At 35.8% G+C, this 67,610-nt stretch overlaps 4 protein-coding genes and 2 non-coding genes across 6 annotated transcripts; 5 read left to right on the top strand and 1 right to left on the bottom strand.

The window, feature by feature from the left end:
- Positions 1-20,250: 20,250 nt before the first annotated feature.
- Positions 20,251-21,642, top strand: LOC136819899 (nucleic acid dioxygenase ALKBH1-like). Its single transcript, XM_067076143.1, has one exon. It carries the CDS (start codon positions 20,521-20,523, stop codon positions 21,571-21,573), a length of 1,053 nt encoding a protein of 350 aa, XP_066932244.1. The 5' UTR covers positions 20,251-20,520; the 3' UTR covers positions 21,574-21,642.
- Positions 21,643-21,774: 132 nt separating this feature from the next.
- On the top strand, positions 21,775-37,205 carry LOC136819898 (probable serine incorporator). Its single transcript, XM_067076142.1, has 12 exons — positions 21,775-21,863; positions 22,246-22,425; positions 22,966-23,147; positions 23,916-23,995; positions 24,416-24,509; positions 25,044-25,081; positions 25,451-25,527; positions 26,101-26,197; positions 28,928-29,014; positions 29,724-29,864; positions 34,264-34,393; positions 35,826-37,205. The coding sequence occupies exons 1-12, from the start codon at positions 21,831-21,833 to the stop codon at positions 35,983-35,985; spliced, it is 1,299 nt and encodes a 432-aa protein (XP_066932243.1). The 5' UTR covers positions 21,775-21,830; the 3' UTR covers positions 35,986-37,205.
- LOC136819900 (xaa-Pro aminopeptidase 1-like) lies at positions 30,097-65,942 on the top strand. Its single transcript, XM_067076144.1, has 21 exons — positions 30,097-30,110; positions 44,722-44,771; positions 45,446-45,468; positions 45,802-45,913; positions 46,730-46,825; positions 48,158-48,239; positions 49,010-49,169; positions 56,168-56,212; positions 56,529-56,615; positions 56,855-56,905; positions 57,269-57,330; positions 58,098-58,175; positions 58,699-58,770; positions 59,595-59,655; positions 60,360-60,429; positions 60,833-60,937; positions 63,113-63,187; positions 63,879-63,955; positions 64,144-64,194; positions 64,917-64,967; positions 65,321-65,942. Exons 3-21 carry the CDS (start codon positions 45,463-45,465, stop codon positions 65,534-65,536), a joined length of 1,557 nt encoding a protein of 518 aa, XP_066932245.1. The 5' UTR covers positions 30,097-30,110; positions 44,722-44,771; positions 45,446-45,462; the 3' UTR covers positions 65,537-65,942.
- LOC136819935 (small nucleolar RNA U3) lies at positions 32,087-32,307 on the bottom strand. Its single transcript, XR_010848503.1, has one exon. It is a non-coding gene; the product is annotated as a small nucleolar RNA U3 (small nucleolar RNA).
- LOC136819934 (small nucleolar RNA U3) lies at positions 33,571-33,791 on the top strand. The gene has a single exon (XR_010848502.1). It is a non-coding gene; the product is annotated as a small nucleolar RNA U3 (small nucleolar RNA).
- Positions 39,286-44,254, top strand: LOC136819908 (xaa-Pro aminopeptidase 2-like). Its single transcript, XM_067076150.1, has 7 exons — positions 39,286-39,384; positions 40,418-40,524; positions 41,665-41,798; positions 42,418-42,531; positions 43,178-43,241; positions 43,692-43,796; positions 44,184-44,254. Exons 3-7 carry the CDS (start codon positions 41,703-41,705, stop codon positions 44,252-44,254), a joined length of 450 nt encoding a protein of 149 aa, XP_066932251.1. The 5' UTR covers positions 39,286-39,384; positions 40,418-40,524; positions 41,665-41,702.
- Positions 65,943-67,610: the final 1,668 nt, after the last annotated feature.

The raw sequence follows: 67,610 nt of genomic DNA, 5'->3' as shown, positions 1-67,610 counted from the left end.
TGACTTAAAATGTTGTATAATGTAAGTATAAAAACTTATTTGAATCGTTTACACTATACCCTGATTCCATATAAAAGCATTCTTCATTCTATAATTGAAATTAAATTTTTATTTAACTTTTGCTGCTCTCAATCCTTTCAATCAACCAAAATTCATTCAAAACTAGAGTTGAACAAACTGAATCAAGTCTTAGCAGATCTTAGAACTTTTTTAGTTGTGATAAAATTTTTCTGTACATAACGTTCATCCGGGGGGTACTAGGGTTGGCGAATGAGGGGTATGTACGAACGGGACCTCTGAAAACCAACCCTTAAAGAGACTGATTTTTGCTGAAAAGGTGACCCTTAGAGAGACTCTTTGAATGTTTTTTTCGATTTTTGAAAAAAGTCATACCCTTAGAGAGACTTTATTACAACTTTCTGATTTTTTCTCTGGAAATCAAAAAATTTCCTAAAATTCCTGAATTTTCCGACCCTTAGAGAGACTAATTTAAAACTTTCTGATTTTTCCGACCCTTAGAGAGACTTTGAAAGGTGAAAAAACCAACCCTTACCGTCCGCACTTACCCATCATCCATTTTTGCCTAAGTACCCCCCCCCCTGGGCGCTCATCATATAGGATAATGTTACAAAGACTCTAGGCGTGCCTAATACAATGAAATTTTTATCTAGTCTAGTTTATCAACTTGTTTTATGAATTTTATACATTTTGCCAATTTAGTTCAAAAAACTTAATTTACGTTGTGTTAGAATGAGAAAAACTTGTTTTCATTTTCAGGAGTCTAAAGTGTGGTACATAATATAAGTGATTCATAAGAGGAATGTTCTTTGAATAAAAACATCCACAGATTCTGTTTAGCGTCCCTTGTATGCAGTATCTTATGCATATAACTTTTTGCATTTTTACTGATTGCCAATTTAGGGGGGGGGGGGGTGGGTCCCCCTTTTTCAGAAAAATAGGGATTTTTAAGTTCGTATCGATACCAATTTAGGGGGGTGGGTCCCCCCTTTTTTAGAAAATTGGGATTTTCAAGTTGGTATTGATACCAATTTAGGGGGTGGTGGTGTCTACTACTTTCAAATCTCGAAAAGTCAGGTTTTTGGGCCCTGGGTTGGTATCCTGGACCCTGACCCCCCCCTGCCTCGGGCCATACTGTTGGTTGTTTTCTCATAGGGGAAGCAATCCAAACTCAAACTTACCATGGAAAATGTTGATTGGATGTTTGTTGCTAAACGTATCAGTCCGAGATATGAACATGGGGCAATTATTTTACAGTGGAGTGATAAAAAAAGAACATGGAAAAAGTTACCATCAATCCCACAAGTAAAAAGAGGTATTCTGACTAGTCTACAAAAAGTGTGCTCGCGCAGTGAACCTGAATATCTCGCAAATTGATCCTGACTTGACAGTAAGAACAATGGAAGACCAAATTTGACAATGCATAATTTATTACGAACGGCCAAGAAAGTTTGTGTGATGCAAAAATTGCGCGATAAACAAAGCCTAGAAAAACGCCCACAAATTTTTTTTGTTTTTTTAAAGTATCATAGAGTTTCAAATACTTTTTTTGGAAGTCATAGGACAATTAAAGTAAATTTAAGATGATGACAGGAAATGAATGTACAAATAGCACGGATGACTCCCCCGATAAGTACACAAGCAAATCACAATAAAAAAAATCAGCTATACCAATACAATCCACCTTATCCTTTTCAAAAACAACAACAAGAGTGGATCCAACCCCAACAGGAACACTGGGAAATGAGACAAAAACCTGATTCTAACATGTTAAATTCTTTTTCAATTTTTAATGTTCTGCAAAGATTCGAGGGCTGTTTGAACCGTCACAGAGAACCCGAAACATAAATATTGGGACGATTGGTCGAAACATGGGACTGTTGATATCTGGCCGGTATTTTCACTCACTGTTAAATCTCTTTGACAACAAATTTGTTTTGATAACTCCACCAAGTTTATCAATCACACTTTCTGTCATAACATGTCACAATAACTTTCACTGATAGCGCGTCCTTGTTAAATTTTTTGTTTTCATTCAAAATGACCGAACGCTGATTGGAGAATTAGAGAACGCCCACAGCCTAACCGCCTACCGCCGGATGAGATTAACAAATAACAAGTGTGTAACTTGCCGTGCAAGTGTGTAACTTGCCGTGTGAGTGACGTCAAATGCTCCATAGTTTTGCCACTAATTTGGTCTTCTTCATTCCAGTCATTTGCATGTGTTCCACTACAGATTTTTTTCATATTTCGATTTAAAAGCCTACTCGGCGCGGAAGAGAAATTGTGTATTTTTTAATACGCCGTTCATTAACTCAAATCAAATGACTTTGGAGGTTCGGTGAAATGGTGGCCGAATTGCTGTCCCATGTTTTGTCAGATAGTCCTAAGTTAGAGCAGTTGACGGTAAAAAGAAAACATGGTAAAGTTCAAACATTTGCACTTGGCATGGAAATCAATGTTTCTGGCTGGATTTGAAAAAAAATGTCAACAACCTTTAAAACACCCACCCACCCACTAGCGCCACTGATGTTTTTCCATGAGTGAACTCTTATCATTTTGGATCTTTTTTGCGCCAAAAATCTGAAAAATTCAATGAGCCAATCTCAAGAAAAGTTGATTTGATAACAAACAGACAAACGAAGAAACAAACAAACACAGTTAAATTTATAAAACCTTCAGGTAGGTCCAAAAGGTTTTTATAAACTTTGCCAAAAGAAAGTGCCATTGAACACAATCATTAAACCACTAGCGAACACAGACAGGGGGTGTCAAGCAGTTAGTATGTAGACATATGCCTACTAACTGCTTTTCCACAAGAAGTTAGCAACGCCACCACTCTTAGTACACTTAGTATGACGTCACACGGAATCGTCCTAATTGCAACCCCCCTGCACTTTGCCACATTATTGATTATTTCTTGAGATTTTGTTGTCCTAAAATTGAAGTACCGTCAACTGCTCCAACTTGGGACGATTGGTTGAAACATGGGACTGTTGATATCTGGCCTGTATTTTCACTTACTGTTAAATCTCTTTGACAGCAAATTTGTTTTGATAACTCCACCAAGTTTATAAATCATACTTTCTGTCATAACATGTCACGATAACTTTCACTGATAGCGCGCCCTTTGTGAGTGAGTGACGTCAAGCGCTCCATCGTTTTGCAACTAATTTGGTTTACTGCTCAATCAGGCTCTATTCACATACCCTGAGTGGTCCTAAACCCGACAGCCCTGCCTAATTCCGACCCCCCAAATAGCTGTTATGAAAAAATTCTATGTTTATAAACATTCCCTCTCCAAGTTGAACGATAGACTATTGCAAGAACTCTCGAAACAAAACATCTAACAAGATGGCTATAATGTCAAGATGCCAATTTATGTTGGTAATTTAAAAAGTGTGAATCGTAAAAAAAATTGCATTTTATGATGCTGTTTTATTGCTGTTGTCATTTATGACATTGTACATATTGCAATAAAAAATTATGTTTTGCATAAGAAGCAATTATTGTTATTTCTATTTGTTTCATTTGGTTCAATATATCAAATCTCTCAGTTTAGTTGACACTTTGGTATCTTCGTTGCGTCACAGCGAAAGGTTTGTTTTTATTTTAGTTTGTAACTTTGAAAGACCCCATCGGATTTAGGCAGGGCTGTCGGATTTAGGACATCCGATAGATTTCTGACTTTCCAACTGAAAAGTGTTGGATTTTTAGGATAGAAAGTGAGTTGGTCGGATGACGCGAACACAACTTATTTATGATCTACGCCTTAGGTCTATACTGTATGATATGATATATCTTTAAGAAAAACAAAAAAAACTGACCTAAAACCAAAGCACAAAAAGAAGCCCCCGCCATAAAGATTGACCCCCTTATTTCCCAGCCATTTTCTCCCGCCATTTTGTGTGCCTTTCGCCCTGGGTTTCCTCAAGTAACTTTTATCGCGCAGTTTGATTGGCCATAGAAAACGAAAGTGGTTTTCGCGTTTGCCACGGGTAGGAAACTTTCAAAATTCCAGACTTTTGCCCCAAAAACCTCAATTTTTTCCAGACTTTAGGTAAAAAACACCAATATTTTCCAGACTTTTTTATAAGTGACAAAGTATATACCTGTATATACAAGTAAAAAAACATGCAAAAACCAAAATTCTAAGGTTGTCTTTAACAAAAATAATAAAGTTAACAGTGAAAACAGTATTATGTTTCTCTATTTCCAGACTTTTTCCAGACAGGTATGCTATTTCCAGACTTTTTCCAGACTTTCCAGACATTTCCAGACTTTTGCTAAATTCCAGACATTTTGGGCAGACGTGGCAACCCTGTGTGAATCGCATGTTTTAATTTGCTGAAGTAAACTTGGTTTTAGATTATTTTGACACGCTGCTACCGGAAACATATCAAATAAAATCGAAGGCTGGAAAGTACTCAATACAATCTTAAACAAAGGTATTCAATTTGATCAAAGATAATCAAAAAGTAATTGAAATGATTGAACAAATCGAAAATGGTCGAAGAAAATGCCACTATCTGGTGTGAGTATTCGATCACCGATAAAATCGATAGGTGGTCACTGACCACCTTCGATTATTATTGATCATTATTGATTACTTCGATTACAATCGAACATTCGATTAGTACTGTCTGGATAACAGAAAAACTGTGAGATCTTGAATTGAAACTGGGAACCTGGAGATCTGATCAAACCAAGAGCCTGTCATACTTTAATCGTAGAAATATTAGCGGGACTAAATTTAACGTTTTACTATTTTCGCTAAAATAAATCTCGCTAAAACACGCTGAATCGACAGATCACTAAAATTTATCAGCGCGGAATTTCTGGTTATACTGCCTTGATACATTTTTATCAAAACGAAGGGTTTCAGTGCAAAGACAGTCGAGGATTATGCCCTATATAAGAGTTATACTCTATTTAAGAGAAGGTCTCTTAAGTAGGAGATTTCCTTCTCTTAACTAGGAGACTATTCTTTCTTCGTTGATTTTTGGCCTTCTCATCATTTTGTGCAAGTTTTGAACTTCAAAGATTGACTCAGCACGTTTTTTTCTCCCTTCTACTAAAATTTGGTTGAGTTCTGCTTTTGTTTCGTGGACCTAGGATGGTTAGAGTCTATGAATCTAAAGGCCGATCTACATCCTGAGAATTTCGTGAAAAGTAATAATATAGATTGGGCCATATTTAAGAAACGCGTTTAAGCAGGTTTAAGCGCGGTCAAAACGCGGGTCAAACAGAAAGTGAGTTGCTCTTGTCTCTCCTAAATAAGGGGGTTTGAGAAAAAACGCGTTTTGAAGGTTGAGGGTGTTTCTTCATGCAAATGAGGCTATTTATGGTTTATTGAAGTTTGGAAAAGAATGAAAAGGTATTTTATTTTGGTTTTTGGGTCATCGGAATCAAGGAAACGTGATCTTTCACGTGATCTTATTTTCATATTGCGCAAATAGTCTGCTCTGAAGTAAATTTGTGGAAACGTACAGAATTCTCCTAGTTTATTTAGGTAACGTTCTCTTAAATAGGAGACTGAAAATAAGGTAATCCTCTAACTTAGGTATTCTCTTATTTAGCAACTCCAGAAGATTTTTCAAGTTTTAATTTTTTTTTCAAAATCTATCCTATCTTGTAGAGCTTTGAAAAAGAAAGAAAATGAGGGGTCATAGGCCTCCAGAGGATTAGTGGTTGTAAAGATATTCAAATTTTAGTGTCAAAATTTTGACTAAAAATGTCAAAAAAAAGGTTAGGAAAATAGCTTGGAAAAATTCGAAAAATGTGTCAAAAAAGAAAAAAAAGAAATTTTCAAGTCATGCTTCTTAAATTTTGCATATCTCTTTTTTTAGTGTAGCTAGAGACCTCAAATTTGGAGGGAGAATTCTTTGATGGTGTTAAAATATTATTATATAAAAATATTTGTAAAATGTTTAGTATATTTATCAAAATAACGAAAGATATACCTTAAGGGAAGAAATTTTCGCGAGAAGAAATTTTCGCGGAATTTAATTTCGCGAATCAGAGTTTCAAAATGGCAAATTTCGCGGAATTTAATTTCGCGAATGAGCCGATTTTAAAAGTTTCACGGAATTTAATTTCGCAATTGAGAAGAATTTATCAACTTAGATTAACTTTTAAGCATAACGGAGTTGTTTAAATTTGTTTATATTTCATAAAAAATACACGTTATAATGCTTAAAAATCAATTGTGTCCATCTTTTTTGGTAATACCTGGTCAAAAACAACAAAATAAAAGAAGAAGAAAAAAAATCGAATTTCGCTGAATTTAATTTTCGCGATTTAACAATTTTGGTGTGCTTCGCGGAATTTAATTTCGCGAATCACGCCCAAATTCGCGAAATTAAATTCCGCGAAAATTTCTTCCGCGAAAATTTCTTCTCGCGAAAATTTCTTCCCTTAAGGTATCTTTTTTTGAAAAAAGAAGACATTGCACTGTTTTATTTTTGTTTTTGAAGAAAATAGCTTGGAAAAGGTTGAAATGAGTCAAAAAAGGTGGTAGGACCCATTTCCAAGGGGCCTCTGGAAATGGAGGAACAAAAACTTATGAGTAAAGAATAAGTTTTTCTGAAAGGAGAAACCCCAAATGAAAAGAAAATCCATTTCGGCAGAAATAAAAACTTTTTTTTGGGACATTCCCATGCTAAAGAAGCAAAAAAGTTAAAAAAACTACATGAAAATGAAAGAACTAGAATTAGCGATTGTGATTTTTGAATTCCTCACCCTTTTTCTGATAAACATACAAAGTTTCAGCCTCCAAATATATTTTCCTCCGTTTCCAGACACATTTGTTCTTCGATAGTTGCTAATATTTTTTCTCCCGTCGGCAAACAATTTTCAAAATGTTGCAAAACGTTCGGCATTTTACCAATTTGCCGTCTAGCCCGTGTCCACAGTGTTATATACCGCTGGAAAGCTAAGATCACGGGCTTTCATTTAGTAAAAACCGGAACGCTTTAGCATACATAGAAATAAAGTTCCAAGGGTTCAAAGTTCACGGAAAAATGAAACATTTGGTTTGACGTCAACGAAAGTTGCATGACTTCTGGAGTCGCTATCTTATTTAGGGCATAATCCTCGACTGAAAGAAATGCTAGAAAACGAATTCAGTCAATCCAGACGTCCGCGCTCGATAGGATCGATCATCGGAACGGCTCGATGACGGATCGATATGTGATCGATGGATTACTTAACGATCCGGAAAGGAGATCGATGGAAGATTCAGCCATTAAAAAGTCTTGAGTATCGATTCTTCGTTGATCCATTATCGAGCTAGTATTTCAATTGAGTATATGGATTCGTCATCGATCGTTAATCGATTTGTTATCGATCGTAAATCGAGTATGAGTCGATAGGGTCGATAAGATCGATAAAAGATCGATATAAACTAATCTACCTACCTTTGATTACCTTTGATGTGTTTCAGCAAATTCTCTGCTCACTCAACCCGTGGGGTCCGGTGTTTGACCATTTCAACAATTGAATTCGAGTCAGCCATCCTGTAAGGGAGATAGGCAGGGAGCAGTGGCTGGTCGGGAACATCTTGCAGAAATTGATCAAGTTGTTTTTTGAAGGAATTTTTGGAACATTTGGTCATGTCACGTATTTTTCTTGGTAACACATTGAATAGTCTTGGACCGGTGTCTGAAAGGCAGCTCTTCCAAATGTTCTTGTTCGTTGTATTCACTGGTTTGAGGTGGCATTTTCTTCCCAGGCGTTGGTTTGTATATGAATAAATACCGCCTTCCCCTTCACCATAGTTAAAATTTGGCACCAGTTGTTCGATTATACACCATGTATATATGATTTGGTATCTTTCGCGTCTTCTCTCGAGACTGTACATGTTGAGGTGTTTGAGCTTCTCCCAATAATTCAAATTGGGTGGAAGTTGGATCCCTTTTATAAAGGATTTTTGCAGATACTCCAGTTCTTGCATCAGGGACCTCTTTGTAGGAGACCATAGCTGGGAGCAGTATTCCAGATGCTGAAGTACCAATGTCTTCCAAAGAGTGATCATTACTGATTTATCTCTGGACTTGAAGGTTCTGTATATCCAGGCACTTATACCCTTGACTCTGTCAGTGATCGTTTGAATATGCATTTCATATGACAGGTTGTTTGATAGCAGGATACCCAGGTCTTTCACTGCACTTTTTATTTCGATTGGCTGCTGTACATCTGATTTGTAGACTGAGTGTACTTTCAGTTGTTCATTTTTTCCGTATGCAATGTGTTCAAACTTTTTTCCATTGAGCTCCATATTGTTGATGGATGTCCAGTCATAGACTACGTCTAGATCATCTTGAAGGAGACTCACATCTGCAGCGCAAGATATTGCCTTCATAAGTCTTGTGTCGTCAGCAAAAGATGAGAGGATGGAATGTTTAATCTTTTCGTTTATGTCACTAATCATTACCAGAAACAGGAGGGGGCCCAGAACTGAGCCTTGTGGAACTCCGCTTGTAACTTTCGCTTCATCTGATAGGAACGTGTTTATGGAAACTTTTTGGTATCTCTCAGTAAGGAAGGATTGTATCCAGTTCAATAGTTGTCCTTTGATTCCATTGATTTTTAGCTTGTGTAGTAAGATGTGATGGTCCACCTTGTCAAAGGCCTTGCTGAAGTCAAGGTAGATTACATCAACATTTTCATTGTTTTGTAGGTGAGATATCAGTCTTTCTACATGAGCCAATAGTTGACTCAAGCAAGATCGCCCTGGTCTGAAACCATGTTGTGTTGGATTGTATAGGTTGTTTTCTTCAAGGTGGATTTGCAATTTCTCTCTGACTATTTTCTCAAATATTTTAGTGGTAATTGATGTCAGCGCAACAGGTCGATAATTCTCTGGTAAACCTTGATCTCCTTTCTTGAATATTGGTGTAATGTGGCTTGTTTTGAGAATTTCAGGTGTGATTCCTTTGTCAAAGTTGTTTTGCCATATCATCTTAAGTGGCTTAGAAAGTGATTTCTTGCACATTTTGAAAAACTTTGCTGGCAAGCCATCTGGTCCGGCTGACGAGTTGGCTGGAATAGTGTCAATTTGTTGGATGAAATCATCTTCTGTGAAAGTAATGTGCTCAAGGGTTGAGGAGTCTTTTGTCTCATTTGAATTCAGAAAACTGTAGTCTGTTTTGGGAGCGGTAAATACTGAACAGTATTGCTTTTGCAAGATGTTTGCCATCTCTTGTGAGTCAGTTGTTAATTTGTTGGTGGTTGGATTTTTCAGTGGGCCAACTTTAGGTTTAGTTTTTGTGAATCTTTTTGCATAGGAGTAGAAGTATTTAGGATTACTTTTGATTTTGAGTGAGGCATCCAGCTCTGCTTTATCGCGTTCATTTTTGTGGGATTGCTGTAGCATCAGTTCAATGTCAATTAGTTTCTGATTTGTTTTATTGGTTTTGAAATTCTTTTTGGAGAGTCTTTTACGTTTTCTCATAAGAATACGACGATCTCTTGGAATCTTTGAAAATTTTTTTGGAGGTTTTCTCTTTGGCAAATGCTTTTTCACAATCAGAAGACATTTTTCAAGGAAGTTGGCATACTGACGATTTGGGTCATATAGATTTGTGTCCAGTTCTCGAGACCAATTAATCTCTGTTAATTCTTTGTTAATAATTTCCCAGTCAATTTTATCACTTTGGAAGTTGTAGAGGTCAAATTTGCTTATTAAGTTACGTTCTTCAGTTTCTCCGAATTGATTATCAAAATTCAGATGTGTTGTAACATCTACAACAAGATGATCTGAATAAATAGTAGGTGAGCATGTGTAATTAAATACAGTGTCTGTGTTGTTTGTGAATAGAAAGTCTAAAATATTACCATCACGGTGTGTTGATTTGTGTATCAGTTGATTAATGTGCAAGTCTGCTTTAAAAACATTTAAAACGTCCAGAAGCTGTTTATTGCAATTTCGTGTTGGGGTTGAAGTCTCATCATTATGAGGTGTGTGTGGTATGTTAAAATCCCCAAGGATGTACGTGTCAGGTGTACAATCATTAATACTATCAATTTTTACTATCATTGCAGAAAGGAGTTCTTGTAATTCAGGTGCTTCAGATTTGTGGTCTGTATTGTTGGGTTGTCTGTAGATAACACAGAGAAGAATATTAAATTTTTTTGATAAAAGCATCAATGCTTCATTTACTCCGTTTGAGAATTCGAAAATGGGCTCGAAGAATGGTGCAATGTCATTGCGCACATAAAATGCAACGCCTCCGCTTGCTCTGCCATATTTCGATTTTACTCTATCTCTGTTTTTCTTAAAAAAAGTGTAATTTTCAATCTCAAGTTCTCCTTTTTTGTGATTGTCCGTTAACCAGGTTTCGGTTAAGCCTAAAAACAGTTGTTTTGAGCTGTTTGTAAGATCTTTGAGGTAGGGTACAGATGAAGGTTTTGTTTGTGGGCAAAGTCCTTGTATATTGACAAACGAAAACATATTCAGTGTAGGTTTAGAAGTAGTTTTGGTAGTCGGGTCAGCATCAGTAAGGGCAGTCACTGTCCCAGTAGATTCCTTGGAAATGTTGGTTCCATTGTGGGGTGCTGGGGTGGTAGATGATGTAGGGGATGTTGACGATTGAATGTTTGTTGAGGTTGATGTGACAAATCGTGGTTCCTGAATTGTATTTGTTGGTTTTGGTTGCTGAAACAATTGTTCACAAGAGAGATTATTTCTGTGCGAAAGTTGTCCAGGATTGCGAGAAAATCCCGAGGTTCATCATTACGATTGTTTTGCTTTTTCTGATATCGTTTGGTTCCCTTAACATGCGTGAATTTGCAGTCAAGATTAAAGCATTCCCCTCTTGTAATAGATGATGAGCACATCCTCGGGTGGAAGCTTTGGCACTTGGTACCTAGGTTGCAGCCTCTTGGTTGTTTGTTGCCATATTTGAGCAATTTTGTACAGGCTTTAGGATGGATAAATTGACAGTCTCGGCCTTTCAGTCCATATTTACATTTTCCTTTTATGTAGTTAAGCGACATATTTGATCATTTGTCTTTGATTTGGTCTGAGATCTTGATCCAGGATATTGGGCGTGATCGTTGTTGCTGTTGTTCAAGTTGATTTCATTTGGTGGTCCGCCAGCTGTTTGGTTTATTATGTTGGAAGTTTCGTCTTCTGTCATTGGTGTATTGATCTCATCGTCCTCATCTACTACACTCCAAGTAGATTTGTCCTGGGATTCAGTTGATCTTGGTGTTTTGTCTGGTGGATTCGGTGTGTTACTATCATGGGTGAAAGACACAGTGTTATCTTGGCAGGATTGACATAGGAAGATCATGCCTGGAATTTTGAAAATTGTATCGCGTATTGCCTCGTTATGATCAACTAGGTTCATATCTTTCAAAAGATTCAGGTAGCACTCTCGGTGTACTTCTTGACCACATGATGCACACTGGAGAAAGGGTTCATCATTGAGTTTGATAACATAGGACATGTTGCAGATCTGGCATACATCTGGAAAAAAGCTTTTGACTTTGAGGCAGAGCTTTTGGACAAGTTCATTCTTGTTAGCAGATTCAACTTCCTGCTCATAAGCTTAAAAAAATCTTGAGTATCGATCCTCTATCGATCTCCTATCCGGATCGTTAAGTAATCCATCGATCACATATTGATCCATCATTGAGCCGTTCCGATGATCGATCCTATTGAACGCGGACGTCTGGGTCAATAAATGTAATTCGCTAAAAAATTTATCATCCACGCGAAAATTTTTGAAATCGTGATTCGCTAAAACAAATCCACCGCTAACATACGCTAAAATTAGTCTCGCTAAAATTTCTACGACCAAAGTAGTTAAACACTAAGCATTGTTAGGTTTGATGTCGATTGAAACACCTCCTCAACGACAGGCTGTTGAAGTTGACACAAACACACCTTTGTCTCTCCCCCCCCCCTTCCTTTTTTCATTCTTTGCCTATGTGCAACATAAAAAGAGAAGACTTGAAGGAGCTGAAAATGACAAATGTGTTTTCGGGTCCCTTGTTTGATCGATTACCTACCAACCAGTTACAAGTCTAAAAGGTTGTTTGATAAACTCGGGTTAAAAAGTGAAGTTGCATAACAAAAACTTGACGATATTTTCGACGCCATTATTGCGAACGCTTTCGTTTTTAAAAGTACCTAGATTGAACTTTGAGCCTTTAGTATAATTTACAGAATGGTGTATCCCTATATAAAACATAAACAAATTATTATTCGGCCATTTAGCAAATTTAGAAGACTTTATGACCAGCATCCAAATTTTTATTGACCATCATTGAATCATTTGAAAAAAAAATGTCGACTGAAGCAGATCTTACTGTCTTTCTTGGTGAAGGCTTCTTCGTAAAAGCGAAGAAAACACTAAAGACTGGTACATTACAGATGGATACAGATATATTACTTTAATAATATTAAAAGAATCTCAAAATTGGTCATTTTCCTAGTGGTACTTTCCAGTAGGTTGGATGGATCCTGTTTTTAAAAAACTGCTACCGTGAGTGGTCCTAAATCCAATGACAGTCTGGGAAATCCTCTCAATTGCACGCTTATGTTCCGAGGCCGTAAGCGCGCAATTGCACCGTTATCAAAATGGCAGAATTTTTAAGCTTGTAATTACACGCTTATCGAAATTGTTCTGAAACGGGCGGTAAGCAGTAAGCGTAGAGCTTAAGTGAAAGAGTTTTTATGATAAGTTGATTATGTGTATTTGCCTGGGTTTCCAAAGTTCAGAAAGTCTGTCAACAAGGGTTCACACACAGACTGTTTATAACATTCTGTGTCAGACTAATCTACCTGCACCAAGCTCTATAATTTTAGAACTTTGTGAGGTGAGGTATTTTTTATTTTTTCTAAAATTATGAGCTTGGATTCCCAGGCTACAGTAAGCGTGGCAATTGCACCCTTTCTTTATTATTCTGACACGCAAAATTCCTTCCAAAAGCTCTGTTGAATTTCAAAAGCCTAGGGCAGTTTTACTCAAAATTTATCGTAGAAGAAGATTCCGTAAAAATGGATTGCCCGTTAAACCATGCCTTCGCCCGAATTAGAGAATTCTGAGCCCCATGAAATCCCTCAGCAATTTCAACCGGGGCGGGAGCGGGCGTAAATTATAACCATGCGCTTACGCCCTCGGAACATAAGCGTGCAATTGAGAGGATTTCCCAGACTGGATGACAGCCCTGCCTAAATCCGATGGGGTATTTCAAAGATACAAACTAAATAAAAACAAACTTTTTGCTGTGACGCAATGAAGATACCAAAGTGTCAACTAAACTGAGAGATTTGATACACTGAACCAATTGAACCAAAATATATATTAATTGCTTCTTAAACAAAACATAATTCTTTATTACAAAATTATTAACGTTTTAAAATTGAGCAACGGATTCAGAATAATAGAGGTAATTATATTATTTTTACCACTCGCACTTTTTTTTATCACATTAATTGACATCTTGACATTTTAGTCATCTTGTTAGATGTTTTGTTTGGAGAGTTCTTGCAATATAGTTTATTGTTCAACTTGGAGAGGGAATGTTTGTAAACATAAGAATTTTTCTTCATAGCAGTTATTTGGGGGGTCGGATTTAGGCAGGGCTGTCAGATTTAGGACCACTCACGGTATGCTTTACTGTATAGTCATCTGGGGTAATTACGGGACAGTTAAAATTAAGGGGTAAATACGGGACACCCCTAAAAATGGTGCTATTATTATAAATTTGGATTCAGATGGAGAGGATTTTGGAGATAGTCATTCTAGCTGCTAGAAAAATGTCTAGTTAGATTATTCTAACATATACTTTTGATGATTTAACAAAAGTTTCACATGTCACCATAAAAATCAATTTTCGTAGTTTAAGAAGGAACTTTTCATGCTTTAGTGTCAGGAAGAACTGCAATCACTTTGATTATGTTTTGACTGAATTCTGACATCAAGATACTATGGTTTGAAATCATAATAGTCACATTATCAAACAAGGCACCTTATCTCTAAAAAGTGTGTCCCATATTTACCCCGTAGTCAAATCTTAATCTTGGGGTAATTATGGGACACTAAAGTTTGAGTTTGAAGTGTTTATTTTTTATAAGAAAACTACAAGCTTGATTTTCTAGTTTAATGGAATCATAACTACACTCTAAGTCTTTCAAAACCTGCAAAGGTTTGCATCTAAATATACTTCAGTTGGTCTAGATTGCTCTATAGAAATATTATTGATTGAAGTGTCCCGTTTTTACCCCCAAATGGGAAAAAGGCTGGGGTAAAAATGGGACACTGTCACTAATTTTGTTGAAAGTCCTTTAAATGATAGCACTTGGATTTGAAGTCATCAAGTGGATGCAAAACCTCAAATATCATAGCCTTTTGGAAAGATATCTGGATTTTTCAATAACATCTTATACCTGTCCCATAATTACCCCAAGGGTGTCCCGTAATTACCCCAAAATGCGGGGTATTTATGGGACACCTTTAAAATAATTTTTAGGAGCATCTACTAAATTTCAAGGAAAAGTAATAAATCTTGTGTAAAGGTCATACTCTGATAAATGAAAAATCAAAAAATTGGATCTCTAGGATTAATACTTTTAGAGTAATGCCCAAATATGTCAAAATCGTCCCGTAATTACCCCAGATGACTATACATATTTTTAGAATTTGTGAACTTTGTTCTCAGTTTGTTTTACAATGGGCTATTCCAAAAAAAAATTATACAGGGATATAGCTAGCTAGGTAGCCCCCTGGATAAACAGTTGTGAACGTAAAATTTAGTGTTTTAGACCTCTGGGTCACCAATAGACCTTTTTTCAAAGAGGCCACCCTGTTGAATAATTATGTAGTCCAGCAGAAAAACAATGATAAAACCATGCATAATTATTACAATATGCATGATACAGTAATTATGCATGGCTCTATCATTGTTTTTATGGCTCGACTACATAATTATTCTCAACAGGACGTCCTCTTTGAAAAAAGGTCTATAAGTTGTGTTCGCGTCATTCCCAGCCCTAAATTGTGAGTTGGTCTTAAATCATCAAAAAAATGCGCTCTGAATATAAGTGATCAAGCGGTGCTAAAATCATTGGAAAAATGCGCTCTGAGCATATTGTTCAGGCGGAAAAAATCATTGAGTGCGTGAGAGAGTGAGCTGTAATGTGATTATTTTGCATATCACAACTGCGCATAAAGCAGTTGCGCAGCACTTTTTAACGCAAAAAATCTTTGAAAAATTGCGGATAACAATCTTAAAAACACTCGATAATCAAAACGCTGCCTGGCTATGCTGAATCTACAAAATTCTTTGAATAATATTGCTAAAAATCTGACAAATTTTCCGACTTTCCGACTAGAAAAGGGTCAGATTTTTAAGATAGAAAGTGAGTCTGTCAGAGGACGCGAACACAACTTATTTGTGACCATGACCTTATTCTTTGACAAATAAAAAAGGGCCTGGAAAAAAACAACTATTGATGACATTTGAGGAGCCCTAATCAGCTTGGAAATTTAGATATATGCTGAAACCCCTCAGAAAATCTCAAAACCCCTGAAAAAGTTTGTCAATATATACCCCTGTATGGTTTAAAAATGGCAGAGTATAGACCAAAAACTCCTTTTTATCAAAATTACGGGATTTGTTTTTCGGCCTGGTGAATTTACTTTCGTTTTCAGTGGTTTCACTTTTGATTTCAAGCCAACATCTTAGAAACGGAGTGCTTTCCCATAGTTACAGGGGTTTGTGCAAAGAATCAAACTTTTAATGTTTTCCAAATCCCCTTTTCGATTAAACAAATAAAAAATAAAACTTTTCTATCTTTCACTTTTTTGCACCAATTCTTCAAAATGAAAATATTTAAGATTTAAAGTTCTTCTTTTATTCAATGAGTTTTTATGGTATATACTTTATTGCTGACCATCTAACTCTTGCATCAATTCCCGCTTTCTTCAGAAAATTGAAAATGAGAAAAAACCTAAGTCTTGATCACGGATTAAAACAAATATATAAAGTGTGAGATTTTATAGCTGCCCATTGTGCAAGGAACTGAGACTCAAGAGGCCACAGATGTCAAAAATAAGGGCTGTGTGAAATGCGACAATTTCATTGGTGGAAAGTTGAAAAACAGCTGCAAAGGAGTGCCGGGAAGCAATCAATAGAAGAGACCACTTTTGTTTTTGATACAGATTTTGATATAAACTTCTCTCAAGGATTACTTGTCAATGTGTTGTGTCAACTTGTCAGCATTGTATTCTTGTTAAGGGAAAGATAAAGAGGTAAGACTAGCCTAGTTTCTAATCCTGACAGTCTAAGCTTATAAACTCCTATATCAGGATTAGAAACTAGGCTGCTAGTCTTATCTCTTTTACCTTGTCAACAAAGTGCCGTAAAAAATTATTGAATAAAAGAACATCACTTCTTTTTCAACAAATTCAAGGGTTTCAAGGTCATTTTTGACTAATTTTCCAGGCTTTCAAGGGTTTTTACCACATACTTTCAAGGGTTTCTAGGGTTTTTAGTCAATCTTTGCTAGTTTTAAAGTTTTTCAATGAAATCTGTTGACAATAGCAGAAAGGTTGAATTTTCAACTCTCAAGGTTGAATCCTCCACTCCCCTTAAATGCATAAAATACCCCTAAGACGTTTTCTTTAACAAAATCATTAAAACCATGAAATCTTTCAGACAAATCAGTCTTTTCAATCCCCTTGGAGTCTCAGAGGCTTCAAAAGTATGTTTTCTCATTTAATTCACTGATGTTTGTATCCCACAGAAATATTTTGGAAAGTTAAAATGGCTGAAAATGGCCACAAAATTTGGCATTTGAAGGGTTTCAAGGGTATAAATCTTGCACCTCAAGGGTCCCCAAAATAATATTGTTGAATAATAGGGCAGGAAAAAAATCAAGGGTGTTTCAAGGAATTCAAGGGTCGCTGGCATGGCGTCCTCCAGCTTTTTGGTCCCCCCTAATAATATGAGCTAAAATCCCCCATCTGGCCTTCCCCTCACCTGTCTTTAAAATTTGTTCTCCCCCCAATTGGGAAATCCCCCTAGCCAAATTGTATAAGGGTTGCGAAGTGATGATCCAGACTCACCTCAATTCGCAAGCTACTATAGCAAAAAAAAGACTCTCAAAATCATTAGAAAGACAGGCTCATAAGCCTGAATGCCCAAACACACCAGGAAGGTCTGTATTTATCCTATTACTCCCCCACTAGGTAGAGGACTGAATATACCCCCTATTCGCCTTTCTCCCCCATCAAGCTTGAAATTTTCACTTCCCCCCTGGCACCAAAATCTGATTCCCCCCCATCTTCCTGGGGGGATGATCCCATGGCTGGCCACCATGTTCATACAAAACAACAGCCCCCACCCCCACCCCCACTTGTGAAAATGCAAATACCCCCAAACATTTCAGGTACCCCCTAAATTTAAGAAATCTTCCAGGTACCTGGCTTTTTTAGCACTTTTTTTTTGAGGTACCCCCTAATTTCTGGGGGGTGGACCCAGGTGGACCCTATGCGTAATTTGCTCCTTTGGAAAGTCTTTTTTAAATTTCAACCAATAAGATTGCTGTGTATGATGAGGGTTAACCACTAGTTCTAATTTTTGGCGCTAATGGCTTTTCGGCATCTTGGAAAATGAGTAGTCATATAACTTTATTTGGTTCAATCGTTGATTCTAAGGGTTGAATTTTTTCTTATCTTGAGTTCTCAAACGAAAGCGGGAATTTGATTCTTTGAAATAGTAACGCACTATTTCAAAGAATCCTTTCTGATTGGATGAAAGCACTTTACCTTCATTTGATTGGATGCTTCTTTTTAAACAATGGTATAGCAATTTTTTGATTGGAAAAATTAAAGCAATCGATTTCGCTGTGATTGGATAGTAAAACATTTTGGCGCTTTCACAAGCGTTTGCGATTGAACAAAATAAAACAATCTAAATATTTCTTTTCCAGGGGTGAATTTTGAGTTTTTATTTTATTTCTTCATGTTTGCCAATCCCGGGAGTCTTCATGTATATACCACAGGAAAACTCATGAAACCCGCCAATCTAATTTTGGGTTTGGCAAATCCCCAAGATTGGCAAACAATCATTTTTTCCCACTTATGGTTTTTCTCATTGGTCTTTTATTGGTTTCTTTTGTTGATTTCTTGCATCATCATTGACTTGCTAGTCATTTCTTGAAATGGAAAGACACGGTATTTACCAAGCTGCAGGACATTTTTGTTCCAAACTAGCGCTTATTAATATTTGGGAAAATATTTTTGAAAGTTACTTTTTTTGCCCTAATTCTACTGCATTACATTAGCTTCCTTTTCAAAAATTTTCCACCCAGGACATTTTTATTCCAACCCCCCCTCGCTTATTAAGTTTTGAGAATTAGGTATATACCTGAGATTGTTATCTTGAGTTATAGCTAAAGTCTGTCTCAAAAGTATGTGGACATTTTAGTTTTTGAGCATTTTCTCAGTTATCAGTCATTCTATATTAGAAAATTATGTTAATTATTATGTTAATTAATTTCTAAGTTAAAAATACTTTGCCAGTCAAATATTTTTCTGTTAAAGTCTGTCTCAAAATTTCTATATATTTATTTGCATAAATTCATTAGAATTACTTTCGCAAAAAGTAATTAAAAATATAATAATTACTTTTCCAAATCTATGTGGACACTTTAGTTTTTGAGCATTTTCTCAGCATCCATCCATGCTATATTAGAAAGCTAACATCGGAAAGATATTTCCAACGAGAACAATGAAATAGATAAAACATTTTTGAAAAATTGAAAAATGAAGAAGAAGAATGAGAAGAATGAAGATGGAAAAATTAATCTTTTATTCTTTAGATTATTTTCCTTGGTCTCCACATAGTTTTGGAAAAGTAATTATTATACGATGGCCCAGAAGGCTCATTATTGCTGCACGCGAGAACATGACTGTGCGCGAGAAATATGTTGTGCGAGCGAGAAAAGTATATTGTGCGCGCGAGAAGTATGTTGTGCGCATGAGAAGTATATTATGCGCGCGAGAAGTATGTTGTGCGCACACAAGTTGGAAATTGTGTGCGAGAAAAAAAATACTGTGCGCGCGAGCACAAAAATCAAAGTAGATGTTTGATTTTATTAATTCCGCCCTTTCCGCCCTCCCTCCTGTGATTAGAGTCTGGAATTTATGATTCAAGTCTGTAGAATACATGCCCTCAAAACACATGTTTTTTGACTGATTTCAGCTTAACAAGGTTCTTCGGTAAAAGGTTTTCAACCAGAATGAATGATGAATATTTAGTTTGCGAATATGAATGATGAATATATAGCCAATGATGAATATTTAGCTTGGCAATCAATCATGGACCACAGCAACACAGGGAGTAAGGACCTTTCTCGCAATTTTATTTCATAATACTGCGCATGCGTAATTTTCAACCGGTAGTGGATATTTAATGGCTAGAACCAAGTCAAATAATCCGGGAGGGGTGGACTCACTTTATCGGTCGGGGTTGTGGAGGGCCTAAACCATTTTTTTGATTAGACGAAAATGTGATGTTCTTTAGTGACGTATTGTGACGTTCTTTAATGACGTATTTGTCGCTTATTGGGTCACTACAGTTAGGGTCAGGGTTGGACTCGAGAGTCACAACTGAGTGCCCTGGACCCATTTAGAGTCACTTTAGGGTCAATTGGACCCACTGACAAAATTGAAAAACTTCGTTTTAGTAAGATTTTAGATTGCTGCGAATAAGGTCCTTTCTTCCCCTCGCAATGACCACAAAACCGCAACAACTTTTAACATTTTGCGCGACTTTGTCTATCATTTTGGATATGATTGTTTATCTTTGTATACATTTTGAGGACCCGAATGAAATTAACAGCGACACGATTTCAGGACTGGAATCATTATTTTTGGAAGTTAAACTATATCTGCTTTGCTAATGTATGTCTCCTTTGCTTTCGCACTAGACTATATTCTCTCGCGCACGATAACATCTTCTCGCGCGCACAACATACATTTCGCACACACAACATATTTCTCGCTCGCACAACATATTTCTCGCTCGCACAACATATTTCTCCCGCGCACAACATATTTCTCGCTCGCACAGCATATTTCTCGCGCACAGTCATGTTCTCGCGCGCAGCAATAATGAGCCTTCTGGGCCATCGTATTATTATGTAATTGCTTTTTGCGAAAGTAATTCTAATGAATTTATGCAAATAAATATATAGAAATTTTGAGACAGACTTTTACAGAAAAATATTTAACTGGTTAAGTATTTTTAAAAAAATTCTGAAATGAATTTATGAATTCCCTCTGCACATTCTCTCAATGGATGCTCAACTACAAAATATGGTATGACAAAGATGTAAATTTGGCTGAGGGATGTTTGATTGCTTTAATAATTGTGTTAAATATACACAAACACCTCTGTCATCTTAGACAACCAAAACATGGAAAAATATAGATAAAAAAGCTAGCTATAATAACAAATGTAGGTCACAATTATTTTAAAATCATGCAATGTCAAGGAAAATATGACAGAGAAAATGATCAAATTTTCAAAGAATATAAGCGATACAAAAAGAAAAAGCCATTACCTGACTTTTCCAAAGTTATTGATTTCCAGCAACCTGAAAAATATGGAGCGCTTTTGAAGGAAATTACTGTTGCACCTCATCAAGCTACTTTTGATTATCACAAAATTGGATTGAAAAATCCTAAAGAATGGAAAGTTTATGAGCTTACATCATGTCCAGGTTTTCTTGTAGTTCCAAACCCTTTTCTAAGTGCTGACTCACAAAGTCATTGGGTAAAGAGAGCATTGACAGACTACACCAAAAAACCTTTTCCTTCAAACCTTGATGTATTAATGACTCTTGAAAATGATAAGAAGACACTCTGGGATATCAGTAAGGAAAAATCACCCACAGATAATTCATTTATCCAGAAACTGAGGTGGGTACACATGGGATACCATTTTGATTACAATGTTGTCGATTATAAAGCAAAACAGTACTTTGGTTTTCCTGATGACCTAGCTTGCTTAACCAAGACCATTGCTTCTGTCTTTAAATTTCCAGACTATTATGCTGAAACTGGTATAATTAATTATTACCCTGAAGGTGCAAGTATGGGCGGACATACTGATCATTATGAAGAAGAATTATGTCAACCGCTTATCAGTTATAGTTTTGGTCAATCTGCTATATACCTCATTGGAGGCCCAACTAGAGATGTCAAACCAGAGGCTATCTGGGTGCGTTCTGGTGATATTATGTTGATGACAGGGCCTTCACGTGTTGCCTTTCATGCTGTTCCTTGCATCATTACCAAACCATCTAAAACAACTCCAGAGAATATTGGAGATTGTCCTTTGGTACTAGAAAGTGATAACAGCAATATAAATGTTAATAAAAAAGAGATTGATGGTTGTATTTGGAACAATGCAATGGCATCAAATGACTGGAAAGAATTTTCTGAATATATTTCTAATACCAGGATTAATATAAATATTCGACAAGTTCATAAATATAAGCTGGACAGTGGTGACAAACAGGCTGATGATTAATTATTATTAATTATTGTATTTTTGTAATGATTTTATATGTTATCCAAAATTTTATCTACAAAGATTTAATGGCCATTCCTTTGTATTACTTCCTCTAACCTTTGTTCCTCTCAGTGTTTAAAGATGACCATAATAATCAACTTATAATCTACTAATAATCTACATCATTGAAGACTGTAAACTTATTTTGTTTATTTTCATTTTCAGGAAGAAAAATTGAAACAATAAATATATAGATTGTGAAATAAATAATCAAGATGGGTTGCGTGCTTGGTGTTTGTGCTGCACAGGTACGTTTAATTTTTTTTATCTATTCCAGTTCTGTCATTTCAAGCAGTTTTCTTAAATGTCTCTTTTGTACTCTATACTGTATATATAACTATTAAGATATCTGAGAATGACCTGGGAACGCTCTTCATTGTCCTTATTGCCATCTGTGCATTTTGCTAACAGCCTTAAAGAAAACTGAATTACATATACCTAAAGAACCTTCTCTAGCTCTCTTATAACATCCTTGGATATCTCCATTTTTGGTAGGAAATTTAGTTAGAATTTTAGTATCATTTCATTGGTGAGCCCTATCAGCCTATTTTCATGTCAATTTACTTGTTTTCCTGTTTTCTGATCTTGATTTATAAAAATATCAACTTTTTTATTTCTTTATCACCATAGGCTGCATGTTGTTGTGCGTCATCAGCATGTTCATTGTGTTGTGCTTGCTGCCCAAGCAGTGTTTCATCAGTTATGACAAGGTTGATGTATTTGTTCCTCATCATCGTTGGTATTCTATTGTCATCCATTTTTCTCATCCCAAGTGTCAAAGAAGCATTAGCCAAGAAACCTCCAGATGATGTGAGTATATAGTAACCAACTACGCCACACAGGACATGTTTTGCAGAAATTTCCAATCTGCTCAGATCTGCTCTATTTTTAGGTCTGGGTTAGCACCTGATCTGAAATAGACAGTAAGTGCAACCCAGGAAACATAGTTATATGGCAAAAAAAAATTTCCTTATGTCTTAGAGTAGAAAAGATTCAGAGAATTTGATTTCATTATAGTGCCCATCAAACCATATAGTGAATTTTAAGCCTATCTTCTAAACGTTTAGAACACTTTCAATTTTAATTTAAACATATTCAAAACACGGAAGTTGATTGAAAATTTCAAAATGTTTTGTTTTTTCTGGTATTTTCTCATTTTCCAACTAGTGTGATCCAAAGGGTAGTTTTGTCACTCATTTCACCTTTGCTTTGACCCTTTCTATTTATTCACTGAACATTGAAACCCATAGTAACTTCTACATTCCTTGATAAATTCCAGTCGATGTTGAAACCTCAACTTTGTATACAATTTCTGAATATATTTAAATAAATTTTTCTCCTCTTTTCTAGATACCCTTCATCAGTCAGAAATCGTACTGCCAGTATATTACCAACGCAGATTGCGCAGATGTTATGGGTTTCGAATCTGTGTATCGTGTATGGTTTGCTTTCATCATGTTTTTTCTGCTGATGATGATATTAACTGTCGGTGTGAAATCTTCAAAAGATTGTCGTGGAAGTCTACAGAACGGGTATAAAGTTTTAGTTGTTATAAATTACCTTCAAATTATGTATAGTTCCATTTTCAAAATTGAGTATTTTTGCTGTATAACGGCCACAAAAAAGTGCTCGGAATTTTCACTGCTGGCTTATGCGTTTTTATCAATATACGGTACATTTTCTACTTTAAAAGAATAATTTGTAAGCATTAAAAATACTTGTATGTTTGAACTAATCATTTTTCAAAGAGGATGAGATATGTTGCATATCGTGATTTTGCAGACTTTTTGAATTTTTGCTTCGTACATTTACGAAAATGTTTTGCAAACCGCGAAATGCGATACGTTAATTCGACCCCTGACAGGACAGGTTTTCTACAGTTACACATAGTTTCTGTAATCAGTTTTTATAATAATTTCGTCAAACAAAATAATCATTCAAATTACGCATCAAATAATGGACCATTCCATTAAACTCTATACAGGGGGGTGGACGAACCTTTTCAATTCAAAAAAGATTTTTTGGAAATGTGTTGATATCCCCTGGAAAATGGAAAAATTTGTAAAAAATCCCTCGGAAAATTTCTTTTCATACCTTTAAGTGACTGTTGACGAACTAAAATCAGTCTTTTACCGCTTGGAAATTTTAAAATATTTTTTTACCCCCTGGAAAAATGAAAAAAAACACACTCTTTTAGACCCCCTGGAAATTCTGCTCAAGTCACCCCCTGGAAATGTTCGTCCACCCCCCTGTATGGGCATAAAATGGAATGGCTCAATAACTGTGTTTCATGATTTTAGGTTTTGGTTTTTCAAGCTGTTAATAATTGCAGGAATAATGGTTGGTGCTTTCTTTATCCCAAGAGGAGACTTTGAAACAGGTATTTACAATCTTGATTTTTCCCTGGAGGTAACTATTAGCCTTTCAAGAACAATCTTCTAACGCTGTTAAAGTTTGCAAGTTTACTTGAATATTTAGAAATTATAATTAAAAAAAGTGTTAATGATGAGAAATGGTTATCGCGGCATAATTAGCTTTCTTTCGTTTCAAGTTTCTTTTCGAAAGGGTGATGGACGACGTGCCAGATTTCTTTGTGTACCATTAAGGGAGATGTGCTCAAGTGCTTGAAATAGCAAGATTAAAAAGAGCTGGTCTACCGGACTATTCACCAAGACGCCGGTTAATCATGGGAAAAATAGCGACTGAGCTCAAACATAATGGTTTTTTAGCTAGAATTGTAACTAAAAAGCTTTATAAATATTCCTTTTTGATATTCTTTTTTTCTTTCGTGTATTTTCAGCTTGGTTATACATTGGTTTGATTGGTGGTGTTTTGTTTATTTTCATCCAAGTGGTTTATCTCATTGATTTCGCTCATAGCTGGACTGAAAGCTGGTAAATATTAAGTTTTTGTTTTCAAAATTATTTTTTATAAGTCAGTGTATCTTCTGCAATTACTATAGACACGATTCAATTGCATACAATTAAATTTTTTTTTTAATTTTATTTTCTACGAATGTATGATAAAAACGTGAATTTAGCTCGAATTCCGTTGAAAAAGATATTTCTCAGGATTTTTACTTACTTGTGTCTAGAATCTAGATTTATCAGACTAAATTAGAACATCTTCTAAACAAATCGTTTTAAATTTTCCCCAACGTATCAACCTAACAGGACCTTTTGTATAAAAAACTATCTGTCATTTAATCTGAAATATGTTATATTAGGTGGTCATTCAAATAATTCGCGATTTTCCGAATATTTAACGCCCGTCCCCCTTGTACCCATAGAACAATAGAAAATGGCGTCGTTTATAAAAAATAGCCAAACGCTTTTTCTAAACCCCCCTCTCCTCCTTTACTGTGTACGTACTATACGAAGCTATGAGTTAAACGATATTCTAAATGTTCAATCCTTTTTGTTTTGCAGGCAAGATAATGCTGAAGATAATAAATGCTATGCTTTCGGTAAGCTGAAAATTAAAATTTTGGCAAGCAGATATTTTCGCGATGACAATTTTTATTTCAAAAATAATTTAATTTTTGCGGCACCTATTTTCGCGAATCAACTCCTTTTTCAACTAATGTCATTTTCCTAGGGGTTTTAGCAGAAAAACTAGGGTTTTCGGTAAAAATCCTGGTTTCAAAATTTTCGTGAGTATTAATTTTTGCAAATTTTCGGAAAAACTTGCGAGACTCGCGAAATAGAAGCAAAAATAAAAAAAGAGTTATTTTATGAAATCTCATACCTCATAATCTCATACTCTCGAACTTTAGCTATTCGAAATTTCAGACTTTGGAAGTGGTTTCTTTATTTGTTTATCGTTATCATTTCAGGTTTCTTATTCTGTTCATTCATCATGTACGGGTTTTCCATCGCTGGTGTGGTTTCCATGTATTATTATTTTACTCAGGTAATTTTAGCTTTTGTTTATTATTTATTCTTTAATTCATAATTGATTCCAGCTTGCAGCTGGATTTTTGAGTGGAACTTCAAACTTTTCTCTGAAAATATTTTTCGGAATGTTAATTTTTTCAACTCGGACCAACTTTCTTGTCCCTATAGGTAACAAACCCTTTTAACAGGTTTTCTACAAACTTGAACAACATCGGCTCCCCGTGCGTACTTGAATATGGAGAATCCGTTGTATATTCTGTGTTTGGGTTCACCAGGGGGTGGGGGTCTTAGACTCAAGCGACCTTTGTGCAGTGGTAGAGCATCCGGCTACGATTCGCAATGTTGTGGGTGCTTGATGCACCTCTGCTTGTTCAGCAATTAAGAGAAGGATCAAGGGTAAGTGGAGCAATCCAGGGAGAAAGAGTGGCGCCCTCCGCTACCTTTGGGTGGATAGCTATTGAAAGAGGAGCCTTTGGGTCGCAGACTTACTTACTTACTTAGACTCAAGACACCGTTTCTTGTTGAAAGATTCAGGGTAAGTCTGAAAGATTGATTGAGTTTATTTTTATTTTTTCAACAATATTTACAGTCTGATGGTTGTCACTTGAACAAAGCACTGATCTCGATCAATTTGATTTTGTGTGTCATTGTGTCCATCATTGCCGTACTGCCAGCCATACAAGAAGGTAGGTTTTCTTTTTTGGTAACGAAAAGTTTCTTAACTACTAAAGGCCAACTACAATCACTGCGATAGTATTTGGCAGTAAACATTGATTTTTGATGTTAAAACTTATCCCCCCCCCAGCTTCAATGGTTCAGTTTGCAGCCCTGATGCAGTTTTTATTTGACGTCAATTAGATAAGACGCTTTTGCAACGCTCTTCGGAAAAATGGCTGAAAACAAACAAAAACATCAAAATTCATGAAAATAACATCAAAATGGATAAAGATCAGCCTTTCGAAGCAGCCTCACCACCTCAAGCTTGCACGCCGTCAAGATGTACCAATGATGAAGACCTGGATCGCTTGGAATGCAAAAAATGTAAAAGATCAGTCCATTATGAGTGCACACAGCTACCTTTGTATCAACTACAAATATTCGTGACATCCTATAACGATCATTACTTATGTTCAAACTGCGTCCGAATAACGAAGAACCTAAGAAATAAAGTGGGGAAAAACACTCAACATATGATGCAAAATGAACTTAAAAAGAAAGACGACGTCATACAAAAACTGAACAACGAGGTCAACACCAACACCAAAACCCGTGACTCCATCAAAAATGATCTCAAAATTTTTCTGGCAGGAAAACTACAAGAAATGGAAGAAAAGACAAGAACCATGATAAAGGAAGAAATCAAGCACACAACAGAAATAATGACGGAGACATCAAATAAAACATACGCCGAAATTACTAAGAAGCACAAAGAAGACTTAAGATCTGCCGAACAACAAAAACGGAAGGAAGAAAGCGAAAAGGAAGACATAGACTCTAGAAAACTGAATATCATCGTTTTCGGGTTTCTCCAATATTCAGGCCCAGATAAGGAAAAAGAAGAAAATGGGGAAAAATATGACATATTTCGGTTCCGAGAACTCCTGGAGGACATCAATGTTCCAGAAATAAATGTTACCCACCACAGATTAGGAAACAGAAAAACAAAAAACGGCCCTTCTCTTAAAGTCACCCTCCAAAGTCAGCATGACAAAGATCTTATCATGAAGAATTTACACATGCTGAAAGAAACTTGTTTCTGTCAGGTAAGTATTACGGAAGATTTCACAATCAACGAACGGAAAAAGATAAAGGAGATGCACGAACAAGCAAAGAAACTTAACAAAGACAATAACAATAAAGACTTCAACTGGCGCGTTACAGGAAGCCCAAGAACAAAACTACGAATCGTTAAAAAATTACAAAATCAAACAAATATATCTTCAAATTATAATGAACCGCAAAAATACACTACAGAAGAAATCGTCAGCGATTGGGCATCAACAGATGATGTAGACTATTCGTCTACAGATGATGATGAATAATTCATTTTGTAAATAGGCAGTCGAACTCTATTAGCTTTAAAGCTAGTACATATTTGTACACTTTTTTTCGACTTTAAAGAATATACACATTAACATTAACATGCCTTCTTCAACCATTGAAATTAGGGGGGGGTGTTTAGAGGAGGGAAGTGAGTAAATCCAGTGTTTTTTTTAGGCTGGTGCCAATATATTATTGCACTAATTGTAGCGAAGACCTCCCAAAAACAAGGATTTTTCATTTCATTTACTACATATAAAATACCTTGACGTCTAGTATAGACTAAAGGTCCACCGCGTAGAATATACTCAATCTGAATATAGTCTTAGGATGGGCCATTAAGCTTTTGAAACTCAAAACTTTTTCGTTATTTTCATAAACCTTCGAAGGGATCTTGCTTGTAGAGGGGAGATGCAGACTAAGTTAAGAATACACATCTCAAAAATGCTGATTTTTGCACCGTAAAATTAATTTTTTAGATGTACATATCGTCCCGAAACGGAATAAAAATTCATCTCTTACTCATCCCCATTGACAAGCTTTATTTCATTTTAAAACAGGGACGGGGGTCGATACTAAATTTTCCAGTTTTCGAGAATTTTTTGCAAACCTTCACCCTAATTTAGAGAATTAGTATTTTAACCTTTTGAAAAACTTTTTGGGACACTTTTTAACAAAATTTTTTACCGAAAATGCTGATGTTTGCACCATAAACTTTTTTGTCCATTTTATATTTCTATAAATTGGTACTACTTTATGAATTGAGCAAACATTTTAGACATTTGACTGAATGGAAAACTGATTTGACCTCGGAAGTTTTTTTTCAACGTGAAAAATTGCAAAGAGTTCTTAAAAGACTCAAGAAATGTGAAAAATTCGTTCTCACTCGACGACCTCCCAATGAGAAAAAATTCGAATGACTGAGGGTGATTTGGCCTAAAGAATTGAACCCAAGGGGAATAGAAATCGCTTCGAATAACTGAAAGTTCGAATAACCGAGAGTGTTTTTGCCTGAGTTGGGTAATCAGATCCAAGGAGAGCCCAATATACGAAATTTGTGCTCTGTCATCGCCGAAAGGGAAGAAAATTTTTCATTATTTTCTTTTAAAAAATGTGCGAGAAAAATATAAGAGAAATGTTAAAAATACTGTTTAAATGGTGGGTGTCCTTTAAAGGTTGGTACTCACTTGTGTAGAAAATTGCGTCTAAGAGCGCCTAACACTTTTTTTAACTTTCTAGTGAGCACATTCACTAAGCGCAGTTAGACGTACTTAGACGCAGTTAGGAGCACTTAGATGTAATTTTCTAAACAAGTGAGTACTAGGCTTAAAGTCTGTACTACGTTTACGTAATTTGCTCTTTTTCCCATTTGACAGCAAATCCAAGATCTGGTTTGTTGCAAGCTGGCATGGTGACACTTTATGTGACATACCTGACTTTTTCTGCTGTCAGTAATGTGCCTAGTAAGTCTGAACTGTTTATCGTAATCTTTAACAAGAAACTCAGATCCAATTTAAGAATCATACACAAACCAAGAAAAGTTATTCCAAGGTTCTGTTCACACCAGAAGAATCGCAACGATTCCAACAAGAAGATGATAATTAAATGACATCTTTGAACTCATTTATATTTTTGATTTTAGCAAAATAGCCTCCGGAAATTTTTGTCCTAGAAAATTTGCCCTCCGGAATCCCTCCAGAAAATTTGCCACCCAACTTTCTGGGGGAGCAAAATTCCCGTGGGCAATTTTTCTATCACTATATTTTTGAAACGCTTACTGTCAAGCAAGACAAGTTACTCTCCCCCCCCCCCGCTAATTAATTTTTCGAAAATTTTCCACCCAGGACATTCTTATTCCAACCCATCCGCTTATTAGATATTGGGAAATGTTTTTGAAAGTTACCTCTTTTGTCCTAATTCTGCTGAATTAGCCTCCTTTTCAAAAATTTTCCACCCCGGACATTTTTATTTCAACCCCCCTGCTTATTAACTTTTGAGATTTTTTCCAACCCCCCCCCCCCGCTTATTCCAAACCCCCGGCTATTAGGTACCCGAGAGTATGTGCTTATCGAAAATCATGATTAGGAATAGGAAAACCTTTAGAGCGTCCAAATTTACATCTCAAGAGTTAGAGAAATGATAATTTGTGTTATATGTTTGTGTCTTTTTTAGCATCAACATGTCCGAAAGGTATTGAGACCATTCCCGGTGGAGGTACCTCAATGATGGTGGTGGGGATAGTTATTGCTGTCTTAACCATATTTGTCGTCAGTTTGAAATCTTCTGCTGATGGAATGGGTACCCCTATAACTGGTAAGACCTTTTCCATTTTTTGTACGGGGGTTTCTTTAAGTAAGTGGCCTTTAGTAGTGTACAGGGAATGCCCTGTACAGGGCATTATTATTAACCCTTCAAGCATCTTGGGGGCAAAGAGCAAATGAATTTTTCGATAACTTTTGCAATATTTATCCAATTGACTTGAAATTTTGCAAGTATGCACCAAATATGAATTGGCATCTTTGGTGAAAATGTTGACATCATTCATGACTTCATCGCTACCTGATGACGTTATCATTCTTTGAAAATAGGGAATATAGGAAAAATAGGGCCCCCTCTAACTTTTTTTTGCTTTAAGTTTTTTTGTTCAAATTTTGTGAGGCAACTCCACGTGACATGCATCTTTTTGGGCAGAGGGTTTTTTTAGCCACCTGTTGGTGTTGTGTATTTTACAGACCGGCTCAAAATTGCCCTTTTTGCCTAAGCAGCCCTAGGATACTGTATCTAGTGATTTTAAAATGCTACTGACTTGAAATTTTGGCAAGTGTTAGTATTGATAATACAAGTTGAGAGAGAGTGAGAGAGAGAGTGATCCGTCCTAAAGCAAAAGGAATCGGCCTAGATCTAAGATATATTAAAAATAAAATAGTCCTAGGAAATCATAGCGCTAGCCAAAGGTAGAAAAGTACTAGTAGCATAATAAATATTAGATTACTAAAACAACCAAGATAATATCATATTACAACAATACCATTCACCATTCTTTTCCAGCCAATTCTATCTTGCGCCAAATCAAACCAATTAATTACAGGCACATTAGCCTTACTCATACACTTTTTCAAACCACGGCCATAAGTAAATTCAGGGGAACCACTTGGGCGGTTACTCCTTACCCATGACGATAACATTTTCCGTGGAAGACGATCAAAATTCATTCTAGCAACATGCCCTGCCCATGAGAGCTGCCTTTTCGTGATGTTCGTGATGTTTCGTGATGATGTATTGATAATACAAGTTCGCAGCCAAAATCAGACGAGTGGTTATGCTGAAAGTTAGCATTTCGAGTAAAATACGGACCTGTCTGTAAATTACCAATAGTTCCGGAAGGTGGTCGACGTGTTGCAGACCGGTCAGCAAAGTACCAAATACTCATTGGAACGAACTTTTTCTGTTACTGGTCTCTTTATTTGACAAATTAGCCTTTAGTCAAATCGAACGGGTCAATCAATACATGATTTTGGTCAAGTTTACATTCTGGTCTGTAAAATACCGACCAGGACAAGAGCAAAACAAAAGTTTTGTAAATCAATTATCCATATCTACCACTGGTCGAAATTTCAAGGTCATAACACCATGGATTTATCATAGAATTCTGGATACACAACGAACTGGTTTTCATCGATTTCTCATGTTCTAGCCTTGTCCGCAGTAATGACATTATTGTTCACCCTCCTCCATTCACTAATAATTTTTCGTAAATTTTTTTATTGCATTTTTCATCAAAACACAGCTATACAATTCCCAAATGAGACTTAAAGATCTCTCAAGAGAGTCAAATGCATCAAATTGATTGCTAATGATATGTCGTTATGACGTTTCAAGCTGTGAGAAAGATGCGACAAACATGCTATGTATAAGAAATTGAATGTTGACACCAGAAAATTTCAAACTTCCACCTCGCCGAAACCACCGTGCCACCACGTGCCTCCAAAAGATTTTCATATCACAATGAAGCCAAGATACTCCAGTCTAACATATGTCAATCCTAGCTCTTCCCAGGAAAAAATTGGAAAGATATTGCCAACCTTATTTTCAGCGTCATTCTAGGCTTTTTACTCAATTTTTCTTGTTTGATGAAGGTTTTTTTCACATTTAATTCCATAAATGTATTCGTTAAGCTTTCTTGCTTTCATTTTCAAAGTTGCATCCGGTAAATATACAAAAACAAGAAGTTACAGGACTTTTTAGAAATGGGATTATTAATCATTTTTCAAAATCAGGGACCTTCGAGCCGCCATGACAGTTGTCCTTTGCGGACAAAGCTAGAACATCGATTGTTTTCTAAAACAATGGAAAGACAATAGTTCGCTCTCCACCGTTTTATTTGATGTTTATCCAGAGTTCTATGATAAATCCATGATAACACTTGTCAATCATGAGATTTTAAGAGTGGGGCTCCCCCCCCCCAAGATGCTTACCCTAGTAAAAAATTAGGAAGCTGCTCAAAGGGTCAAATTTTGAACTTTTGTTATGAATGAGCCACTCAGCTGATGTTTCACTCCTCCTCCCCAGCACTGAAAGCCAGTTAGGAACGGTCATCAATGGTCCGAGGGTGATCCACAAAGAGATCTCCCAAGAAACCGAACTTCCCGCTCAGAGTGAAACATTGCAGCTCATCATCGAGGCTGTTGTGTTTCGCTTTGCTGTGAAGCAAAGGAAGAACGCGTACTATAGAAATGATCCTAAAAAGTACGGTCTTAATTTATCTTATGCAAATTTTGAGACATGACATCTCGACCCTGTTTAATTCATTGTGGTGGAAGTTTTGCACATGCGCAGAAGGGTCCTCTATTATCCTATTGATCTCTATTCTGAGATGTAATTAGATATACATATTTCGATAACATCATTCATAAACCTAATTTTGAAACACTGGTTTGATGAGAAACGGGCACTTCGGTTTTTGGGGCACTTTTGGTACAGTGCCGCTGATGTCATTAGAATCTCATACTCAAAATAATAACGCGTCTTGGGGTTTCTAAGGTTTTCAAATATGGGCACGTTCTACCAAAAAGGATGCTCTAGATTTTATTGTATTTTAATAGTATAGAACAGAAAACAGAAAGTTTTAAAATTGTCTGACAAAAATTTATTTTTCAGAAATCCTGATTAGCCTCCAGCTAGTAAGTTATATCTGAAATCAATTTTTATACACAACTTATCGGCCCTTTTTCATCAACGACCTGTATCGACTTAATTTTTTTAAAGAAACATTTTCACTAATTCTTTTCGAATTTATGTGGATTCCATGACCCAAAAAGTACTTGATTTATTTGATGAAAAACCTTTTGATACCTTTTGATAATTTTTTTTTCAAATATAGTTTCTCTAATGTACATTTGAAATGGTAAAAGGAAGCCTCTCAATCATTGCTTTGGGGGAAGTAATATTCCCTAGCGTTTCATTCGCTTTTGAACATTTTAAATTAAAAAGGTTAAATGCAGTCATGTCTAACTTATACATGACTTTCATCAGTATATTCTTATAATCTTATAAGATGTGATTGTATTCAGAAACCACCCTAAGCTGAGCTCATATTAGCTTCTGAAATATAAACATGCTTCTGATTAAGAAATCATAACAAACCACACAAACCTTTTATTTATAAGAATACTTATAAAATTTATTTTATCAACATTGATATTTTATATATCTAGTATTGTTTGCTACAGATGTAATATGAGATGCTGTTAATTTCAACCAATTAAAAATTACGATGTGATAATGGCATCTTTAGAATTAATGAATTAATATCGAGTCGACACAGTTAAAACATGAATACTTAATTGTTCTAATAAACTATAATTGTAATGTTGTGCTTATCAAATTAAAATACGTTGAAACATCAAACGTTAGCGAAGTTCTCTCTCTCTGAAACCTTACTGCGCATGTGCAAAACTTCCACCACAACGAATTAAACAGGGTCGAGATGTCATGTCTCAAAATTTGCATGAAACAAATTAAGACCGTACTTTTTAGGATCATTTCTATAGTACGCGTTCTTCCTTTGCTTCACAGCAAAGCGAAACACAACAGCCTCGATGATGAGCTGCAATGTTTCACTCTGAGCGGGAAGTTCGGTTTCTTGGGAGATCTCTTTGTAGATCACCCTCGGACCATTGATGACCGTTCCTAACTGGCTTTCAGTGCTGGGGAGGAGGAGTGAAACATCAGCTGAGTGGCTTACATTAAAACTAATTGAACAAACAAGGAAGCCCTCTGAAAAGTGTAAAGGAAACTTTTTCTCTGATCGTCCGTGCCACACAGAAATTACGTGAATGTTTTCTTTCATATAAAGGAAAACTAAACATATCCTAGTTTGAATCTTTTTTTGGTCCAGTAGAAAGAGCCTTTTGTATGAGGGTGATTATTGTTTCATGAATATAGTGGATTGAATTATCCTCAAAATAATACCTTTAAACAATAATGTGGAGGGATCTGATCTCTGGTTAGTTTTGATTTTTACAGCAGTCTTCCTTCACTGTCCCCAGTTGGGATGTAAAAAAAATTGGACATACGTGGTATTTAACTGAGTCCCTGGTCACTGGGCAGCCATAAATGCATTATTACCGATCATTTTCGTTTTTGTTGTTTTTGGAAAACAATTTCTTAATTGGTTTTCTGTACTTACACATCCCATTTTTTTCCCTCTTAGACGAGGAAGCACCTGTCCAAAAAGTCTCAGATGACGAAGAAGAAGGTGTACAATACAATTATGGTGTGTTCCATGTCTTATGTTTGTTAGCCTCCCTTTACATTATGATGGTCATGACCAACTGGCTCAAGTAAGTTGGTTCCTTTATTTGTAATCTATATAACATTGGTTTTTGCTTTTTTTCGTACGATTGTTCCCCATGACCTGCCTATTTACCCCTTTTTATGTACCCCTTTTTGCTTTTTCTGACCCTTATTGTCTTAGAGTCTAAAAAGTCAAAACAAGTATATAAAAAAAGTCTAGTTCCATTTATATATGAGAGGTTTTTAAATTACACAACAGAATAAAAGATTTGTCTTATTTTCTCACCGAATATCGTACATGATAAACTCACCCCCCGCCACTTCCTTTTTGGCTCAATTCTTTATCGATAGACTGATCTGGGGGGTACTAGGGTTGCGAGCTGACGGGGGGAGGGGGGGTGCCGCCTGACTTTCGACCCTCGGACCCTTACCGGGATTCTATAATCTTTGTAGATTTTAAAGGTGCTGCTAAACCAATTTTGACGAAATTTCTATCTTTCTGGGGGTAAAAAGTTGAAATTTCCTATTGAAATGTCTTTATTCGAACTGCGCTACATTTCGAACACCGTGGGAAAATATTTTCATAACTTTTCGAACGCTTTGTGACGTCATTTCGAATGTTTCAGATTCACTCTGACTTTGACGTTTGACATGCAGAAAAAGAAAACAACAAAACAACACGTGTGTGTGTGTGTGCTCAAACCATAGTATAAGAAAGCCGCGGCTGGAATGTTTGCCCCCTTAATTATTCGAATTATTCTTTTGTTTTTCCATTGTTTTCGGGAAATAAATAGGTGACTTTATACGTTCTGATTGGCCGAAACTAAATAAAACGCGGGGACAATAGAAGACACAGATAGATCAATGGAAAAAAATCATAAACATTCCAGCCGCGGCTTTCTTAAGGCCGCTACCCACTCAGCATTTTATGGTCGTCGAACAAGGCGCACGGCTTAATTATTGCATAAATTACATAATTCAAGCCTTCAAAGGCGTTCGCTTTGAGCGCAACAAGAGTTGAAACTTTTTAACTTTTTTCGCGTAGCTGAACAGCTCACCCTTTGTTTTTATTAAATCAACCAATCAGAAAAGAGAATTTTTTTCTTTTCTCGTGTGCAAAAGATGTGTATCATGTGCAAAAAGATGCTAAACAAAAGAAGAGAGAAAAACATGTGCTGCAGAGTGGAATGAGAAAAGCGTTCAGCGACCAAAGCGCCCGAGCTGTACGCCTTGTTCGCCGACCATAAAATGCTGAGTGGGTAGCGGCCTTTATACTATGCTCAAACTACAAAACTTTGAAAATATTGATAAAAACAAATGTTTGAAGGCAAAAAGAAAAGGAACCTAAGGATGCGAAAGGTGTATGGAAGTAAAATAGTTTATCAACCTAAAGAAATGAGATTAGTATAATTTAAGATACAGTATATTTTGTTATAACTTCCCAAATATTTTAAATTTTTCATATATGTTCCTTTTCAGACCAGAAACAGTGGGTAATGGATATTCTTTCCAACCGAACTTGGCAAGTGTTTGGGTTCAAATTGTCTCATCATGGCTGTGTCTTGTTTTGTATGTGTGGACCCTAATTGCCCCCATTGCATGTCCAGATCGTCAATTCAGTTGGTCGTCCAACGAGTAATTTATAAAGCACTTCAATTTTTTGATTGATGCTTATGCTATAATATTTGTGAAAAGCTTCGGTGCTTTATTTTTTACAAGCTCAACTCGTCAGGTTATTATTTTAATTGTGGTGATTTGAAATTTTTCGAACTGACTGATCGCTTTATCCATAGCGTGTATGCGCGGTGCTTTGTCTACCTATGGCCACTCAAAAGCTGTTCATTGCTTTAGAAGATGGCGGGGTGGTGCTAGGGTTGGCAAATGGGGGATATGCGTGGACAGAAGACCGACTCTTAGAGAGACTGATTTTTGCTAAAAAAGTGACCTTTAGAGAGACATTTTCACAAAAAGATTTCTTCGATTTTCAAAAGAATCCTCCAATACTTTCGAAAGATTTTTTTACTTTCTTGACTTTTCACTCTTCTTTGACTCGGGTTTATGAAAATAAGCCGACACATACCCAGCACCCATTTTTGCTAAAGCCCCCGGAGAAGATGCTGTGAAAATTTATGGGCATTGGATGATGAGGATCGAGCGTTTGTATGCCATTTTTCTTGATTTCATTTGTAAGAGTTTTTTTAATTTCAACATTTCAGTTTCATTATTTTCATTTATGCTATGTTTATATTTTGATAGCATTGGGGAAATATTTTCAAGTGTCCTTTGATATTTATAAAGTGTTTGGCACTGTTTATAATTTTTCTCTTTTTTGCTCGGGACTATCTTTTCAACCTCCCGAGTTTGGGAATCGTTCTCCTATTTTCTAATCAAAAATACACAGTGAACAGTACTTGTCATTGCGTTATTGACTTTACTGAATGAAATATTTTCATCTCTTTGACCTTCATAGTCTACCGTACCCATACCCGGAAACGGGGATAATAGGGCCAAGGATGTTCTCCTATAAAAAAAGATGACTGAAAAAATCAGATTTTTGGGGGGAAAAATTCAAATTTATGTAAAATAACATAATAATTTAGGACAAAACATTGATCTTATAAAATTTCGGAATTTTGGAATTTGGTACTCTGTTGCAGAAAGAACATGTACAGATTTTGGTAGAATCGCTCTATCGATAATGTGCTAATCGGACCATATTCTGTAGCATTTTGTAATTGTATTGCTTTTCTAAATTCACCTTAAAACCTTTCCTTATGATGAATCACTTTTTATACAAATTTTTATGTTAATTTTTTGTTAATATGTCATTAAAATAAAAAAAATCTTTGGGAATTAAAATGTTTGATTTTTTTTAAATCAATCACTTGATCTAAACCAGGAGGGCTCTTTGGGCGAGGTATAAAATCCAGGTGATAACTTGCATGAGGCCCCCCCCCCAGCGGACCCTCAATTCACGCAATCACACAATTTTTTTTCGAAATTCACGCATTCACACAAATTTTCCTCGAGTTTCACGCAATAACCCGATTTTTCAGGAAATCGGGGAAACATTGGAAAATTGGTGGAAAAAAGGGAAAATTCACGTATTCACGCACAAAATAGCCCAGATTCACGCATTCACGCAATCAAAAAGTGAATTTTCACGTTCACGCAAATTTTTTCAATTCACGCATTCACGCATTTTTTTTTTCCAATTTTCATGCATTCACGCAACCGAAAATGCCCATTCACGCATTCACGCAAACCGCTGGGGGGCCCCCTGCATTGATTTAAAAAATGAGAACTATATGTTGAATAGGTTAAGTCCTGGATGAAATCAAGCCGTAAAAGATCCTGCCAAAAGTGGCACCTGAAAATAAGTCGAAAATATCTAGAGTGGATTGACCTCCTCATCGCTAGTCCAGTCTTTTTGTGTAATGTACACGCTTTTTATAAGAATAGTGTTTTTTCATGATGGATATTCTTAACTTTTTAAGAGAGTCATCCTAAAATATTCCTACGGTATATTCAAAGGTTAGGATCCAACCCAGCCTAAATCTAGCATGTAATACATACCTCGAACAAAGATATAGCATTTTGGTGAAAGTTTTTAGCATTGCTGGAAGATAATTGGCAATTTGCAGGTAAAATGCTCTAAGAATCGGCATTCTTAGCGGTTCAGTTGCCAAATTCAACGATGATGTTATTCTTAGCATACTGTATTCTTAATTTTTTTCCCCAATTTTATTATGAATATTCTAATAAAAAAGCTATTTCTATTCCAAAATTACCTGTGAGATAATATCAGAAGGGTTTTCATCAAAACTGATATTGACATCTCACTTTAGTGAGATTTCAATCTGTATTTCTTTCTCTTTAAGTGCTAAAGATTTTTTTTTCGTTTTTTTATTTCTAATCGTAAAGGCCTAAGACATGGTGGTGTTTCACAAAATTGGCATTCTCCATTGTTTGTTTCATAAGGCCTGAAAAACCGTTATATTATTATCATCTGCTTTCCTGTCTTAAGTGAAATCTAACAGGGGTGTCATAATTCATAATGTAAGCCTCAAAAACTAACCCTTTTAAAATGGATTAATCTATTTAACAATTATTAATGCTCTTTTGATTTAAGCTATTAATAAAAATTACTAGGGAGAAAACAAAACAGAAGAAAGTACAAAACAAAAAGAAAATACGAATGGAAAACCTAATCAATCAATCAATCAATCAATCAATGCAATCAATCTGAATGCAATCAATCTGACTTGTCATCGCAAGAATCGTGTCAGAATCCAGACAAACCCACATAATAGCAGTCGAACTATGTCGATTCTTCTATCAAGAAATTGATGAAAATTGATTAAAATCGATTGGAAGTGAAAATGCCAAGAAATAAGAAGAAAGGTATATGGGAACACATCAACACTTAAGGCGCTCGGTTTATTTTAATGGGTTTGGTACATAGTGAATTTACAAGAAAATGACGTCAAAATTGAATCGAATCCTGTCTTCTCACGCTTTGTATTTGGAAGTTTTATATTTTGTTTTCAGCCCGTTACCATACATATAGGCAGACTCGACCCATTTATCACAACCTGAAGTAAACCTGTTCTTAAAAAGACATTTGTAAACTCAATTTTGGTTGAACCTTTAAGAATAACAAGAGCCTCGGATTTTAGAAATTTACTGTAATGTTAAATCCTGCATCGATTGGCTCCTATAATAATAATCTATTTCTCCTATAAATCGTCTATGAAATTCTTTAATTACTGCAGGATGTAGTTTCTTCAAGTTTGAATGCTGCTAGTTGATCAACGCTGCGAAAATCTAGCTTTTTATGAAAACAAATCGAAGTAATATAAAAAGAATCAAAGCTATTTTCAATTTCCAACCTCTTCACCTCTTCAGCATGATTTCTATGATGGATAAATTTGGGAAAAGATTCGAATTAAAAGAAGTTTGAAGTTTGACTATTATATACCGGTAAACTTCGAGAGTACACTCCTTTGGATGATGTGGGCCGTCGTGCTTTTTAAAGGTAATCTCTTATATATATATATCATGATTGATATTAAAGGTTTTGTTTTTAAATACGAGTGATATCGTTTGCTTACTCATCAACTTTACAGGCTTTTTGATATTGAATTGACACGGATGTGGAGCAAGATTGGTCAGAAAGAGGAAAAAAAAACACCTTTTTGTTTATATCAGCACAATATAACAAAAGGCAGACACTGTCCTGATATGAAATATGTGTCTGATATGAAACGGGAGCACTTATGTAAACTTTTTAACCCTTTTAATCCCAAAAGCGTATATAATCGTTCAAAAAACACCAAAATCGAATCCCGATCATTAGGTTATAACTCCTGATCACTTGAGGGAAAATTGTTTTTTAGAAAAAGTATAAAAAATTACGAACGTACTGAACGTAGGGTTTTCACTTTGGGACTTGCCTTCTTTTGTAGATTTATACACCTCTGTGTCACAGACCCGCTGAGACCCCAAACCCACTGGAAAATTTGGCAAAAATTTCGTCCCCTGTGGGAAAACGTCCTGGAATTTCAGCCCCACTGGGAAATTGACTTTGATTTGATCCCCACTCGAAATTCAATGCTTAAAAGATTGCACTCCAAAACCATCCCCACTGGATTTTTTGACGTTGAAGCAATAGAATTTCTATCCCCATTGGGATTTCAATATGAATCTTTATCCCCACTGAGGAAATAAGCCCAACCGGGGCTGTGAGACAGGGGTGTATTTATGGATGCATGAGAAATCGACAATTTTTTTCAATCGTTAGGAAGATATTCTTCTGCAAGAGCTAATTTCAAAGCTCAGCTTTCCTACTCTTTGTATTGTAATATCCAAAAGAATTAATTGAAATTTATTTGAAATATTTTGAAACCCCCCTTGATTAATTCCACTCAAATTTCAAAATGGATTTGAATAGATTCCTTTTCTGCAAAACAATTAAATTGCCTTGCGGGATACTGATTAATACAGATAAATTCGAAAGACAATTTTTGATTTCAATAAGAATTTAATTTAACTTTTTTTATTGTTTTTAGATTGTTGGCCTTTCTTGATTTTATGATGATGATATAATGTTTAAAGTTTGCAGACGCGAATGGTTGGAAGCTGTGAAAGTCTCTTTTTGGAGAAATTGATATCTATGGTAAGAACCTTGTATGATTTATTACGTTTTACACAGAGTGAAAGTCAATTTAACCTTAACCTAAAGTAAAACCGCACACAGTTTTACTTAATGCGATATTTAGATATTTAGTTCTTTTCTGTAGTTTCCTTTTCCTCGGAATACTTTTGGGTACCTAATAGCCGGCCTGGGCTTTGGAAAAATCTCAAAACTTAATAATACCCCCCCGGGTTGGAATAAAAATATCCTGGGTGGAAAATTTTTGAAAAGATGGCTAATACAGCACAATTAGGGCAAAAGTGGGAATTTTCAAAAACATTTTCCAAAATATTAATAAGTGGAGAGGTTGGAGTAAGAATGTGCTGGGTTAAAAATTTTCGAAAAATTGATTTGCGGGGGGGGGGACGCTTATTAGATACCCGAAAGTACTCAAGCTAAGGGAGTTTCAATGTTTCAAATAATTGTTTAGAAATTAAGCCCTACGGTAATCGCGGTATTATGATGAATTAATTTTGGTGCCTCTGGGAACTCGAAGTGTTTAATGCGAGTTTAATGGATGTTTTAAAGGTGGTATCTAAATTTATTGCATCGTATATCTTGCGTAAGATCGCTTGTTTTCAAAACAAGTTGATCATAGGTGTTAGATTTCTGTTGACTTGACAATCGAGAAAAAAAAGGCATTACTAGAAAGAATTTTTATATAAAAACTGAACATTTTCCCTCTAATGTGTTACATTGTTTATTTAGTTAAGATTTTAGTGTAAGGTCTTGTTGTTTTACGATATTTACAAAAAAGGGTTTTACATGTGTATGATAAAGTGATGGGATAATAAATAGTTTAAGGCCCCCTTTATTGTGCTGAGCCTGAATGCTTATTTTTTTAACAATTTTGAGAAAATTGAACTCGATAAGTGCTTCTTAAGGTTGTACAAATTGGGAAAACACTTTAAAGGATTTAAAACTTTGAAAAGAAAAAGGTCAAATTTTCATTTGAAGTTTGGCAGCACTGTGAAAAGCTGATACTGAGAAAATCACTTTTTGAAATTATTGTCTGAACGGACGCGATCTTTCCAGATCGATTATCTCGTGACCTTATACAGAACAACCGAGGCATACAATACTTGTTTTTTTAGATAAATTAAGTATTCATTTCTTTAGCAGGGTGACAAACAAAACTATCCCTGAAGATCTTGATAGCGATGGATATTTTTGCATACTTGTTTGTGATTGGTTTGTTCAGTGGCGCCGTACTGGCAGCAAACGATGAGCGGAACTGTTCGAACGGAAAAGCATTGGTAAGTAATGGATGCAAACGCACATGTTACATACATTGGGGGTAGGAGGCGAGGGTATACTGTCAATGCAAACTAACAGGAGTATCTTTTCAGAAAAAAATAAGTTCGAGAAAATTTCATCAGTCGATATTGTTTTTATCTTTATTTTATTTATTTTTTTGATAAAACCGTCATCGTCAACTTTTGATCAACTGGAGAAAACTTTCTTCAGGAAAAAAATTATAACTGGAATGGCTCCTTAACTCGAGCAAATTTTCTCGTCCCTCCATTTAACAATGCCTTAGAAAACCTTACCCCATCCTACTCCATCTTGGAGTTTCCATAACTCGAACAAATTTGCGCTCCCCATGCGTTCGAGTTATGGAGACACCACTGTATTCTCAATCAGCGGGAAATCTTGATGATTTTATTGTCCATCAAAGGAATAGCAAGCTAGACGAACTCATAATCGCCGATAATAGCAGAAGTTAAATTGAAAAGAAAAGAAACGCCAACTCTGCAGTAAACTCGTCTCTATCTTGAGGATAGCTCAGTTGGTAGAGCGGAGGACTGTAGAAGCTAGCTTCTCATGTAGACTTTAGCAAACTCTTGGTGAAAATCTGATATTTTATTCTTTAAGGAACCATACCCGGCTACCGTGAAAAACACGACACTATTATTAAAAGATTTACGTCAACAGATGCGTAACAAAGGAGTTGAAGGTTACGTCATTCCAACTGCTGATGAACATCAGGTATAAAACAACTGGCCAACGTCCATGATAACGTTCACGACATCAAATAGTTACACACTTTCTTTTTTTAAACCATCCCTGCCTCACAGCCCAGTGAAAGTTTTCCCTCGGTGGGGATGAAAATTTCTATTGAAATCCCCATTTGGGATATAATTTTTATTGTTACCAGTCCAGAAATTCCAGTGGGGATTGTTCTGGAGTGCAAGTTTTTTTGTAAATTTTAAGTGGAGATAAAAACTACAGTAGTTCAATTTCCCATTGGAGCTGAAATTGTAGGGTACTTTTATCACCGGGGGCAAAATTTTGGGCAAATTTGCCATATCTAATAAGAACCTTTCACTTTTCAAGATAGTAAAAAAATGGCAAATTTCAGGGCTCGAGCAACCTGGTTCTTATAAGAGATACCGTGTGTATGATTGGAAAACTGTCTGCAAACTGTTTTGTCCTGTGGAAGAGATCACATTATTTGAAAATGTCTAGAAAATTTTTTTGATAATTATTTTTGATTTACGACATTACAGTCACTCGAAAATTGTTTTCGGTCATATTGCTTGAATGAAAGAAGAGAATGCTATTGACGTCGTTCCGGGATGATAATACGCCCTATGCGTGATGAAGAAATTTCTGCATTTTAACTTTTTTTTAGACAGAGTATGTGGCCCCTTGGTTCAAGAGGTTGGCTTTCATATCTGGATTCAAAGGCTCCGCAGGTAATATTTTGGTCTCTGTATCTTTTATTTTATAAGTGACAAGTAGAATGTTTACCACGCCTAGACTGGAGTTGTTTAGCAGTGTAATAAAGTACAGTTGCCTCTCTCTAATTCGAATTTCAAGGGACTAAAACTTCGAGTTAGAGGAAGATTCTAATAACAGTGGAGCATACTTTCTAGCTGAGAATGGGGACACTAGTGCTTTTTAATTCGAATTACAGAAAGATTCAGATTATAGAGGTTCGAATTAAAGAGGGTTGACTGAATCATGGGTATATTATCATTATACGATAATTGTTACGAGATAATAATCAGTTTGTATACAATTTGTTCTTTCCATTATTTTTTTGCTTATTTCTACTATTTCTGAATTAGTCGTCTATGATGACCACGACTAACGTTTTTTTCCTTTTCTCGGGCGAAATACTTTCTATGCATTCAACGTTACAGGTACTGTACTCGTCACTCTTGATAAAGCAGCCCTCTGGGTAGACGGGCGCTACCATAAACAAGCCGAAACTGAAGTTGATTGCAACTGGATCATCCAAAAATATGGTATGTCAACAGATTTATTTCTGACGAGCCTCTCATTAAGATTTTTACAAGACCGCCTGAATAAATGACTGTCCACGGTACTATATAAGAATTAAAAAAAACTATTTTAAAGGTTTTGTTTTTAAATAAGAGTTATATCGTTTGCTTACTCATCAATTTTAATTTACAAGCTTTTTTACATTTTGAATTGCACGGATGTGGAGCAAGATTGGTCAGAAAGAGGAAAAGAAAAACATTGTTTTGCTTATATCAGCATAATATACCAATAAGGAAGACACTATCCTGATTTGAAATATGTGTCTGATATGAAACAGGAGCACTTATGTGAAAATAAAACCTTTAATAACCATAAACCAATTTTTCATTTTCAATTTTATTTAACCATAGGTAACCCTGGCGTCCCACGAATTGCTGACTTCGTCGCTACGGTTTGTTTATTTTCAAACATTTTGAAATGATTATTGTAAAACTTAAACTTTAATTTCACGCGAGTTTTTATCTTATTGTTACCCTTGCTCATTTCAGATTTTCCACTTAAATTTTATTCTTATCTAATTTTGAACTTTTCATTCGGATTAACTCGCTTGTTGTAGTCTGTACACAAACCCGACATCTACGGCTAATTTCAAAATTCATTGCCGTATAGGATCTGTTGTCATTGTCTTTTCTGATTTGAGATTTTTCAAACCGACTGCTGCGATGGAGTGTTGGTGAGTGAGAGGTGACGACGAGAGAAGTGCTGCTATTTATAAATCATACTTTATCGCAGAGGTCTCCGTACGGGAATTTTTTTTATCTAACAGACAATGCTCACAGAGTGTACGACGAAACGATAATCCTTAGATACACTCTGGTACAAAGTAGTTGCAATACTGTTTCATTTTTTGCCTTTAGTAAGTTTGGTTTTTGCATTTCTGTTTCATTAGGAATTGCGTGACAAAACACTTGGTGCAGATCCACGAATCATTTCATTAAGTGAGTGCCTTTCGCTGGTTTGATTAAAATTTTGAGAAAACCGGTCGGTTTGGAACTAGTTCGGACGTACCTGTCTCCTTGAAAGCCAAAATCACAGATTTCTTATCCCTTTAAACACCAGATAGGATGCCTATAGATTTCCCATGTGAGTCTATTGAGTCTAGTTCGATATATGGAACGGTCGGATCGAAGCTTCGAGCCAGACCGCCGGTTTAAACAGCCGGGATCCAATGCCGGTTTATCGGGATATTTAACATCGTTCTGTAAAATATCATTTTTAAGGCCCGATGTACATCATAGCTTTTTTATTTTTCTGACGTAATGCATCTTAAGCAGGTTGCCTTGGTAACGTCAGCCAATATTCTGAAGCGAGATCTATTGATTGTTTTTACGAGTGAACCCGATCTACAATGATATTTTGTGCCGTTTGGGATAGTCCGATTTCTAATCTATATTTCGTACGTAGCACGAATGTAGAGCATTCAGCAACGGTACGTAAGATTGTGGGTTCGACCCACTGCTGGGCATCGCTACTCATCAGCTAAAGAGATAGGTCAAGGGTTAGTGGAGAAATCCAGGGATTCGTACCCTCTCCTACCTTTGGGTGGCCAGCTACGGAAAAGGGAGCCTTCGGTCGCAAACTTTCTCATACTATTTATATATCTTATCCACAGATACAAAGCGTGCCTGGATGCAGGTCAGTAATTTTGTTATATTTCATCATCACGAAAGTATTTTAATGAGGTCTGAAAATTTTATCATGATTCTGGAAGTTTCGGGAATTCTATACAGGAATCTTTATTGAGTCATCTTTAAAGCTATGCGACATGAAAGGTTATTAGTTCAACTAGCAGTCCTAAGCATTACAAAGAACTTGAAGAATGGCACATTATGTTTTAACTTGATAACTTAAAGAAATCTTGAGAAAATCTTTCACATTATTCTTCCAGAACCCCTGAACTTTTAGATGTGTAAAATAAAGTCTTTCATAAAAAGTTGTCGCAAGATTTATAAAACTTTCTGATTACAGAGCAAATATGTTACATGGAAAAACGTTGATGAAAATCTGGTGGACAAAGTCTGGGCAAATCGCCCTAAAGAAACAGAACACAAAGTTTTCGTGCAACCCTTTAAGTATTCAGGTACTGGAGATGTTTTCTGACTTCCAAGAGCTCTTTCAGCAACCTCGTTCCCTTGTGTAGTATCGGATTTTGGATAGCGCCAGAACCCCGGCATTGTTTTTTTTAATACGTATATGTAAGTTTATTATGTAAGGTCAAATCATTCAAGGGTATTCTCTGGCGTTCTCCAGTAACGTAAATAAAGCCTGTGATACACGGGGATCGGGGATGAGGCCGTTTTTTCAGTAAACCTGATTCGCGAATCCGTCATTGGACATGTATCTTTGGGGCTTGAATTTATAGAAGACAACCTTTTCGAAGCTACTAATGGTTTAAAATGGGGGGAGGGGGTACTCTTTGTTCTTTAAAAAAAGTCAACTTCAAGACACTTATCTCCTAATCAGTTGTAGCGGTATGATGGTCATCAGTATTGACTTCATGTCCAAGTTTGATTCCCGATGTAGGACTACGGTTCACTTGGAAATGAACAAACCTTCACCCGGGTTGACCAATATCATGTGAGGGGGAACGGGTGCCATTACTCTGATACGAGATGTGCCAGATATTGTATACCCCTGTCTCACAGCCCCGGTGGAACTTTTTTCTCATCGGGGATAGAAATTCTTATTGAAATCCCAATCCGGTAAAAATTCTATTTCTCCAAGGTTAAAAAAATCAGTGGGGATGATTTTGAAGTGCAATTTTTAAACACTGAATTTCGAATTGGGATTTAGATAAAAAACTTCATCCCCACTATGGGAAGAAGTTCCACCTGGGTTGTGAGACAGGGGTGTCATAGTAAATTTTATTTCATCCATTCATTTTGTCAAATTGCAGGTCAATATTTTACGGAGAAGATAACAAACTTACGAAACACATTAAACAAAAGTGAACACCAAGCCATGATCGTTGATGCTCTTGATGATGTTGCTTGTAAGATATTTTATTTTTTGGACATTTGACGCTCCCTAATTCGACGTTCTACTATTCGACACGCTCCATTATTCGATAATATTGAAAGTAACCGTCAACAAAAAAACTCTCCTAAAAGACGCTCTACTATTCGATACGCTCCCGTATTCGATGAGCTCCCTTATTCGATAATATTAAAAGTCCCCGTCAACAAGAAACTCTCATAAACAACGCTATCTTATCGATACGCTCCCTTATTCGATGAAAATCCAATCACCCGTGAAAATCGAATTAGAGAGCGTCAACTGTACTGTTTCTCCATATGTGACATTTATTATATAAAGTTCTTGATCTGTCTCAGTGAAGAAGTATACAAAAAGGTTTTTCCGTCTTGCAATTCAGCACAATTCACTAACATTTCAAGTGGACATTACTGTGTAAAATCCACTTTCCGTCTCAGACACGAAAGACCTTACTTTGACCACTGATTATTAGAAGCCAAATCTTTACTTTAAAAAAAACGAACATGTCTGAAATCGACCCAAAATCTACGAAAATTTCAAAATTCATTTCATACATAACTCGAACCTCTTTAACCCGAATGTCTCCTTAACTCGAACCATTTTTCTAGTCCCTTAAGTTAACAATGCCTTATAAACATTACTCCATAACTCGAACAAATTGATGTTCCCCGTGAGTGTCCAAGTTATGGAGACTCTTTTATAGTACAGATAAATACTCGATACTCTAGTACAATACTCTGGTACAGATAAAAAAGGTCAAGAGTACAGCAACTACACGTAAATTGTAAAGTAGCTTTGACTTTTATTAGCCTTTGTTGCTACCTTTTCGTCAACATGAAATAAACTATTACATACACGTTTTTTTATAAGAAAATCCAAAATTTTTGAAGTATTCAGATGTTATTAACTTTTTGAGTTTTAAGCCTAAATCTGTTCTTAACACGTTCTTATTTTAACCACTTTATGACCATTTTTACCCATTTTCCTAAGAAATCGAGTGTTTTAGAGTATGCCAAAGTCTAATTAAGTTCTTAACATTTTGGCCATCAAAGCCTTATGTTCTTAAATAGTTTGTTCTTATAAAAAAACATGTAATGAAATCTTCAACTCGTAATCTTCACGACGTTTAATGTCTTGTACGGATTAACCAAAAAAGGTGTTTACCACTAATTTTGCGAATTTAGACAATGAAACTAGTGGCAAATGTCCGGACATTTTTGCAGGGTGCTTCCGTATAAAACATTACATCATTAATAACATCATGAATTTTTGTTATCTTCTTTACTGGTGTAAATTACCAGCTCTTTTTAATGTTACAAATTTTTCATAGGGTTATTGAATTTACGTGGTGATGATATCCCATACATTCCTTTCTTCTACGCTTACGTCATCGTCGAAATGCAAAGAGTACGGTAAGGATGGAGTATTTCCACTTAATCAGAACTATTCAAAATATTTACTGGAAAAGTCAGGAGATTCTACACCCACCCCTGTATCAATGACTAAAATTCATCTCGATTGAAAACCAGAAAACCAGTCGAAAATTTTGAATTTCAAAAAAAAACTGGTGAAATCATTCTGTCTAAAAAAGGTTACTCTTTGAAATTCATACCCTCAATGCATCTGTCGTCAAATTCAATCCATTTTAAAACATCAGAACATCTTGGGTATAAATTGAAATTTCCACCTATACAGTGCATTTCTGCTCTCTTGGATAACACACTACCTTATCGGGGAAAAAAATGTGGGAGTTTTATTTAGTCGGGGAAAAATTTCGTCACCTAGAGGCATTTTCGTCACTTTCCCCGACCAAAATTTCAAATTCGTCACTTTCACCCGACTGAATTGTCCAAAAGAAATGGTTACTTTCACTAGCTCTAAAATGGATCTTGTAATTCGACGTTTAAAGCACTAATTTCGGTAAATAAAGGTGTAAAAAAATTAGTCACCCCCTCAAAATGTTCGTCACTTTCCCCCGACATTTTTTTCCCACCGATGAGGTATTAGCTGTAGTCTGGATCGCACAGACCTCTAAAAATGGCAGGTAGTATAAGGAGTTAGTGGATGCCAGCAACTTACCTTAGCCGCTGCACATACCTGTTGGTCAGTTTGTCTGACTACCCCCCCCCCCAGAGTTGTAGTATTTTATAAATCTTCAAATTTCTCTGTTCGATCTTCTTAGCCTCTACATCAACCAAAACAAAGTGACGCAAGCTGTGAGAGATCATTTGTGTAACAAGACTAATCCGAACGCCGCCTGCGTTGAAATCAAAGATTATGATTATCAAATTCTTGGCAATGACATCTCAGCCATGACTCAATCTTCAAACAAAAGCATATTGGTAATTATACCTTGTCAGTGGAATTGAATTTGAATGAGAGAAAGTGGCCGAAATTCTGAAGGGGCTTCTATACGATATAACTTTTTCCAGGTCAATTTCAACGGGATGTTTGTGAAAGAATTTTTTCAATTTGTCCAAATTTTTCCCCATTAAGTTAAATGCTACCTCAATCTCCTAAATTATACTTTGAGATCGTAACTTAAAAAACCTTAGCATGATTTGAACGATAAAATATACCTCATGTCATAAAAAATAATTTTCTGGATGTAAAGGTCGCCCAAATTCTTATGTGTCAATCATACTCTTTTAAAAAAACTTTTACATAAGACATTTTGATTTAATTCCGATGCTTTTCGATTTGAAATTTTCCACTTCCCGATTATTCTAAAGCCCCCTCCCTGCTAGGTACACCTACCTCGAAAGTACCTATTTCATTCCAAATAATTCTACGTCTTGCTGATATAGTTTTTGTGGGTCAAAACCACAGATATCTTATAAAAAACACTAGGAGCTACTCCGTCTCTATTTGAATCAAAATTATCCGCCATCTTTGATAAGTAGACCATAGTTCGGTGCCGGTAATTTGATCGATCAAGCTTATGTTTTTTGGACCTACCCCGGTGGAGGTCCTATAAATTAACCTTTGTCCGTTCGTTCGTTCGTTTGTTATTAGCTTTCCTCATGATTGGCTCGTTAGTTTTTTCTGATTTTTTGCACAAAGATGCATAACTATACTATACCCTCGAATGTGACGGAGCCCGATTTTCGAAAAAACAAATTTAGGGGTAAATTTCAGCTAAAAAACGGCTAAAAAAGGGTTTTTTGGACTAGGTAAAAGATGGCTCAAGCAGTTTTTTGTAAAAAAAGAATTTTTCAGCTCAAAAAACGCATCTTTATCTATAAGAATCACTATTAATAAGCATACATCAATGTTATTGAAATTACTGAATTTTTTGATGAGATATGTTTTTTTGAATATGAGTCTTGAATATGAAAGAATATTTCAAGAGCATGAAATTTTGGTTTCTAAACGTTTTTTATAAGAAACAAACGGCTAATTTTAATAGATCGTCACTATTTGTGTTCTGAATGATTGTTTCATGGTCACGCTTATGTAGATATCAATTATATATGTGTTAAATGCATAACCAGGTAGGTCCATAAAAGTATCACTTGTATATTTGTTCTTTTATTTAACAGATTCTGTTTAAAAGATTTCTTTTGTTTTGAAAAGAATTCGAATGTCTCAAATCAAATAAGGTCGTTAATTACATTCGAAAACATAAAACAAAAAAAAAGAAAGAAAAAAAAAGAAAAAGTCTAATCTATCAATCAAAACAAAGTCTTTATAAAACGGCGCGAATCTGATTTAACACACTTGTGGAGCAAGAACTAAAAGTTATCTTTTGGAAGAACAAAAACATTGCGTGCGAAAACGAAAGTATAACAGACAGACAGACAAAACGACATACAGAATACCACTATAAATATATAGATATTTTTACAAGAAATTTGTGATTTCAAAATTACTGATATAGACAGGGCATGCAGCTTGCCAATCATTGCTCATAAAAACTTTAACGTCATAAAATTGTCTTGCATCTGTGTTCAAAACACTGTAAAGCTCTTCACCATCAATTGTGATGAAATATCTATAATCGCCATTGCTGACATATCTCTGGTGTACCTCAAGATGATATGTCTGGTTGATTGTTAAAACATTGCCCACGCCATCGTGGTTATACTTAAAATCTGGATCATTGTTCACAGCATTGGTAATGTGAAATTTAGATGTTGTTTTTCCAATGCCGATGAAAGGTGTTCGATCTCCGTATTGAAAAATGCGCCCTCCTTGAGTAAAATGTACGATGTTACACGCCCACATATTTTGTAACTGTAATTCAGAGATAAATGTTTTGTTTTTTTTAATAACCCTTTATAACCAGACACACAAGTGACGAAGCTTGCCTCAATTTCAAGAGGATTGTGACGAATTTTTTCACGAAAGTGAAAGATATTTAGCCTACGAATTCTTATCATCAGTTCATTAAAATCGTTAATAAAACAAAACACTTCACAAGAATTTCCACTTACGTTCACTTGAGGAATGGGCAAATGCAATCGAACGTCGAGTGATACTATCCATTCATTGGATAATCGGGGTATAATGGCTACCAAGGTGTTCCGTTTCAATTTTTGCTCTGAAAGCAAAAATATGGTTTTTTAAAATATTAGGTCGGCCACTTGTTGTTAAGTTGTCATTTTACTGGCCAGAATGTCAAAGAATGAATGGGGTGACTGGCTTGATTTTTTTTGCTGAAAATGGGGTCGTATAAAAGCAAAAGTTGCCGAATGAAGTGGTTTAAGACTGACTTTTGGATTTAGTCCTTCTTCGGAACAAACGATCTACTGGACATTTGGACCAGTGATGGGTCGTGACCACCAACCTTGTTGGTATTTTACAGACCGGTCAGTATCGCTTGTTCAATTTTGCTAAAATCTCCAGTCCAAAGCAAATTTCTATTGTCTATACTACTGGTCCAAATTTCTAGTCAATAGCATTTTTCATTCCTGTAAATTTAGGCCTAAATTATATCAAAAGGCCCACTTAGGGCCGGTCCATTAAATACATATATTAGACAGGTGACTAAATTGAGCCTGCCACCCTTGTTTTAAATATGTCAAGTGGAGGTTGTACACAAAATTTGTGTAAAAATAAAAAAAGGTCAAGGCCGGTCCCCACTTGTGCGTGCTTCGATTGCACCTTTTAGTTTCAATCCTTTTTGCTTGGAAAAATGATTACGTACCATAAAGAATGTAGCGCGCTGGAAATAAAGTTAAATACATTTTAACTTTTTTCAACCGCTACGTTAGATCGTGCCAATAGAATTGTTTTATTTTTCTTTTGACCAATAGCGTGGAAGCTTTGCTCGAGAAAGTGCGATCGCAGCGCGTGCAACTGGAGCCGATCATTAGAGCGAAGCTTAGTTTTTGAGGTGTCAAAATTTGATGTCGTTAATAGGCTGCAATGACGTAACCTATGATCATGAAGCTTTGTCAAGGGGTGTCAATTCATAATTTACTCACACTGTCCAAATTTCATTGAAAAATTAAGTCTTTCAAAAGTTATCAAAGATTTTTAGCCCCCCCCCCCTCCCCGAGATGCACGAAGGATTAAGGGTGATATTTAGTACTTTCTAGACCAGGCTATAAACTATTATATAATCTTTGTAGCTTGATATATAATTACTCATTACCTCCATTACCAACCAAGATAATTGGCTCCTTCCCATGATTGTTGCTAGGAATTCCCAAGTTCTAAAGAATACCATAATTCATAATATTACTCAATCAGTAGAATTTAAACTGCATTGGCATAACCTGATAACAGCTGCTCATAATTTTCTTACGGGCACGGTAAACCTCTGAAGCCCCTTAAAAATTAACCATCTGAGGTAAATTATCCTCCCGCGGAAAATTCTAAAACAAGAATCTTGTTGTGCGCCGGAAAGTCATATTCTTCAGAATGTTTGTTTCACACGTCGCGTGGTGGGCAGAAAACAATCACGATCTAGTCTCAGGTTACATTGACAGTGCTCTATCAAAATTCAATTGTATGTGAGTTTCTAAAAGCTTTCTTACCTTGCAACATTGTATGTCTTTATAACAGAAAATTGCAAACATTAAAACAGTTGAAGATAAATGAAAATATTTCGATACCATCATTTTTCTTTACCCTACACAACTTAATCAACATTTTTACTAAATTTAAAAAGTTCCTTTTCCCTATTTCCCTCCTATCACTTATAATATGCTATCCTTTTTTCCTTCTATTGATCATTTAATATCATCATATTTTGAATCATATATATACAGTGGCCGGGACAAACAAAATAAAAAATAAAAACAAAATAAAAAAAAGGAAAAAACAAAATAAAAAAAGAAAAACAAAATAAAAAAAGGAAAAAAGAAAATAAAAAAAAGAAAAACAAAATAAAAAAAGGAAAAAAACAAAATAGAAAAAAGGAAAAAAACAATATAAAAAAAGGAGAAAACAAAATAAAGAAAAGCACGAAAGAAAAAAAGATACCTCCAAGATACCTCCTCGTAAAGCTTGCTTCCAGTCACAAAAGATCCCTCTTCAACTTTTCTTTTAACGAAATCGATTATCCAAGCACTGTAAGTCTTTCTTAAAGAGGACCACCATGCTTCGATCCGCTGGTTATTAATTGATGATCCATAGAGATGTGTGTTCATGTCATTCCAAAGCGTACATTGCAGTGCTGCGGTAATGCCATTCTCAGTGCCCAAATCTGTTCTTAAGAGAGTAGGTATTAATTTCAACTTGTTCACCGTTTCAACGTAATAAATTGCTGGAACCGATGGATGATTATTGCTCTTATTTATTTATTATTCTATTATAACCAAGATTTGAGGATGGTCCATTGATTTCATCTTGAATGATGGTCCGTAGAGCTTGGTCATTGATGTTCGGATTTTTTGTTAGGCCATATGTTTTTAATTACCTTTTAAGCGTTCTAACAGAGTATCTTATTCCACGACGTTTAAGTAGGCGAATTATTGTCGCGTATGTATGGCCATTGTTAACGTATCTCGTTATGAGAGATTGCCTATCTTTTTCTCCCTCCTCGTCTCTATTCCTTGGGCGAAAAGGAGTCCCACAATCATAACAGAATAGATTTGCATTTCTTCTTGGCGTCCCACAAGATCCACAGAACATGCTAGATGAACAAGATGAACAAGAAAATTCACTTTTTTCTACTCACGCTAAACAACAATCCGCATTTCATCATCTTTGATTCTCTATTCTATGGTTTTTTTATTTGCTGATTTTTCATTTTCTTTTTCTTTTTTTATTTTGTTTTTTATTTTTTTATTTTGCTTTTTATTTTTTGTTTTGTTTTTATTTGTTATTCTGTTTTTCTTTTTTTATTTCGTTTTCTATTTTTTTTATTTTTTTTGTCCCTCCTCGGCCGCCGTATATATACCATCAATCGGAAATTGTTATGTTTTTTTGTTCAATAATTGGCGGGATAGATTTGGAAGACTAAAATTCTTACATTTAAAAAAAAAAGTTAAAAAGAAAAAAGTTCATTGTCAACTTAGGTGGGAAATTAAAGGCTCTCGCCCAACACTTTGATAGCCAGAAAAATGGAAAATTTAGTTTTTGTCTCCCCCCTTAACATTAGTCGCCTTTATCGTCTTTCTATGCTGGCCTTAATTCTGCCATTCATTGATGCACCAATTGATGCAAAACAATATATGTTGAAAAGTAAATCATTGTAATAAAATCAAACTGAGTAGTGCTCGATGATAAACAAAAAGGGGACAAAATGATACCAGAGCCAAGTAAAATTCGTGCTTCTGAAATGATCTAAAAAGTCTGCGTGTAAAAAGTTAAAGAGTGCTACTTTATGTAAATATTATGTTATGTGTTATTTTATGTAAATTTTATGTAAAAACATAATTCGTTGGACTATTAACCTTTCAAAGCCGCTAACTTTTTTGAAAATGGCCAAAAAGTTCATCATTCTTTTTTTCTGAAAATTTATTCTTTCAAAGGCCATTTCTTGACCAGGACGAATGATTCAGGTATCAACTTTGGGATCGTTGGAATGCTCTTTCTCTCACCTACAAAATATATCGGATTTTTGGACCTCGTTCGTTCGTTCGTTCGTTCGTTCGTTCGTCCGTCCGTCCGTCCGTCCGTCTGTTACCAGCTTTTCTCAGGATTGGCTCATTAGTTTTTTCTGATTTTTGGCACAATGATGCAAAATGGTAATGCCCAAAATGTGACGGAGCCCGATTTTCGAAAAAAAATCATTTCCGGCCGAAAATGCCGGAAATATGCCGGAAAAACCGGTTTTTTGGCATTTTCTCAAGATTTCATCATTAGTTTTTTCTGATTTTTTGCACAAAGATGCGTATTAGCAATGCCCAAAACTTGGCCGAGTCCAATTTTTGAGAAAAAATCTTTTTCGGTCGAAAATGCCGGAAATATGCCGGAAATCGCCGTTTTTGCAGATTTTCATCGGACTTTTACCTTATATTTCGTTGTTTTTTCACTCAAAAACATTATTAATAGCAATGTCCATGATCAAGCATGGTTCAATTGTCGATAAAACTGATTTTTGGAGCCGGAACTTTCTAAAAATCGCCGGAACAGCCGATTTTCGCCGGAAAAACGGTATTTCTTGAATTTCTCGAGCTGTACTTTATATTTTTTATGAAATTTTGCACACTGATGTAAAATGACAATACCTAAAAAGTGACGGAGCACGATTTTCGAAAAACATTTTTTTCCGGCCGAAAATGCCGGAAAACAGCTTTTTTTACATTTTCTCGAATTTTCATCTTTAGTTTTTTCTGATTTTTTTTGCAGAAAGATGCGTATTCGCAATGCTCAAAACATGGCTGAGTTCGATTTTAGAGAAAAAAATTTTTTCGGTTGAAAATGCCGGAAATCGCTGTTTTTGCAGATTTTCATTAGATTTTTTCCTTGTATTTCTATGTTTTTCACACAAAAACATTATTGATAACAATGCTCACCATCAAGCATTTGATTCAATTGTCAATAAAACTGATTTTTGCGACCAGAACTTTCTATTTATTTTTCCCTACAACCCTTCCCTCTCCCCCCCATTAACAATCAATGATGAATCTATTGCGTTATGCATTTTCACTAAACGCTATATTTTCTGACTGATTTTTTTCTCCTCGCATTGCTATCTAACTTTCATCATCGGGTAGGTCCATTCGGCATCTAGCTTGTTTCAAATTGCCGGTACCAAGCTGTGACCTACTGTGACCTACTTTCAGCAAAGATGGCAAATTATTTTGCTTCAACTGGCGTTGCTTGGGAAATACAGAGTAGCTCTATCTAGTGTTTTATATAAGATATCTATGGCCAAAACCTTCATTTAAAAAATCATCAAAGAACATTTATCCTTTTCCAAATAACATTTATTTTTTCACAGATTACAGGACGGACTTCAGTATTTATTGCATCTTCAATACCTGAGGTGAGACTTCGCGGTTCGAATTTCGATATGCTTTTTCTGGCGTCGTCTTAATTGGATTAGGGGGACGTTCTCGTCTTCGATTAAAATCCTAATCTACTTGAAAATTCATTAAAAAAAGAGCGTCAGCTGTACACATCACCTTAATCGACCCGGTGGAAAAAATTGTGCAAAATTGTACTCCAATTTCCTTCGTTGATATCTGTACCCCTAACTGGCTGTAAAATCCTACCGCGTCTGTGAGAATGGGGCGCTTGTAGAGGCTTGATTGTCTTAAATGTCCACAACCTTTCACTGATTTGCTTTTTCACATTTCAAGGCTCAACAAGCAATTAAAGACTCTCCAATACAACTACCAAAAGCAAAGAAAAACGCAGTCGAACTTGAAGGAATGAGAATAGCTAATGTGAGTTTTTTACGCACTACTTGATTTGGAGAAAAATTCATTAAAAAATCTGTCATACATTAATGGCGTTTTGCCTCGATATGCGCCGTATTTTTCGCTCTATATTTTAAATTGTTCTGGAAAGTCTCTGTAAATTATTGCCCGATTTCTTGCGCTTCGATTAGATATTTTTTAAAGATCAAGTGTCGGCCGACATAGTTGGCCGCAGTTTTCAGTTAACCTGTTTAATTTCATTTTAGATTCGCGATGGTGTCTCAATAATGCAGTTTTTCCTTTGGCTCAAAAAAGAGGTAAGTAAGCTAGCACACCGTGTTTTTAGGATAAATGAACGTTTCCTTTAGTCAGTGCATATCTGATGTACTAATAACTAATTCATACTTTTGATTCGTTCTTTTGACGGAACTTTATTTTCCATCGTTTGATTTTTGGTACCGATTAGTTATAAAAGCACTTTTTCCCTCAATTTTCATTTTGTATTGATTAGAATTTCTTTAAAACATTTTATCAGTCCGTCAATTATCTCCGTGACCCCCTTATGTATTTGACAAATCTTCATTTTCATAATTTTAGTATTTTGTAGAGTTGATTTTCAAAAAGAGTAAGTGAATATGTCTTCAAACTGATCACGCTGAGTCTATCAAATATTTTTTTAGGTTGGAGCTGGAAGAAAGGTTACCGAGCTCAGTGCATCTAGGAAACTCGAATATTTTAAAAGGTATGTTGCTCTTAGGTTCAGTTACAAATGAAGGGCATTGTGGTGAGCCTATATTAAACGTTCTACTTTTTTTCATCCGTTACGTCAATTTCTACCAATAGAATTGCTTCATTTTTCAACCGACCAATGACCTTACAAAAACGTCAAAAAGTTTTCGCTCATGTTGCGCGAAAGTGGAGACCGCCCTTAAGAAACGAGATGAAAAATCGCAGCAGGTTCACTGTACACAGCACTGTAAATCATGAAGCTTCGAAAGATGAAACCTTTTAGCTCACAAGAAACGTAAACAATCCCTGTCAGCCATTTCCCTGAAAACGAAAGTCTCCGGTCACTATTGTATTCACCAGTTATTCAGCAACAGCTTTTTTACTATTCCTCTGAAAACTAACTAGTTTGTTAATTAATATCATGTCAGGGAACATAGGGGCGGCTGGCGTTGATTAAAATATGAAGTGCGTAGGAGAACGAGCAAAAGTTGGTGAGGACGCTACCTAACCCCTACACTCTTTTTTCCCCGCGTGATATCAGTCCAGTCCGAAACTAGCCTATACTGCCCTGTTTTTTTACTCTGCCTATAAAAGCCCACATTAGCAATTTTTCCTTAGTTACACGCATTAGAAATAAAAAAATATTTGAAAATTTGAAGTTACGGAGTGATGAAAATTAATTAGTTAGAGTGTGCTTTAAAAGTCTTTCGGACAAACAGAGATCCGATTAGCAATCCGACAATTTTACCAATCATTTTTTTTATTGTTTGCCATTTTTAGTTTACAAAAGAATTACGTATCAATGAGTTTCAGTCCGATCGCCGGATTTGGAAGCAATGCAGCCATCATACATTACAGGTGACAACAGAGAGCTTCTTTTTCTTTTCGTTAAATTTATCTTCTCAAAGTCCACTTGTTGAACAACAGCATTTTTGTTGAAGGTGTACAGTGGAGTCTCCATATTTCGAACTTCTATAACTTGAACGTATCCTTAACTCGAGCAGATTTCCCTTCAGTTAACAATATCTTATAGACCTTACTCCATAACTCGAAATTTCCTCGAAAAAAATTGTGCTCCCCGTGCGTGTTCGAGTTATAGAGACTCAACTGTATTATCGGTATTTCGGTATTAACTGGTGACGCAAGATGGGAACCTTATTATTAAATACTGTTAGTTGCTTGGTTACAAAATGGAAAAAATGTCGAAATTGGGGCCTTGTGCGCCCTTCAGATATCCGTTGTTTTGGACACTGTCCCTTCCCTTAGTATCATATTACTGAACCCTAATTCAATTACGGTACTACGTGGCTTTCTCTCTCTATCTATTTACTTTAACCAAAGAATTACACAAGTAGAGGCTCAGTTCATTTTTAAATTACAGAGCCAACAACATCACCGATCGACAAATTACCGACAAGTCAACTTTTTTACTTGATTGCGGATCACAATTTTAGTAAGTATTTTGGCCTTAATTTCAGAAATATTTATGTTTATCTTTTATAATATAGAAAGGAGGTGCTGGGGCCTCTTATGCTGACATAGCCTGGATATCCAAGCTCAAATTTTTAGAAAAAACAAAATTTACCACAACATACAAAGTTCTAAAATTATAGAGCTTGGTCTCCCTAGAGGATGAAAGTGCAAACCCATGTTTCCAAAACTTTCCTAGCCAACCCAGGGCAGCCAAACAAAAATTAATGAAAAGGAGCCTTACAAGATCCAAAGCGATTTAAAACATCCAAAGATTACACCAAAGTCCATAAACAAGTTTGCAGTCAATAGTTTACAATAGTTTACAGCTTGGATATCCAGGCTAATGGTGACAAAGCAGAACGAACGAATTTCTTTAAAAATGTGCTCGGCGCAGGATAAGAAAAAAAAAGTCAGGTCAACACTAGACTATGTCTACCTCTGACTAAACTTTGATTTTTTGATAATATTTGATGACGACGAGTCCCGTGAAGTAGACTAGAGAAGTCCACCATCTTGAAAAAAAGAAAAAAGTCTGTCATATTACACCGGGCCACTTATCAGCGTCATCCGTTCTATCAAAAAGCGTGATGGCCTCCGGGCTAGGTCCACAAATATCCACAATTCTTTAACCCTTCTTAAGTAGCCCCGGAAAATAAACAAGCCAATATTCTTGTGAGTTTTTCAAAGACTTACAGTAACAGTAAGGTTTAAAGCTTGAAAGCACTTAAAGACCAATGAAAATTGACTGTCCATCGTCTAAATGAGTTTTTCAAGTTAAATTCTGTCTATTTCTTTTACTACTAGTGAGGGTTCGACTGACATCACTCGGACAGTGCATCTTGGGAAACCAACTGCATTTCAAAAGGTTCGTTTCTATTGGGCTTCCCAGGAAAAAAATAGTATACCCCCTGTTGAGGAGGTCAAAACTTTCTTGACCTACCATATCAACTGAAAATACTCAAACATCCTGCCTTGTCAGACTTAAAATTAAAACTCGTCTTGAATTCTGACTTTTTACAGACTTGAAAGAATTACCCCATAAAAGACACTTCTGCGAAATTCGAACCCCTTGGAACATAAATAGACCTCCTCAACAGAGGGTCCATGTTATTTTCTTGAAAAGCACAATCACCATTTGATGACCCGTCAACAACAAAAACAACTTGTCATTTTTCTTCTTTTCAAAAGGTTTCTTCATGTTGAAATGGTCGTATTTTTGTCATTTATCGTCATATGAATAAGCAGTGTACAAAGTTGTTCCGTCTCGGACAGATTTCTGACTCAGCGAGACACAAAAAGTAGTCTGGAGTCGTTTATAATGCGTGTAATACAGTAGTATAAGACGTTATATGATAATATGATTATTGTTACGGGATTTAGTTTGTAGACTATACAAAAAGAGGATTTTCCGTCTCCAAACTCGATAAAATTCTGAAAAATCTGAAGAATCTTACCTAATGTGTTGCTTAAAGTAAAGTACATTTCCGTCTGATGCAAAACACTTCGCTTTGATCACTCAATCATGCGTTCTGTATGTTGGCGGATATTTTACACAATCTGAATTTTTAGGAGACTTACACACTGGTGTTACAAGGTGCTATTGGATTGGCTAATGTCAAATTTCCAGCTGGAACATATGGTAACATTTATTTTTCTGTTTTTGTCACTTACATACTTGCATACTTCGGCACGCTTCATTTTCTCCTCCACGAGCTTATAAGCTTTGTGTTGGAATAATTGATTCGGGTATTACTTTTAATGATATGGTTCGTTGTGACTGTAACATCCAAGATAAATTTCAAAATCCAAAAAAATGTTTTTCTTTTCCTCTTTCTGACCAATCTTGCTCCACATCCGTGTCAATCCAATGCGAAAAAGCTTGTAAACTTGTAAAACTTCTAAAACTGATGAGTATCATGTAATTCATTATAGGAGATTAATTTTCGCGAAAGAGAAAAAATTTGCAGAAAGATTAATCCGACCAATAATGTGGATATTATAATAATTCATTTTTTCAAGCTCTCTTTTTTCTCTCTTGTCAGGACGTAATATAGATGTATTGGCCAGAAAAGCATTGTGGGACAGAGGTCTGGGCTACAAACATGGCACTGGTCATGGGATCGGCTCATTCTTAAGTATACATGAAGGTAAATAGAAATTAGATTCTTTTTTGTTTGCAAGCAATTCTTCATATTGATGACTTAATGTTTTCTACATAACACCCCGTTGGGGCAAATTTTAAGTTAGAGAAAAATTGTTTAAATTTGCCACTACTGGCAGAAGGTTTATAAAACAAGGTCAAAATTTTCATTCTTTCTAATATTCCTTTTAAAGCGGTTTTGACCAGAGATTTAAAAAACCATGGGACGGCTTATTGTTACTAAATCCTCGGTGCTCCCAGGTTTCCAGAAGATTTTGCCAAACAGAATGTTGGAGTAGAATAGAGTTATGGCTAGAATATGCTGAGCTCTCATGATTTATTCTCAACTTCAGTTGAGCTAGAATCTGACAATGTATGTATGTATGTATGCCAAATTGTATGTATGTATGCGTGTATGTATGTCTGTCCGAAATCTTTGGGGCAGGCTGGAGACTTCAAAAATGATTGGATTTGGTTGAAATTTGGCACACTTGTTCCTTGGGTGAATATCTGGGGGCGTTTTTTTCATTTTTTGAAAATTTTCATTATTAAGGGCGTGGTCGCGAGTTTTCGCCAAAACGAGACTAAAACTTTGGGGCAGGCTGGACACTTCAAAAATGATCGGATTTGGTTGAAATTTGGCACACTTGTTCCTTGGGTGAATATCTGGGGGCTGGTGGCGTTTTTTTTCATTTTTTGAAAATTTTTTTTTTTAAGGGCGTGGTCGCGAGTTTTCGCCAAAACGAGGCTAAAACTTTGGGGCAGGCTGGAGACTTCAAAAATGATCGGATTTGGTTGAAATTTGGCACACTTGTTCCTTGGGTGAATATCTGGGGGTGTTTTTTTTCATTTTTTGAAAATTTTTATTTTTAAGGGCGTGGTCGCGAGTTTTCGCCAAAACGAGGCTAAAACTTTGGGGCAGGCTGGAGACTTAAAAAATGATCGGATTTGGTTGAAATTTGGCACACTTGTTCCTTGGGTGAATATCTGGGGGTGTTTTTTTTCATTTTTTGAAAATTTTCATTTTTAAGGGCGTGGTCACGAGTTTTCGCCAAAACGAGGCTAAAATTTTGGGGCATGATGGAGACATCAAAAATGGTTGGATTTGGTTGAAATTTGGTACACTTGTTCCTTGGGTGAATATCTGGGGGTGTTTTTTTCACTTTTTGAAAGTTTTTATTTTTAAGGGCGTGGTCGCGAGTTTTCGCCAAAACGAGGCTAAAACTTTGGGGCAGGCTGGAGACTTAAAAAATGATCGGATTTGGTTGAAATTTGGCACACTTGTTCCTTGGGTGAATATCTGGGGGTGTTTTTTTCATTTTTTGAAAATTTTCATTTTTAAGGGCGTGGTCACGAGTTTTCGCCAAAACGAGGCTAAAATTTTGGGGCATGATGGAGACATCAAAAATGGTTGGATTTGGTTGAAATTTGGTACACTTGTTCCTTGGGTGTATATCTGGGCGTTTTCTTTTTCATTTTTTGAAAATTCATTTTTAAGGGCGTGGTCACGAGTTTTCGCCAAAACGAGGATAAAGCTTTGTGGCAGGCTGGAGACTTCAAAAATAGTCGGATTTTGTTGAAATTTGTCACACTTGTTCCTTGGGTGAATATCTGGGGGCGATTTTTTCATTTTTTGAAAATTTTCCTTTTTAAGGGCGTGGTCACAAGTTTTCGCCAAAACGAGGCTAAAACTTTTAGGCAGGTTGGAGACTTCAAGGGCTAATCCCTGTGGATGGTTTTCATTATTTTATAATTTCCATTTTAAGGGGGTTTTCATGAGTTTTTAGTTGAAATTGGTTACAATTTTACAATTGGGCCTACGAATGATTTAAAAACACTGAAGTTGAGCCCAGTGCGGTTAGCACGTTCGACAGTTCTCAAATTTTACGTTGAGATTTTAAGTGATTTAAATATCACATAACCTAATGCTAACCATCTAATTTGCCTGATCCCTTTAGGCTTTAAAGTCGACCTAAAAGTTTCACTGGCTAACTAGGCTTATAATCTAACATATATAAAAATATATTGACTAACCGTACTGACATTCTAATCCATTTAGGTCCGTCTGGGATTGGGACTGGTCGATCACCGGCTAGTGACGTCACACTACAGGCTGGAATGGTCTTTTCAGATGGTAAGAAAAATTTTTACTTTTGTTTTTCTTTCGTTTTTTCACATTTAGGCCCTGGTCGCATCAATACAGGAAGAACAGGTGCTAGTGAAACAACTTTATGGACCGGAATGGTGTTTTCGGATGGTAAGAAGGCTAATAAAACAGTTGTAAAGTAGCCATACATCCATTGCACCTCTTGAAAAGCTTTTTTACGATAGATTAGGATGCAGAAATCTCATATTATTTGCCCGTTCATTATTAAGGAAACTTTAGTTTTGCACAAAGAATTAATTTCGCAAAATTGCATTGCGACACGAAATTCGAAAAGTACAACAAAGAGCCTTTTATCCTGGTAGGCAACCCTATGAAGTTATTCCCAGCCATCGACTACTATCAACTATACGTCAGTAGATTTTGAATTTTCTCTTCATCATGTCATAGAACGTGTGCCATCCTAGGAGGTTGTTTCCAATGAAGTTGTTTCCAATGAAGTATAAGCACGAAGGGCTAGAACAAGAAGCGAATCTTTACTTTCTCAGGCAAGAAAAAGTGAAGCCTTAAAAGACGCGCCATATTTTTGACGACGGATTGAATCTAGCGATTTTTTTCGAAATTCAGCGGTAAATTTTAGTTTCAATCTGACATTTGTGCACAAACTAGGCAGTCCGTGCTAGACTGCGCAACTTTGGCAGGATTTATTGGCTTCAAATCCTACCAAAGAGATTCGCTTTTAGTCCTTGGAGCTTATACTTCATTGGTTGTTTCCCACCATCACCCACAATTATCTATAGAATCGTTTTCTAAATTTTTTCTTTACTTTATCACATTATCTTAGAACCCGGTTACTACAAAAATGGAGAGTTCGGAATTCGTTTGGAAACTGCTATAGTTGTTCAACCAGTTGAATTGAAGGTATTACATTTGATTAAGCAAAGGTTATTTCTTGGTATTGAACTATCAAATTGTGTGAAGTTAATCTTAATCTTAATATTAATCCTTTCAGACCCGACTGACGTGGATACGTTTTTTGTGCATAACTTTAAAAATATGACTACTGCTTGGCTGAATTTATAATGTAGTTGTTATTATCTCCTTTTCAGTATCACAATATGAAATTCAAGACGTTCTATGGTTTTGAAGTTTTGACTCTTGTAAGTATCATCTCTTTGGTACTTAATAAGGGTCTACTGATATTTTATTTTTTCAACCGCTTAATAATTTTTGTGAACATCATTTATCAAAAGTTTTTTTTTTTTTTCTAATTCTTCTGTTTCTTTTGTTTCCGACTGCGAACGCAGACTTACTACTGGAAAACAATACCAGCGTCCGTTAGGGGGATAGAAAACGTGGAAAAATATACCGTCGTTTTTTATAAGTTTCCCATTTCCACACTAAGATTCCTTGTCACTTTTCTATCGGAAAAAGAGTTAGGCACCTTCGTTAGTAAACACAAGATTTCCTGTACCTTTAGAAACAAACCCTTTCCAATAGCTTGCCGGTTATCCCGGGAAAAATAGCGGAAAGATTTCGGAAAAGTGACAAAAATCTTAGTACGGAAATGGGAAACTTATAAAAATCGACGGTATGTGCGGAGGTTACAGCCGTAATGAGTGGAATATGGTAAATAGCGTTGGCAGTGTTTGGAACAAACACAGTGAACACCCCCGTTACGCCCCAGACATACCTTTGGTTTTCAAATTTATGCCCTCCTAAATTATTTCCTTTTTCACGACCTTGCGTAGATAGCATCGTCAAACTTATTAGTTAAGCTTAATTTTTAAGCTTTAAGTTTATTTCCACACACACCTCTTGCTTCCAATCCCCTCGTATCTAAGATTAGTAATTCACTATGCTTATTTCATGTTATTTACAGGTGCCGTTCGATAGAAATTTAATCAACGTCGAAATGTTATCACAGTCTGAGGTTAGTAAAGTTAAATTGACTTTTTGTGTATGTATGTATACCTACTTTTCATGCAATTGTTTGTAAGATTAAATGTAATTGCGTGGGACTCTTCCAGTAAGTTAGCTTGGGAGTGTACGAAACTCCCCCCCCCCATAATGCGTCCCGCATTTTTTTTTTTTGCAATGATATACTCCTCTCGATCGAGGTATACCGTAAGGTAGCTAAACTTTTTTCATTCCTGGCAATACTTTCCTATTGCCCCTTTTCAACGAAAAATAACCAACAGAATTTCAGTGAAATTAAACCTGAAGGGTTCATTTTTGTCCTGCTAGACTATGTACTCAAGTAAAATCATTTTCACTTTCCTTTAGCTCGATTGGTTAAACTCATACAATAAGAAAATTCGTGACGTAATGGGAAAAGAGATCAAAAGTCAAGGTGATAAGAATGACGTGTATGAGTACATGATGGACTTGACTGAACTTTTCACCAAGGAGAAAACATCATCTTCAGGACATAGAATAAGGCAGAACACTTTTATCCTCCTTGCATTTGTTATTTTGACATGTATGTTGGTGACTAAATAGGATAATGTTTACTGAGCCAATTAACATGATACTTTCTCACGTCCGCTAGCCTTAGGGTTTGGGATTGTGAAAATATGAAATAATTAGACAATTCTTAATTTAAGTATTTTAGTCCAGGCTCACTTTCTGTCAACAATTGTTGAAAGGAGGCTTTTTAAATGGGATGTGTCTGGCAGCATCTTTCGAAATCGCTAATGGGTCGGTTGCTATAATCATTGTCGAGATATATTGAGATTTTAGTGTATTTTAACGTTTTTCAAAATTTAAAGTTCGGGCGAGAATCGCTATTTTACCACTTCCACTTTCTTTCATTGAATATTTTGATTTTGGAGGGGCTTTGGTGGCTTCTAGGCTATATTCCAACCCTTATTGGAGCAAATTTGAGCTTTTAAATCCTGAGATCCTTAAGTCTCATGTTAAAACTCAGAGTTAAAATTCTACTTTCCAACTCTAGTTTAAAAATCATTTGTGGTGTTTAAAATTTCACAGGGAAACCCCCTTTGCTCCAAATATTTTGTCCATTATTGTAGATAGACTTTTCGGCGACTCAAACGACTTCAATGATTTTGTATCATTTGGCCCTTCAAATTTTCATTTAAATTAGCGAAACACTTATCATTTAACTCAAGCTGTACATAAATAATAGAAGATTTAAATTAATTTTAAATGATAATTTTTTTAACTTACATTTTGATTTTAGGTGATTAGATTCTTTAGTTTTTAATTGGAAAAAAAATCAATACGATTGAATATATTTTGGAAACGTATTTGTAAATAGTAAAATAAGAGAGCTTAATTTGATGATTTTCCAGGAAATAATATGAAATTTAAATTTGAAAATGGATTTGGTTTTCTTGTCATTCTACAAAATGGCTTTATATTTTTTTACCTACCTCGGAGGTCCCCTAAATTAACCGTCCGTCCATCCGTCCGTCTGTTACCAGTTTTTCTCGGGATTAGCTTATTTAGTTTTTTCTGATTTTTGTACAATGATGCAAAATGGTAATACCTAATATGTGACGGAGCCCGATTTTTGAGAAAAAAATAATTTTTTGAGCAAATTTGGGATGAGAACTGCCTAAATATAGGGTGTTTTGAGCGAAATTGCTTCATTAGTTATTACTGATTTTTGGCAGAAAGATATAGAGGGAAATGTTCTGTAAAAAGTGGCTAAAGCCGTGTTTTTCTCGAAAAATTTCTTTTATTTACCGTAAAAATCAGATTTTTTCTTTTGGGGAAATTCTCTTTTCTCAAGTTTAGGAAAAATAAGCATTTCTCGCGATTGGCTTGGTATTTTTTCTGATTTTTTTGCACAATAATGTAAAATGGTAATGTTTAAAATCTGATGAAGCCCAATTTTCGAAAAAACTAGTTCTTGGGCAAATTTAGGTCAAAAAGTGCCTAAAATGGGGTTTTTTGGACCTTGTGTGAAATTGCTTTATTAGTTGTTTTTTTGTATCAAATGAGGTGAAAATGATTTTCAATAACAACAAAGTGAAGGAGCCTAGAAGGAGCCCTATAACAAAAATTCAATTGGTTGATTTTCTTTGGCTTCGGGAAAATTTTGAATTTTTAAGTCGTACATTGATTTGGCGCAAAAATTACAGTTTTTTTACTTTGGTGCTGCAGGAGAGAATTTTTGGTCTAAGAAAGCTAAACAGCTTTAAAAGTAACTCTAAAAAGGTCAGTGTCAGGTCAGGTCAGCTGCACAGGTATACTTAGCATTATGCTTATTTTTTACCGAGTTTGAGCCTACTTAAGTATGCTTATAAACGTTATGCTTACAAAAAAAGAGTGTACTTAAAGTTTCATGCGTACAATAGACCTTTTCATAAATTACTTAACGATCATCACTTGCCTCGTTTTGAAATTATTGCCATGGTGATTAACTCTAAGCAGATTTTATTAAAACTGTTCATGACGTAACTTATGAAAAGGTTTATCTACAGAGGTCTGCGACTACCACAAACTTACTTAATTCTTATCATGATTTGATAATTTCTTTCTACCTCATATTTAGAAGGCACCTACAATCCGTGCCATAATATATTTTCACTTCAGGCCCTCAAGTTGA

This window comes from Clytia hemisphaerica, unplaced genomic scaffold, assembly GCF_902728285.1.
Source record: "Clytia hemisphaerica strain Z4C2 unplaced genomic scaffold, Clytia hemisphaerica genome assembly, whole genome shotgun sequence".
NCBI lineage: Eukaryota > Metazoa > Cnidaria > Hydrozoa > Leptothecata > Clytiidae > Clytia > Clytia hemisphaerica.
Note: the sequence above shows the minus strand (reverse complement) of the source record. Positions and strands in the feature narration are given on the sequence as shown.

Coding starts and splice junctions, on each gene's coding strand:
- LOC136819908 (XM_067076150.1), top strand. CDS start 41,703: ATGGATATTTTTGCATACTTGTTTGTGATTGGTTTGTTCAGTGGCGCC. Junction 42,532..43,177: donor CAACTGCTGATGAACATCAG/GTATAAAACAAC, acceptor ACTTTTTTTTAG/ACAGAGTATGTGGCCCCTTG. Junction 43,242..43,691: donor TGGATTCAAAGGCTCCGCAG/GTAATATTTTGG, acceptor TCAACGTTACAG/GTACTGTACTCGTCACTCTT.
- LOC136819899 (XM_067076143.1), top strand. CDS start 20,521: ATGCAATGTCAAGGAAAATATGACAGAGAAAATGATCAAATTTTCAAA.
- LOC136819898 (XM_067076142.1), top strand. CDS start 21,831: ATGGGTTGCGTGCTTGGTGTTTGTGCTGCACAG. Junction 23,996..24,415: donor AAGAGGAGACTTTGAAACAG/GTATTTACAATC, acceptor GTGTATTTTCAG/CTTGGTTATACATTGGTTTG. Junction 26,198..28,927: donor ACTGCCAGCCATACAAGAAG/GTAGGTTTTCTT, acceptor CCCATTTGACAG/CAAATCCAAGATCTGGTTTG.
- LOC136819900 (XM_067076144.1), top strand. Junction 49,170..56,167: donor CTTCAAACAAAAGCATATTG/GTAATTATACCT, acceptor ATTTTTTCACAG/ATTACAGGACGGACTTCAGT. Junction 56,906..57,268: donor TCCTTTGGCTCAAAAAAGAG/GTAAGTAAGCTA, acceptor ATATTTTTTTAG/GTTGGAGCTGGAAGAAAGGT.